Below are 63,354 nucleotides of genomic sequence, written 5' to 3'. Positions count from 1 at the left end.
AATTCCTTTTGTTGAACACAAAAGAAAATATTTTGAAGAATATGGATAACCAAACAGTTGATGGACGCCATTGACTTTCCATTATTGACCCTCATAGCAATACATGTAACCTACAGTAGATGATATCAGTTGAATATTTTTCTTTGGATAAACATGCACTATAATTAAGTGTATAGGGTCAAATTTAATTTCAAATACACGAGACATTGCAGAAAGCAGTTTGAAATCTCTGTTGTCTTCTCACTCATGTGAAGGTCTCTCGGTTTTGAAACTAAAAGTGAAATTATTACTTTCAAGGAAGAGAGAAATAGTGTTTTCAAACTCATTTTCAAGAATGAGGAAATTATACTGACCTCACTAAAGTAGTTTGCAAATGCGCAGGAATTGCAAATCATTTGCATGATTTTATACTTATGTTAATGTGCGCATGTGGTATTTGTGTGAATACCACACCGCAGGAGCCACAAGAGAGTCTTTCTCAACTTTAACCACCGACAATCACAAGGCATCTTCCAGGCCAGCTACAGTTCCCTGCTCATGTTAAAAAGATTAGATGAGACATGATCCCAGACACAGTTGTCTAAGGAGGCAAGCAACATTGAAAAACAAAAATCAATCAGCTGTGTATCGCAAACTGTCTGGAATATTTTATGGGTTTGTGTATGAATTACTCCCACAGCCTCAATTTAAACGTAACACTGTCTAAACTGCAAGCAATGTGACACAACTAGATTGCTCTATTATAATCAACATACAATGCGGTCAACGTCACAATGCTTGCAGCTTGATTATAATGGGAGCAAAATAGGCGTACCAATTTGCATACTTTTACTATGCACTGAAAGTAGTAAAAAAAATACAAAAAATACAAACCCAAACCTTCCAAAGTCAACAGCTAAACTCTTCCTTTCTAATATCATGGCTAGCATATCAAAAATTTTTGGAGTAAAACTCTCAACACACGTTAATAACCTGTAATATTATAGCAAAATGTAACCAGCTATGAATAACCCCCTATATTTCCACACATTTATATAGCCCTAGTGAGTAAACCGATCAAACTCGCTCTGATTTGGCAAACACAAAATGGTAAAATAAAAAAATAAATAATACTGTTGATTTTACAAAAAAAATAAAAAATACTGGCAACTGTGATTTGCCAGAATTATTATGTAAAAATACAGTAAATTGTAAACATATTTACAGAACAACCTGTACATTTTATAATTTAAAACTGTAATTTACAAATAAATAAATAAACTTTTAAAACCAGTAAATCCAACAGCTCTTTTCTGCTGAATTAGCAAGGCCATATGCTGCGACTAAAATCTTTTGTACTTATATACTGACATCCTAGCCTGGATGCCAGCCCGAACCCCGCCCACAACATTTTTTGATCGGGAAGTTCGGTCTGGACTCGCTCCATTGAGGAGTAATTATGATCGGTTCAGAAATCGTCGGGCCAATCAAATTGCCAGGGCGGGCTTTATCCGATGATGGACAGATGATCTGCAGGGACGTAATCCTCACGTTATCAAAGAGCGCTTGGGTTGAACTGGTTTCCCTCAGAGATGACTGCAGCTGGAGAACTGAGATGTAGAGATTCCGCTATCGCGTCCGTTGTAAAAGAAATCGACAGCGCATTCATTTTAAAAGACGAACATAGAACTGCAATCAAGGCATTTGTCGATCGGAAAGATGTGTTTGCCGTCCTTCCTACGGGATTCGGCAAAAGTTTAATTTATCAGCTGGCTCCGATGGTAACTAAGAAGATGGGACGCAATGAAAACCCTGTGGTCGTTGTGTGGTTTCTCCTTTGGTCGCACTCATAGAGGGCCAAGTAAAAGAAGCAACACTCGTTATTTTACTTCTTCCAGCGTGCGTGCATTTGAGTTCTGTAGTTGACAACTGTGCTATGCAAAGTAGTTGACTTACTGCGTTGCTCTCATTGGTTGTAGGTCTATCCAATTGAGTGCAGAGGTTTTTTTTTCCTGGTTCGGTTAAGACACGCCTCATAATCAAAGCCCTATGAAGCAGTATCAGACTCACATTCTGACTAGAATATGAGTATGACGAAGTCAGGCTACTGACATCCACCATATACCACTATACACTCACCGGCCACTTTATTAGGTACCCCATGCTAGTAACGGGTTGGACCCCCTTTTGCCTTCAGAACTGCCTCAATTCTTCGTGGCATAGATTCAACAAGGTGCTGGAAGCATTCCTCAGGGAGTTTGGTCCATATTGACATGATGGCATCACACAGTTGCCGCAGATTTGTCGGCTGCACATCCATGATGCGAATCTCCCGTTCCACCACATCCCAAAGATGCTCTATTGGGTTGAGATCTGGTGACTGTGGAGGCCATTTTAGTACAGTGAACTCATTGTCATGTTCAAGAAACCAATTTGAAATGATTAGAGCTTTGTGACATGGTGGAAGTAGCCATCAGAGGATGGGTACATGGTGGCCATAAAGGGATGGACATGGTCAGAAACAATGCTCAGGTAGGCCGTGGCATTTAAACGATGCCCAATTGGCACTAAGGGGCCTAAAGTGTGCCAGGAAAACATCCCCCACACCATTACACCACCACCACCAGCCTGCACAGTGGTAACAAGGCATGATGGTTCCATGTTCTCATTCTGTTTACGCCAAATTCTGACTCTAACATCTGAATGTCTCAACAGAAATCGAGACTCATCAGACCAGGCAACATTTTTCCAGTCTTCAACTGTTCAATTTTGGTGAGCTCTTGCAAATTGTAGCCTCTTTTTCCTATTTGTAGTGGAGATGAGTGGTACCCGGTGGAGTCTTCTGCTGTTGTAGCCCATCCGCCTCAAGGTTGTGCGTGTTGTGGCTTCACAAATGCTTTGCTGCATACCTCGGTTGTAACGAGTGGTTATTTCAGTCACTGTTGCCCTTCTATCAGCTCGAACCAGTCTGGCCATTCTCCTCTGACCTCTGGCATCAACAAGGCATTTCCGCCCACAGAACTGCCGCTCACTGGATGTTTTTTATTTTTCGGACCATTCTCTGTAAACCCTAGAGATGGTTGTGCTTGAAAATCCCAGTAGATTAGCAGTTTCTGAAATACTCAGACCAGCCCTTCTGGCACCAACAATCATGCCACGTTCAAAGTCACTCAAATCAACTTTCTTCCCCATACTGATGCTCGGTTTGAACTGCAGGAGATTGTCTTGACCATGTCTACATGCCTAAATGCACTGAGTTGCCGCCATGTGATTGGCTGCTTAGAAATTAAGTGTTAAAGAGCAGTTGGACAGGTGTACCTAATAAAGTGGCCGGTGAGTGTTTATAATGTAATCTCTCAGTGTCATGGACACAAATACAAAACACCATCATGGTAACATGACATTAAAGTAATACAACAAACAACATGTACCTGTACCATAAAACCCACATACACAACTGATAACAAAAAAGAGAAAAAAAAAAAAGGGGGACCTATTATGCCCCTTTTTACAAGATGTAATATAAGTCTCAGGTGTCCCCAGAATGTGTCTGTGAAGTTTCAGCTCAAAATACCCCACAGATTTAGATCATTTATTATACCATGTTGTAAACACCATTTTTGAGTGGAAGGAAAAACATGCTGTTTTCGTGCATGCATCTTTAAATGCAAATGAGCTGCTGCTCCCGCCCTCCTTTACAGAAGAGGGCGGAGCCTTTGCAGCTCGTGCTTCGGATACTACTATCGCAGTCACACTCACGTGACATTGAAGTTCTTTATCATCATGAAGGTTTATTATCTATCTGCAAGTATTTTAAAGCCATTTCAGTCTAAACATCTGATATATGGTGTTCTGAGAGCACACATCAGAAGCACGCGCACAGAAAGCTGGATATCAGACGGCACATCCCGTGAGTATTCAACTTAAGTTCTCTTTCATGTGTTATTGCACTTAAATGGTCAAATACACATAAGGGTTATGTCAAAAACACACAAAGTTCACATAAACACAGTCGGTTATGTCTGTGAATGTAAACAGCAAGTAAAGAAATACTAGATCTGTGTATTAAATTGAAAGCAGTGTACCAACTGCAACTGTATATATGCTTTTAATATGAATCAAACAACAAAAGAAAAAAAGAAAATCACTCACTGCTCTAGATTGAATAACTTAGTAGCTTTAATAAGAATTTCTTACTTGAACGCTGCTGTTAAATGCTCTGCGAGGAGATGAACATGGCGGGCTGTTTACAGCTCACTCAGGATGGGGTCTATGCTAATAGGGCAGAGTTCGTCAGCAGTGGTGGGCGGGGCCTAAGCATTTGCGACGTCACAAAAGCTACAATCTGCAAGCAGTTTGTTCTAAAAACTGCTTATGATTTGTGGGGATTTAAAAAAGTGGGTGTATTTTTACCATTATAGGGTGGTTGTGCACACACTACCGATACACATTTATGTTCAAACACCATGTAAAAGATCTATTACCATTTTCCCCCTGTATATAGTAAAATAACTTACTAGTTAACAGGTTTTTACTGTAAATATTACATGCTTTTACAGTTAAAATTACAATCATTTTTCATTTTGACACACCAATTCTCACATACTTTAATTAGTGCTCAGAATATGAATTGTGTACAGTTTGATTTGAAAGTTTTTTTTAAAGAGACTTTGCAATTGTCATTTGTTATGGGAAAAAGTAGCTCATGTGTTCAGAGACAGAAATTTATCCCGCTGTCTGTCTCCTCACTCTATTGAACCGTTGTTGTTTTTCTGTTTCTGTTGGCTCCCGGGATGCCATTTGTAGTGAGCATCTCTATTTGATTCAACATTTAATTGATGATGTTGGTGATAAGGATTTTGTGTACATCAGTGGGAGAGAAAAACTAAGAAACAAATGTTTAAATAGTTTGAAGTCTGGGACAATTAGCCTATTGCACACAGTCATTGCCAGCGCTTACTAAGATATGAATGTGCTTTTTCTTTTGCCCTCTGGGATTTTTGCAGACGACATTACTTTTTTCTCTCTCTCAAGACTGCCAACACTGCAAGCGGACGACTAATGATATTGTGAAATTATTGATAATTTAGTTTTTGAAATATTTCAGTCTGGCAATGAACAGCTCAAATAACATCCCAAACTATGAAATAGTTAGCCATCATCACTAATAAATGGATCAGATATTCACCAGAAGACACACAATCAGAGACTAGAACATCTGTCACAGCTTTTTGTATTTTTATACAACCCACAACATCAACACCAACAACATTCATATTTCCCATAAAGTTGCTAATAATTGTGAAACGGAATTGTATATGACTACTCATCAGATGTGGAAGGAACCTCAATTGTTTGGCTCTAATAGGCTTCATCTGCTACCATATGTTCATTTGTTGGGCAGAAGCTTTCTTTGCCCATCCACAGCAAGCTGGAAACTGGAAACAATAGCAGCTAAAGTAACTGGCGTGACTGTGTTTCCAGCAGTCAGTCGATGACAGCTCCTGTGGCTCCAACACTCAGACTGCATATAGTTAGTCAATTAGACCTTGTTATTTCCAATTTGAGGGACGTAGTTTTGTACTTCGACAGAAGCTGACGACATGGAAAGTAACAGGATTATATGGATTTTATGCGACTCCTCAGGCTAGAGTCACTCCGCTTAGCATATTTCATTAAACGTTTTATGCTGAAGTCACCTCAGGTCTGATATGAATTAGCGTCTTACATCCTGGGATGTTGTAACACAGAGTGGCAAAAACCCACATTTAGGGACCCACACAAAATGATTTGTGTACAAATATAATTAGATTTCACTTTAAAGCTGAGATTTGGTTTGTTCGTTTCAGTTTGCAAGTGTTATTTTGGCTTCAGAAAAAAAAAACAGAAAAACCTTTCTATTTAAGTTGGCAATGCTAAAAATCTCTGATTTAACCTATGAAGTGACATGATATTTTCTAGCATTATTTTTGTTATTATCATAAGGTGCAATTAGACAAAGTTTGTGGGGTAAAACAGTTGTAATTTAGTTTTAAATTACCATTAGACCATTAGAATTCTCTCATGTTTTTGTTTGTATGTATTTATTTTATTTAATATTATTTTATTTTATTTACTATTATTTTATTTTTCTATTGTCTTAAAGACTTTGGCCAGCCTAAGACACACCTGTGCAATAATCATGCTGTCTAATCAGCATCTTGATATGCCACACCTGTGAGGTGGATGGATTATCTCGGCAAAGGAGAAGTGCTCACTCACACAGATTTAGACAGATTTGTGAACAATATTTGAGAGAAATAGGCCTTTTGTGTACATAGAAAAAGTCTTAGATCTTTGAGTTCAGCTCATGAAAAATGAGGGCAAAAAAAAGTGTTGCGTTTATAATTTTGTTCAGTGTATATCAAAAAATAAGTACAATGTACTTATTGTGTTCATATTGTACTGCAAAACACTTTTGCTGCTGAGGTGGGATACTGGTAAGGTTAGGGACGTTTGGTGGTATGGGTAGGTTTAAGGCTGGGTTAAAGGGATAGTTCACTTTGAAATAAATTTTTGGTATGTTTTAGCTTACCTCAAGAGCATCCAAGATGTAGGTGTCTTTGTTTCCGCAGTAGTTTCAATTTTGATATTTTTAGGTCAAACCGTTCTAGTTTGTCAGTCATATAATGCAGGTCTATGGTCACCACCTCAAAGAGCATGCACAGAGAAGTCCAAATTAAACATGATTTAATGACTCGTAAATGTAAGTACACATTGATGGCCTAAGACATGAAACGAGTGGTTTGTGTGAGAAAACGAACAGTATTTATATCGTTTTTACCTCTTGTAACCACAGCCACGTCCAAGTGATCTGAGGGCGCGGGCGCTTCGGTCTGCGCAAGCGCCGGAAGTGATCTCTTCCAAAAAAACAAAAAAAATTCAACATTGTCTATTGATATATCGAAATCGTCTTCCATTGCGATTTCCTGTATATCTAAATATGTTTAGATCTTCACAGTGAAAGGTAACACTTCCGAAACCTCTGTGTAAACAATGAGTGACGTACACACGCGAGAGATCACTTCCGGCGCTTGCGCAGACCGAAGCGCCCGCGCCCTCAGATCACTTGGACGTGGCGGTGGTTACAAGAGGTAAAAACAATATAAATACTGTTCATTTTCTCACACAAACCGCTCGTTTCATGTCTTAGGCCATCAATGTGTACTTACATTTACGAGTCATTAAATCATGTTTAATTTGGACTTCTCTGTGCATGCTCTTTGAGGTGGTGACCATAGACCTGCATTATATGACTGACAGACAAGAACGGTTTGACCTAAAAATATCAAAATTGAAACTACTGCGGAAACAAAGACACCTACATCTTGGATGCCCTTGAGGTAAGCTAAAACATACCAAAAATTAATTTCAAAGTGAACTATCCCTTTAAGGGTGTAAGGGAAAGCTCAACAGTGTATATGGATGTAATTACAGAAATTAATTACGGCTGTAATATTTATATGAATTAATGAATTTATTAATGAATTAATTTATAAATTCATTACATGCAAGTATTTTTAAAATATAAGTACAATGGAACATATTTAAATGTTAGTACATAGTAGTTAAGGACACCTAATATAAAGTGAGACCCTTTATTTTGATGGTCCCCTTTAGACTTTCTGTTGACTATAAGTAACTTGCACCTACATATCAACTAACTCTTATTGGAGTGTTAGTTAATTATTAGTTGACTGTTAGTTAGGGTTAGTAGACTAAGGGGTTAGGGTTAGTAGAAGAAATGGATATGTACTTGCAAAGTTATTATATAAAGTATTATAGTCTGTAGAATGTATTTTGGGGGAGCATCAAAATAAAGTGTTAGCAGATATTAAGCAGTTGATTCGAGTTAGTTGACATTTAAGTGCAACATATACTTATTCAACTTATTAACAGAATGTATAAAGGGGACCATCAAAATAAAGTGTTACCAAGACTTATTTGTATTTGAAATGATCAGGAACCCTGTAAAAAATATCTAATAAATAATAATAATAAAAAAGCTAATAAATAAACTTGTCCCACATTTTACTCTGCCAGGTAAAGAACTGCCAAATAATCTCTACTATATTGTGTAGCAAAAACCTATATGTTCTATAGATAGCAATGCTATTTTTTCTTTTTATTATACACAGCATATGCTGCTGACAGGAAACGGAAAAAAAGACACTAAAATGCTCTTGCAATTGAGTAGCAACATCCTCAACCTAAGCACAAGCTCTACTCTTCAGGATAATAAACACTGAAATTTCAAAGCGTTTCGAAACCTTTATGATGTAATGAAGCCTTGTTTACTAAAAATTATATGGCCTTTTGTAGTTTGATACAGATTGATGCAGTTTTGAAGATTTGAAAAAGCTTTGAAGCTTCACGAAAACCCCCAATAAATAATTTAATAACCTTTGATAATTGAATGCGTTTCATGTAAATAAAGAATTTTAGTAAAGTTTTTAAATCTTTTTAATATTAAGAATTGTTTTTTATGGACTCAAATGAAATAAGTTCACAGTACTCAAAAACATTGTTCACAATACACAATAAATAAGTTAAAATATCTTGTTGTGTTTCACGGCGTATCTTTCTCTCTCTCTTGGATGACCTGCACAGCAGTCTGTAAATCTACAAACTGGCAATAGATTAACTTAAATTCCAATCAATGCTACTCAAACAACTTCAGTTGTTTCGAGAGAGTCCAGTTCCAGAGAGTCTGGCTGTACCCAACTCCTATGGTCAGAATCCAATTGTACAAACTGAGTTTCTGACTCCAGTACATGATTAGACTCCAAGCCTGCACTAAAACAAAGACGCACTTGGGTTTCGTGCAATGAAGAACATTTACAGTATGACTCGGTAAGTTCAGACCTCTAGAAAACTTTAGTTCAGTTTAAATTATTAAAAAAATAGCTCTGTCTGTATTTTATGTTAGATCAAACATGACCTTTCTGGATCTGTTACAGAAAGTCATACTCTGAGCCCAGGGGGAGGGGGAAATGAAAGAGCAACTTTTTTAAAATAAGTCTTCGTAAAAATGAGAGATTGTGTGAGAAGAACTCTGATTCCACTGGGGGCGAGAGTAGAGGGGGGATGAGAAAAAAACCAGGAAGGAGGAAATAGGGAACAAAGGGATTGTCGGAATCCCCACTGGAACAATGAGGCAGCACCTCGACAACAGAAACAGGATGCCTCGGTCTGATGGGCCGTGAGACAGATCACTCCTTCAGCCATTTTTTGTTGGAGCGGGGAGCTGTGAAGCTGTGAAGCAGACGCACAGGAAAGCCTGTAGAATTCAACACGGGTTGTGAGGAAGATCAACCATGTCTTCCTCATCCCTGCAGGCAGACAGTGATGTAAGGAGGCATTTGGATGCATTGCACCATGCGGGGGGTGGGGGGGTTTAAACGAAAGTACCCATGAGAGCCGTTTCTCCCCGATGTGCTCCGCCGACACTTTGTTTAAACTAATCAGCACAGGATAATGACGGGAATGATTGAGATGTGCATCATGGGACGGGCTGGACAAACGCTGTGTTGGAATAAACTGTCGTTATTCGTGTTCTGCAGAGGTGAGAGAGAGAGAGAAAGAGAAAAGGAGAGACAGTGGAAATCAGTTTAACAGCTCACTGGCTGCATCATAATTCGATAACTGCTACTATGCACTACTATAACGTACTTAGCTGGTAAATAGAAAGTGCATAGGTTGGAGTAAGTATTATGGCAGTAATGGGACATACCACATAATAAAACGGAAATCCTTTATACAGTATGTAAGAGTTACAGCGTGTCATGTTAAAATTTCGATGGATGGATGGAGCGTTTATTGTAAATAAAAATTAAGAAAGTATTCGAAAAGTGGAAACAAAGTGCATAACATGTATTTAATAGTGGGAATGAAGTGTTTAATGGGTAGGGGAGGTAATGTCCAAATATACAAGTATTGACCCAATAGAGCAGCATCCATTTATGATTTTAATAAATATAATAATATACACTAAATATGTTGTTATTATTGAATACTGTTTTATAATGAACTACAATACACTGAGGTGCAAATATTATACTATTTCCAGTTTCCACTATAGTCAGAGGTGGACAGTAAGTACATTTACTTGAGTACTGTACTTAAGTACACTTTTTGAGTATCTGTACTTTACTTGAGTATTATTTTTTCTGGAGACTTTTTACTTTAACTTCACTACATTTGGAAGACAAATGTCATACTTTTTACTCTACTACATTTCTGTCAAGGTCCTTAAGTAGAAAGTAGTAGTCAGTCAGGGGATGATTTTGGTTGCAGGGGTCGTATTTTGGTTGGAAAATAAAGTCGGGTTGACGTCAGAACCCGACTGATGTTGGTTTCTGACGTCAACCCCGATTTTCATTTTTAACCACAAAACAACGTTGGAGATTAACGTCAATCTGACATTGGATTCTGACATCAACCTGTTTCATTTTCAACGTTGGGTTTGGTTTTCTAAATGCGAATTTTGTCATTGTTTTGGAGCACATTAGCTTATAGATAACAGTAAGGCTAACATATTCATACTAAAAGACAAAAAACTTTACATAGGGCATTATTTGAGGGAACAGCCATTTGGGTGTCCAAAACCATTGTGGATGTTATTGAGTGAACTTCAATATCACATTCAATCCCACTAATGAAACTGTTTTCTAGAAATAAATGTGATGTTGATATGAGGGTAGGCAGGCATAGATTCAGAGGCACAAGTTACTGTAAGTATTACATACAACAATAATAAAACAATGCATTGACATTTACTTTTTACTTTTAATACTTAAGTACTTTTAAAAACAAGTACTTCTGTACTTTTACTTAAGTAAAAATCGGTCTTGTAACGGAGTAATATTTGACCAGTAGTATCTGTACTTTCACTCAAGTTGTGTACTTTGTCCACCTCTGCTGCACTATATAAATAGCATCCAACAACTATTTGCTAAGAAAATAATGCTATTTTCCCATAATAGCATCTATGGCTATTTGCAACTAGAATTTTTGCATACTTTAAAATTCAAACTGAAATAATTCTCCATCCGGTCACCTTTGGCATAGGCATACTATTTTCAAAATAATATGATTTGGGATTCAAATACTTAAAATCTATACTACAGTAAATATTAATAAAGCAAAATTACACACTTCACCTTGAACTTCCTTCTCTCCATTCCATCCACATTTTCTCTTTGTCTCTTACTTCTGCTGATACCGTCGGTCTGCACCACATTCCTGTCCCTTATACAAAGCTGAGTGTTGTGATAAGGCTAAAATTTGATTATTATAGAACAACGACTGTTGCAGAACCCCTCCAGCGCTTCAGGTGCTTTGTAATACGGAGCTGTTATTTGTTCAGCTGTAATGGAAAAGAGGTTTTCAGTGATTTATGGGAGGAAAAGTACTGTAGCTGCTTCTGTTTTCTGCATTTCTTGGGATTTGTATCATTGTTTTAGATCAGTATATGTGCTACTGCAGATAGCTATGACTGCGCAAGATTACATCTAAATGCAATGCCACTAATAAATACACACGCTTTCAAATACCGCACTCTATTAATATCTCAAATGAAACCACAACCTCACTCCTCCAGTGTCATTTCTCTCTATTCAAGTCATCTTTTTCAGATATTAAACAGTGATAAACCTAAATTAAACCTGCATAACTGAATAAAAAAAAATCAATACCAAGATAAACTACAAACAAACTTGCATTTAAAATCCATAATAATTTTGGAAGCCCTGATCCAAAATGGCTATTTCACGCAATCATTTATATCTGGACACACTGCTAACCTGTGCTCTGTTACTGGAGAACGGCTCACGCAGGGGACAAATTGTTTTTGCTGCATTGGGTTCCTCCTGCGACTCGCTGCGGTAATTAGTCCAGTGCCACTTGAGCTTCTGTGGTTTAATAAACTTTAGTTTATCAGTTTCCAAAAGCCACTAGTGCAGCATATGTTTCCAGACAGTTTCCACTACAGATTAATGTATAATATACAACAATTATTCATGTGCAATGGAAATATGAATCTCAAGAGGATGCATGTGAAGCAGTTTTTGTTATTTTCCCAGCAGTCACTGTACTGCTAAATTGTGGTCCATTACTGGAGAATGACTCAGCCAGGAAAAAAATATGTTCCTTGTTTGTGCTGCACATTAGAATCCTCTTAGAAACCTGTAGTAATTAAACATCAAAGTCATCTAAAACTTAACATTTACATGTAAGGGAAGAATTTGATTGTGAGTGGCGTAATTAAGTACATACTGCACATCAAAGAGGCCATATTATGCCCTTTTACAAAGTCTTGTTTTTGAGGCCTACTAGAAGAGGCTTTCATGCTTAAATGTAAAAAAAAATATATATATTTTTCACATATTTTGCATCGTTGCAGCACCTCTGTTCCCAGTCTGTCAGTAACGCTTTGTTTAGTTCTTGTTTCTATGAAGCCCATCTTTGAAAAGCACAATGCACTCTGATTGGTTGGCTTGACCAGTGTGTTGTGATTGGTCGACCACTTCGAGCATGTTTTGTAAATATCTCTCCCCTCGCATAACAGCGAGTTTCAGCTTTGAACACTAATGCCCTTCCCTTGCTAACTTCCATCCGTCTCGTTCACTCAGATGTACGTCATTGCTTACATTGCACAAGTTCCTTTACTGGTCCTAAATTTACTTTCCTTTACAAGGTCTGCGTGCATGTTTGGGCTGTTGAAGAAAATATAAAAAAATTACACAATTTTAATTTTAAAATTAATTTTAAAATTCACAATTTTAAAAAACAACAATTATAATAATGCAATAAACTATGACTGAAAAAAACGATCAGCTTAAGGAAGCAACCAAGTATTATGCGTTTAAATGTGAAAATAACTCCAATTTCATATACTAGAGTCGTGTTGGGGTAAATTAAGCCCGATCTGCTGTGACGTCACAATCGTGTTGCATTGTGGTCTATGGATCTGCCTGAAGAGTACATATTGAGCAGACTCGCTCCCTCTGTCAAAATCGAGGAGTAGAGGGTCTGTCCAAATAAACCTCCCGCACCCACTTGGCGAAGTTGAACGCACTTCAAAATGGTGGTGGGGATTCCTCTGAGGGGAAGAGCTTAGGGAAGTTTGTGAGAGTATGTCTAAAAGTGGAGTTAAACACAGCCGAAACTCAACCAGGCATCGCCTCTTTTTAGTGCTGCCTTTGGGCAACTATTTAAATTGAGAATTATTTAAATGAGGAATTTTGTGAGTGTGACATATGTTTCCTGAATGAAAACTCAAGACTGCAATTGAGGCTTTTGAGGGAGTTCAGAAACAGTTCACACTGATATAGAGAATAACTCCCTTTGGAGTGTATTTGTGCTTTGTAACTTTGCAAACCATTTGCATGAACAAAAAGAAAGCCTGCACACTAAAGATAGTGTAAAAAAGAAGCATAATAGGACTTCTTTAATGAATGACGCACAAGATTAATTCTGACCCAGGAAAACAATACTGTAACGCTGTTGTGGCCGTTAAAGGCACAAGACGAAGATGAAGGTCACTACAGTTTTTTATTGAAACTAACTCAATGTGAAACTAACTCAATGTGAAACTAACTCAATGTGTGCAAGGACAGACACAACCACGCTCAACATAAACGAGAACCGACAAGGGACTGAACAGAACAGGGATAAATACACAGGAGGAAATGAGGAAACTAACTAGACACAGGTGGAGAAAGGTAAACTAATCAGGGACTAACGAGAACAGGTGCAGACTAGACCGAATATAATTGTATACGGATCATTGTAATGAACCACCAGACAAGACAATGCCTTTAAGCTTTTTAGTAAAACAAAATACTAAGAAACTCACAAATATCGGAGCCAATGAAAGCCATCAGCAGGGGCCTATACCATGAAGCCGGTTTAGGTGGCTAGCCAGCTATGTTTCAGTTTAGTTTGCGCCAACCCTGGGTTTTAGGCACCATGAAAGTGGTTTGGTTCATCGCCATAGTAACTTACGCTCCACAGCTAACCTGGTCCGGGGCAGGTTATGTTCCAGGTAAGAGATCTCAAACCGAAATTGGTCCAATCAGCTGTGAGCAAAGGATAAAGCCACTCCACCTGTTTCTACTCCAAATTAAAGGTCACTACATAGCAAATGCTTTTTAAAGACAAAATCGTCTGGCTTTTAGTAACGCTTATTTAGAATAATAATTTTGTATAATTTAGATATTATTTATGTAATTATTAATCGATCACACATACAATTTTAGTTTATCAATTATTTGTATGCACAGTTTAAAGGAATAAATAAAGGTAATATAAATACGCTTTAGAATCAACCGATTAAGCTATAAAATGACTACATGTTCAATTCTCTCAATACCTTTATCAACTGTATAAACTAACTTCACAATTTTTACTTGCACTGATATGGCAAGACTTTTTCTTTTAGCGGTCCTCTTTCATAGACAGCTATTTTCTTCTTGCTGCGTAAATTTGTTTAAATTCTTAATATTTTTCAATCTCGTAATATTCTGCAGAAGAGAGAAGTGAATCGCGCTGCTTCTCTCGTGAGAAATGAATCGCAGTTTTCACTCTTTCTCAGCATGTGATTGGCTGTTCGCTACTGATGTCACACCTAAACTCCTAAACTCAGCATCAAAGCCTGAGTTGACAGAGAAAGTTGATGATCAGCATCATGGTTCCAACAAAGCTTGGTTGGATTGGTTTGGTTTTGTCAACTCAAAACTAATCCTGTAACCCGGAGTTTGTTCAACTACCATCATGGTACAGGCCCCAGGTGTTGCTGAACAACTGAACTCTTGAGTAAAGCAATAATAAATAAGAAAGAGAAAAGAAGATGCCATGCCAAGTCGCATGGAAAGGAGAATGGGTGAGCAAGAGAAGATCGAGGAGGGCAAGTGAGATTAATGCGATGGTGAGGTGGTGTGGGAAGCTCAGGTGCTCGATGGCTCATTAACACTTGACTACAACACATGCACACCTACTCTCAAAAAACACCACATTTCCAAGTGAAACACAGACCAGGAGAGCCGACATCCTTGCCTTATTAGTATGAGAGTGTACAAAAGTAAGGAGGTGAATTTGAAAGTAGCAATACCATCTCCTGATCATTAGCAAAAGTAAAAAGTCCTCTGATAGACTCATGAATAATGCAATCGAAATATGAAAGGGCAAATTACAATAAGTTTTACATAAACATGCAGAGAAAGATTCAACAAAAGCTCATTTTCAAACACTTGACTTTGTTTTCTCACAGAAGGCTGTATGTGCAAATAAACGCCGGATGAGAGTTTCTCCAATTTACCATCCTCAAACAAGACGCTCTGCCAGAGATGAACTCAAATTGTTTGCCGAGCATAATTTGCCCGCGATGAGGATTTGCTGTGTGTGAACAAAATCATCTGACAACCATTACCATGTACGGGTGAAAACTTTCATAACTTTTTTATTATTTCATTAACTAGAGAAACAATAACTTTTCATAAGATAATACCGCTCAGGATATGAGCTTGAAAGCAAATCAACACACTTCATATAAGCTCTCGTTCCCTAACTGCTTTAGTATTTATAAGTATTAGCTTGAATTGGTGCTGCTGTCTTACCCAAGCTGCTAACACTCATGGAAAGCTTTTACATGCTCTACATGAGACCAGAGTAAGGACTAAGTATGATGTTGGCTGTATAATTAACAGATGAGCCTAAAATGTACACAAAAAAAAGTGAGTGAAATGAAGGTGCATGGTTAAAAACTATATTCATCTAAAAAAGAAAGGAAGTAGTAGTTATCTAGACCAGGTCTTTAAAGAATACCCACTGTGTCATACTGAAAAAAATATCTTGGCAGTAGGTGTGTTGAGCAACCACCTTTGCCTCAATGAATCTCATGTAGACTTCCCTCATGGATATCAGTTCAACAGATGTGGGTGGTTTGGGAAGGTGTTCAGTATCTATTTTGCATACATCATTAAAACTTCAGGATGCTGTATATTATATTATGTTTCTGTCCGTGTGTGATCCTGGTTAACCCTACATTGTTGAGACAAAATGTCCCCTCAATGGGCATTTTTTTGATCCCCATAAGAAAAACATCTTATAGATCATACTAAATTATGTTTTTTTGAAAATGTAAAAATGCAGAAGGTTTTCTGTGAGGGTTGTGTTTTGGGTATAAATCTAGAGGACAGAATATACTATTTGTACAGTATAAAATTTGTTATGTCTATGGAACATTCCCATAAAACATTGAAACTGTATATTTTACATCTATTTCATTAACATTATTATTTTATATACCAACGTACTTGAACTAAAATCTGCTTATAGCAATCACCCTAATAAGGCGGGTGTTAATATAGGCCACATGATGAATTAAAGTTCATCAAAATTAACCTTTCCATGAGCCATGACAAATAAACGTGTAGATTTCTAGCCTTCAATCTCATAAAAAAAGCTAAAAATAACATGAAATGCAACACGCTGTAAAAAATGTCCACCTACTTCCACTTAAAAACATAAGTTCTGTTTCTGCCTTAAGATCAAGATCAAGAATCAAATTGGCTGTAGAAGCCATTTCAACATTTTTCCCCAGTTCATTTAAATGATATTAAACTGACTTAGAGTTGCCACTAGAGTTGAATCTCATATTATTTAATATTTATATATATATTTTTTTTTTTGATGAGTTAAAGTAATGGAAAAATATGTCGCCGCCATGACTAACTGATACAGTGCATAAAACAACAATGTTCATAACTTAAAGAACATAATTATTTAAATAATAATCAAATAAAGCAGGAACATCTGGGAACATCCTTTTACTGTAAAAGTCCAACAACTTTAAAAAATATTTTACACTAAAAGTACATGTATTCATGAATTAAATGTTTTGACTATAAATTATTTCAGGCATTTCATTCCTAAACTATTAACAGTACAGTAAAATTACATGTTATCCCATCAAATCTCGTAGAATTTTTACAGTAGCCACCTATGCTTAAGGTAAGTTACAGTTTAGGTAGCTTTTCTTTTCTTTTTTTTAAATTAATTTTTTACATTAAATTACAAATGTAAAAATAGCCTACTGCACTTAACATTTCCTCTTTAAAATGTAAAGACGTTTACATTTTTATTATTGTATTCATTTTTTTTAAACATTTCTTTTTCTAAACCTAACAACGGTATTTTAATATTTGTAGCGTATACATTGGAGGTGGAACTTTTGCCGTGTACATTTGCTCCAATCACCACATGCGACCACTGACAGCCTGACCATTTCAGCTCACAAGTGTTGCATGCATTGGAACGGTACAGTGGCTGCATTCACTCGCCGCCGTTGCTCAACAAGTTAACGCTTGGAATAATCAAATGATGTCACATCCGCTGTTAAGCTCGCCTTGGTAGTGTTGGATGCTCTCACGCGCTGTCTGCTGAACCCTCATGCGCGTGCGGTCGTAACTTTGGGCAGCGCGCGCTCAGTATTGGCTGCACGCGGGAACTCGCGCGGTGGAGCTGCACGGTAATGAATGTGTATCAATCCGCCCTGTTCTTTTCTGGCATCATCTGCCACACCGAGGAAGTGATATTAACGCCAGAAAAGTGCGATAGAGACGTGACAGCATGATCCTTCTGTTCGGTGCATTAAAGCCCCTGCTTTTCCTCATTGTCTTCGGACTGTATCCATCCATGGTAAGTTGATGTGATGAGTTGCAAGCTAAAAGATTTCAAGATAATGCAATGCACTTGATTTCTCAGTCTCTCTATATATGTGGATCTATTTGAAACAGATTGCATATGCCGTAGTAGGAAATAAATATTGATATTTTAAATTAAGTTGGTTGCTGAAATCTCAAAGTTGTATTTTTATATATAATTATTTAATATAATTTCATATAGGGTCCTCTAACACGTCTTCTCAGGATTATGCATCGTATAATATGTACGTGATGGAGGAAAATAAAACTAGCCCACAGATATTAAACTTTGGTTTATTCAAGCATGGAGAGCCATTTGTCTTTCCAGATGTTTTCCGGGAATGCATTATTGAGTTACAAACAGATAAAGGGACATGCAGCAAATATTTATAAGCATTGGAAAATATGAATTTTGTAGATGTTTTTTTTTTTTTTTTTCATTGTCAGTGTGGACTCATACGGTGCATATGCTTATGATATGATTTTACCAGCCAGTGAATATAATGGTGGATTGATCAATTCTGGTCCACTGCCCAACACTGTAAAGCTAAATAACCTGCCCCTGTAAAAATGATGCAGTATATACAATTATGACAGCAGATTACAAACAATAGTATTAATTAAATGCAATGTTTAAAATGATTCATCAAATGAGCTCAACAAAGGTGAATAATTGAAAATGAGCAACTGCACAACATACAATATAACAAATTCAATTGAAGTTACTTTTTGCCAAAAACAGGACTTCAATGTTAATGAATAGTATGAAATAATCTGTAATTAGATTAAGTACAAATATTTCTGATGATGCTGTATCAGATGTTAAGCAAATTGTTCCCTTTGGAAAACAAAGCGCTTGTCTAATGACAACACATGAATACTCATCACATAAACATGTGACAAAAAACAAACATGCATGGAATACCAAAAATGCGACAGCAGAAACCAACTAGTGACAACAAAATCCAAACTGCCAAATGGTCAGACAACGCAACCATAATTACTTACGCCCCAGTGCACACTGGGAAGGGGACAAATGGGAATGAACCACAAGGAAATGTATGTCGATTTAAACTGCTTTTTGCATTATGCTCTTCCATTTTGAATTTTGGCAGTAACAAAATATATAAACAGTCTGCAATGCATATAGCATTGTTTTAATCAAGCTGCTATCTCTTTTAATGCAATGCTATCAAAGAACTGCTATCAAACTGCAGGACATTTTCATGTAAAGACACTACTGCTGAAAAAAAAAAAAAAAAAAAAAAAAAAAAAAATCGCCATAATGAGATGTAACAAGTGCTAAAATGAGTGTGGTGCTGTGCTTCAGATGTTTAGTCATAGCCGGACAGGAGCTGTCCACACTGCCGTGGTGCTGAACTGAACTAATCACATACAGACATTCAGTATGTCTGCATGAACTAGACAGACAATTGCTTTTTGTCTCAACAATTTGTTTAACCATTGGATAACATAGCTAGTACTTCTATACTGGCATGTTGACCTCACCATATGAAGTCCACAAAATGTCAAAGGTCCAAAAGTACATACACACAAAACCCCCACAGACTCTTAGACAGAGGGCTGTTTGTCTATGAAAATGAATGGACGTTAGTGTAATGGGCTTCTAATTACATTGTTGTTGCTTGTGGGATGAGTGATTCATGATGATTAATTTGACGTGCTGAAATGCGTTTTTTTTATGGTGACAAATTGCATTACACACCTACGGGATACAGCTTTCTAATACAGGGATTTCATAATAATACAGACCTTCACCTTATTTAGCATTCAGTGTTCGGTTTTATGGCAAGTTTTTGAATGACTTTGAATGGAAAAGCCGATTCAGTCATGTATTGATCAATTCACATTATGTTTCTTATAATGTTGTGTTGTGAATATCAAGACATTCGTTTTTTGTCATTTGGCCCAGAATACACTCTTAAAGTCCCCGTGAACCGGAAGTTGCAAACGACTTTTCTCCAGTGTTGTGACGTATTTCCGAGAGAAACGGAATACTAAATGAGGCAAAATAGTGGGCGTGGCTTTTTTTTTCCAACAAGCACCTGATTGGATCTAGAAAAGTAGGTGTTTTCATTCAGCCTGTCTACGGTCAGTTGGAGGGGCGTGGTTACGGATGTTAAGCAGACACCCAAACCGTCAAACCTACGTCATCAGGGAAGGTCCTCCAATGCAGAGGGGAGGGGAAATTTCAGATTTTGATTAAAGATTATGAAGCCAAAAAAAAAATTTGTGTGGATTGACTTGCATGGATGAATTGTTCGCCACAAAACGATCAATTTATGGTCAATTTTGAATTCATGGGGACTTTAAGAATAAAGGTTATTTATTGAGATTGATGGTTCCATGAAGAAACACCATTTTGGCACCTTTACCTTTATGTGACATTCATAAAAGATATGCAGAGCCTATCTGACTTTATGAAATCTCAGGAGATATGTTTGCTAACTATCTAATTTTCTAATCTGAACATTACAAACAACATGAATGAATGTCACTGCATGTTTGATAACCACAGTACGCGTGCATATGATGAATGTAATAAACCATACTTGTACAATATAATAATAAATCTGCTGTGCACGAACACTGCCACACCCTCACTTATTACTCTACAGATTTATCGCTGAGAAGGTGACTGATAATGAATGAAAGCATTCCTTTTATCTTTCTATGCCTCGTTCTCTTTCAGAAGTGTACTCAGATATTGAGATATAGTCTAGAGGTCAGAGGCGCACAAGAAAGCAAGAGTGAAAGCAAGCGAAAGAAAGAGAAAGAAAAAAATGATCCCAACTTCTCTGAGCAGTCTTTTCATTTTCAAGCAGGTGTTGTTTAAATCAGCACTTGATTGAAAGCATGACAGCACCAAATATAGTGAGAAGAACTGAAGATAGGAGGGCTGTTTTCTCTGCTGTGTATTTAATATCACGGTACAAATCTCAGACATGGACATAAAAATATGATGATTTCCACCATCAGGACAGAAATGTGAGTCCATTTAAAAGACATGATCATCAGTACCTGTGTGGTCAATGTATGTTCCTCCACGCTCTGTCCAGTTATAGTGATAGTGATATGTTTGGTATTTCTCTGTCTGGATTGATGGTGGGTGCGATTTGTTTTCATCAACAAACATAAATGGAAGTGGACTTGAATGTTGCACTCTGGGTGATTGTAAAAGAATCAATCATTTTGTGCTTTGTTGAGATGCTGCTGATGTTGTAATGTACAATGTGCATAACTACCTTACACTGCATTTATTGTAAATTACTCTATTACAGAAAATATTGCAACGCAAAATAGCAATTTCACTACTGGTCCAGACAGGTTGTCAGTCTTTGCATTGGTGTGGGGATTTTCAGTCACTCTTTGTACCAGTGACTGCATTAAAGTACCGCGAGAGCGATTCGAAAGCATACGGAACCATCTGCTTTCCAATCGCTATATATATAGCAGTCACATGGACTCTATATATACACAGTATATATATATATATATATATATATATATATATATATATATACACACACATATAGGTCTCCTCTTGTGCTGATTGAGCTGATCATTTGAACGTGCTCCTCCCAAACATTGTTAATAAAACATACACGTAACTGATTCGTTCAAAAACACCAATTAATTCAGGAACGAAACTAGTGAACATCTTTATGAGCGAGTATCCATTCACTGAACCAACTCGTTCAAAAACAAAGGATTCATTCAGGAACGAAACATGACTGCCTTTATGAGTGAGTCATTGAATTATACACCTAACCATTTCACCAATTCATTTAGAAAAACTAGTTCCAGGCCCTGTCCTGAATGGTACACTTTCATATGCACTTTCGGTCTTGTGGACTTACAATGGCTGTCGCGTGCGTGTCCTTAGTTAAGTCCATGAGACCGTAGGGTGTCCCATTTGTCATTTTAGGTTTCAGAAAGGTCCTTTTGAGCGGTCAATCAATTCACTGAACTGATTCATTCAAAACACAGATTCATTCAGGATCAAAACAAGTGGACATCTTTATGAGCTAGTCATTATTCATTCAGCCGATTCGATAAAAGCACACATTCATTCAGGAATGACAATTCAATCATTCACTTAATTCATTTAATTTTTTTAAAATGAAAGATGATCATTAAATAAACAAAACTAATGTGTGTTACTTCGTGTAAGTTACTGTTGTATAAAAGCAATGTCACACTCGCAATTCAAAATATATAGAGAGGAGAAGAGTGGGGGAAGATAAGAATGTGTGACAGAGAGGTAGAAAAAAGAAAAGAGGCAGAGGCAGTCAAGGAGGGCGTCAGTAAATTCAGTGTGTGCGCGTGCATGTATGGCATGGGATGCCTCTGTCCTCAACGGGAAAGCTTATCAGTTTGTCCTCTCAGGTGAATCCTCGAAACCTCCATATCGTTTCTCCATCCGTTCTTTTCTCTATCCCAATTCTTTCTCCCTGTATTGTTTTTTTTTATTTTTTTTAGCCCTGCTTGAATCCGTTGAGTGCACAGTTACGACTCTCAGACTCGACTGTACAAATTATACATCAAAGCTGGGGAATTGGATCAGTTACAGCGCAAGTGAATTAGAGCGAGAGAACACTGGCATTATTGTGACTGACAGGGACACACCCACTTTATGATGTCACGGGCTCTCAGGTCCAGTAAAAGACAGATTTCCAATAGATAAAAGTGGTTTTATCGTGTGGGTTTTTCAGTCCAAATAAACTGTGATTTATTTCATTCATCTTCAAACTTGCATTGGCACGCCTGCTTGACAGTTTTCACTGGTAAAGCATGTCTTTAACTGTTTACAAGGCCTTTGCATGATAACACACAAAAGAGATTTTAAAACGGCGTTCCTTTGAATTTGCTCAGTGGATAAAATGCAAGTCCTATTTTATCTACAGCATATTAAAATAAATGTGTTCAATAATAAGTAAAGGGACAGTTTACCCCAAAATAAAAATTCTGTAATTGACTATCAACCCTTATGTCAATCTAAACCTGTATGCTTTTTTCTCTTCCATGGATTAAACGCTTTCAAACTTCAAAAAGGACTCAAAAGCACCATAAAAGCAGTCCATATGACTCAAGTGAAATATTCTTCTGAAATAGTCTTTTGAAGTCATACTGATAGATTTGTGTGACAACTAGATAGAAATTCACTGAAAATCTTGACATCTGCCCTAGTTTTCCTTAGCATTTTCATGAGTAGCAATGTCAAATCCATAAACAAATCCATTTTTGATTTAGATCTTTTCATTGAAACAGCCGATCAGTTAACAGAATGATACATTTAGGAACCAGACGGATTTGGATCTCATGTTACCAGAGATGGTCACAACAGTTAACAGCTCTGAAGTAGGGTACAACCATGGGTACAACGGGGCTAAAGGCACACCCTACGAAAAATGTATATGCCATATTTTTACTGAACATTGATGGAGCAACATATTTTTCTGTGAAAATAAATGATAAATGTAGCAAGGTGGGTCTTTTGCCTCACACACGTGGTAAAAGGCTTTCCAGCATGGGGCAAAAAGCACACATTATTTATACAAATACTATAAAATAATGTTTTTGACGTTAATACTTTACAATCACTTCAACAAGTTTGTGCTTTTGATCAATAAAATAATGAATTTTCAATAAATATACTGTTTTACCTCAAATACCATACTTTTACATATTTTTCGCGACGGCGTCAAGGATCAGCCAAATTTCCACGTGCGTCATCAGAAGCGTTTTTTGTGCCATCTAGTGGTTTAAAAGAGAATAAAGTCAAATGCGCATTTTACCCCTGTGCGCCTTTAGCCCCAGTGTACCCTAAATAATAATGCTAAATTAGTATTATTAGTAGTAGTATTTTAATTATTATTATGGTAACACTTTAGTTTAGGATCCAATTGTCACTATTAACTTTGCTTATTAGCAATCATATTACTAGGATATTGGTTGTTTATTATTAAGTACTAAAGTGTTTGTGTGTGCGTGTGTGTGTGTCCACAGACAATTGGTCCCAAGAAAGGATGGCAGGTGTATAGTTCGGCACAGGATGCAGACGGACGCTGTATCTGCACAGTGGTCGCACCGGAACAAAACCTCTGCTCCAGGGATGCCAAGAGCAGACAGCTCCGACAGCTGCTGGAGAAGGTCTCGCGTATAATACACACACACATTTTATCTCTCTTCTTTCTTTTTCTGACATTATATATATATATACGTACATACTCTACCATTAAAAAATGTGGGGTCAGTAAGATTTTAAAAACTTTTATTCAAAAGTGGCAGTAAATAATTTTACAATGATAAAAAAAACATTTCTATTTCAGATGAATACTGTTCCTATTACTCAAAAAATCCACAAACCATGAATCATGTTTCCACAAAAAATTAAGCAGCACAATCAGATTTTTTAATATATATATAAGAAATATTTCTTGAGCTCCAAATAAGCATATTAAAATGATTTCTGATAGATTATGTGACACTAAAGACTGGAGTAATGATGCTGAAAATTCAGCTTTTCCATCACAGGAATAAATTACATTTTAAAATGTATATAAATAGAAAGTTATTTTAAATGGTAATAATATTTCACAATATTACCGTTTCAAATAAATGCAGCCTTGGTGAGCATAAGACTAAGAGACTTCTTTCAAAAGCATAAAAATCTTACTGACCCCTAAATTTTTCAAGGTAGTATATATTACATACATTTATTTTTTCCCCTTAATATATTCATGGAAATGAATCAAACTTGCCAACTCATTTTTGCAACTGAATATTGACGATATTTAATACTATTACAACATCTTTGTCTGAATGTTCTCATACTCTCATACTAATGAAAGGGTGCAAAACTAGCCTACTCGGACGCTCTTTCGGAAATGTAATGGCCTAATAAACGGGCGCATTAAAATCATGATATTCACAATGTTTCTTATATAGTAATACCTATTACCTATTGTCAGCACATGCATTGCGAATATAATGTGAATATTCAAAATACTGCAAAGCCCTATAATGTCACAATGTTTTTTTCACTGTGCATTTCTTCTTGCTTTCTGTTCTTTCTATCAGCACACACACACACACACATCAATTGGCTAGTGTATATTGTGTGGACAACTAATGTACTGTTTTGCCTCAGGGATTCACATTTCAGGAGCTACAGTACTGTACAGCTAACCGCTAATACTGACATAAACACACACACTTGTCCTCTTGCACTTTATTTCTCTCGGTCTCTCAATCACACATTACATATTTCCCTCCCCCATCGTTTTTATCCTCTTTTATCACTCTCATTCCCACTTAGGACCTTTAAACACACACACACACACACACACACACACACACACACACACACACACACACACACACACACACACACACACACACACACACACACACACACACACACACACACACACACACACACACACACACACACACACACACACACACACACACACACACACAAGTAAAAAGCAATAGCACTCATGGGTGCTTCCATTGCATTCACAAGAGGCTGATTTTATGCAGGTCATTAATACCTGATTTTATGATAAATGATACATGCCTCAATTCAGCGGGAGCCTGACTGCCGTTAATATTTATATGTACATTTATTAACGCCTCCATTTTCCCTATAGCCTGAAAAGAAATCCCAGGCCTACATCTCATTCATGATTTACGGATTTCCACTTTTCTCACACCCTAGTCAAAGCAGCTAATCAGACAGTTTGATGGGGACAAACACCATGAGATTGGAGTGACTGCTTTTTATCTTATTTTTTATCAGAATTAATGGTAGAATTAAAAATGAATTAATTGTAGTCAGTTTATCCATAACATATGCAAAGAAATGTATCTTTGGAAAGTGCTTCTCACCCGCTAAGGTTGAAGGGATAGTTCACACAGTAATACATTTATCTACTCACCCTCATGTCGCTCAAGCAATGTATTGTTTTCTATAAAACGAATGTCCATGGTGACTAGTGGCTGGTCAAAAGGAGCAAAACAAACAAAAAAGTATTATAGATATGAATTGTCTATGGATTTTTTGTTTACTGCATGATGCAAAAGTTTTTTTCTCAAGGTTTATTTTACATCTACAATATTGCTCAAAAGTTTGGGGATTTAAAAAAAAAGATTTTGTCTCTAATGCTCAACAAGGCTGCATTTATTTGTTCAATAATATTTTTTTTTACATGTAATTTATTCATGTGATGCAAAGCTGAATTTTCAGCATCATTACTCCAGTCTTCAGTGTCACATGATCCTTCAGAAATCATTCTAATATGCTGATTTGCTGCTCAAGAAACATTTCTTATTATTATCAAATATTGAAAATAGTTGTGCTGTTTTTGTTTTGTTTTTATATGAGAACCACCCCTAGTTTAGTCCTACTTCTTAACTTGTGCTTGTGTGACGCAGGTGCAGAACATGTCTCAGTCCATCGAAGTCCTGAATCTGCGCACGCAGCGCGATTTCCAGTATGTCATGAAAATGGAAAATCAAATGAAAGGGTTACGGACCAAGTTCCGGCAAATTGAAGAAGACAGGAAAACGATAATGGCTAGAAACTTTAAGGTATGTTTTTTTATTATGTTACAATAGATCTGCTGCTTGGAAATGCAAACATCAGCTTTAGGCATGAATATTGTATGTGTTAAGTCAAAACGCTAAACATATGCAGGCCTATAATAGAACTACATGCATTTCACGACTAAACATTGTTTATTGGGACCAACGTCTAAAGCATAACAGCCTGTGTGTGTGCGTGTGTCTATGTGTGTGTGTCTCTCTCTACAGGAGCTGAACGATCGTATGGATGAACTCCAGCCATTGATTCCTGTGCTGGAGCAGTACAAAACAGATGCTAAGCTGATCTCTCAGTTCAAAGAGGAAATCAGGAATCTTTCTGCTGTGCTGACGGGCATCCAGGAAGAGCTGGGAGCTTATGACTATGAGCAGCTCTATCAGAGAGTCCTCAGCCTGGATAGCCGTCTACGAAACTGCATGAGCAAACTCAGTAAGTAGAAGTACTGATGGAATTGACTGCACTTTTTACATTCACAGTTCAAGCATTTTAAAGAGGGCATATTCCACTGTTTCATATCATTTTACATTACATTAGAATTAAATGGGTTGTGTTTGCTACTGTATCTTTAAAAATTCTATCTGTAACTAACCTCTGCTATGATTGGATGAAGAGTTGCGACACTCCCATAGGCCGCCATAGGAACTTTGGAATGCGGAAGTAACGCGTGTCGTGGAGCGGCCAATAGTTCCAAACACTGATAGTTTCAGCATTGAACCCCATTCATTTTCAGTGCTTCCGAAGTACGCTCGCTGGTAAATTAATGAAATTACTGTATTTTTTTACTTTTACAAACATTAGCCGACCTCTCGTGAATCTAGTCTATAGTTATATTTTATGTAGCCAGTTTTAGTAAATGTTTATTGGAAGATAATAGGTTAATTGCAGCGATAGCTTACGTGACCAACACTTCACTAACGTTAGCTAACTTACGGTAACTTGATGTATATAATATGTAATATTTTTAATAATATTATATATATGTATGTATATATATATATATATATATATATATATAGCCTATATATAATATTATATACATACACACACACACACACACACACACACACACAATTCATTTATTTAAATGGGTTAGGGTTATGCATATATGTGCTTATATGTATTTAGGAACATAGTTAAATTCACTCATTAACTATCTCTCCGGTTTAATTTTATGAAGAATATTTTTCGGTAGAATATTTACTGAACATTGTTGTATATAGTCGTTGCTTTCTCATTATGGGAGCAGTCTATTTCCCTCCTAAATCATTCATTTGTACATGCACAGCGTAATTATTTATATTTTATGTTGGTTGGAGTTCTGAACGGACCGCAGACCTCTTTGCGTGATCACGAAGGCTAATGGCTGAATCGGAATTTATAAGCAAGATCACGGGAATCGATAGCCTAATACAGCCCAGTTGTGCTACAATAAATATAATGAGACGTCCATCATCAGATGAATGACATGGAAAAGTTAAGTTAGAGCCGCTAAAGCCAGTGCTAACGTACTACCCATGCGAACATGAACACTAAGCTTTTCCCTCCAAAAATATAGCCTAAAACTTATCTAAGTTGTCACCCTGCCTCTCCAAATGCAAAACTGACATTAACAAAATGCAATAACAGCTTAAAAAGTACTTGGGTGTGTGTTTTATTATATATTTACCGTTTAATAATGCAATCGCTGCTGTCTGTCCATAGAAGAACATGACAGCCCGCGTATGTTTTGGAACTATTGGGGCTTACATGAACCACGTGACAGCCGTCGCGGCGACATCAAAGCGTGTCGCAACTCTTTCTCTCTATGGCTCTGGGTTAACCAACATGATGAACTAGGTTTCAGGCTCAACTGTCCCAATGAGTTTCTTAGGGGGTGTTTACAAAATATGTGTTTTTGCAACAGCTATTTGGAGGTGAAGAAAAATAACAATGCAAGGATTGAACTGTAGTTGCACTGTCTTAAAATGTATATTTCTGTGATGCAAAGCTGAATTTTCAGCATCATTACTCCAGTCTTCAGTGTCACATGATTCTTCAGAGATCATTCTAATATGCTGATTTGCTGCTCAAGAAACATTTCTTATTATCAGTGCTGCTTAATATTTTTGTGGAAACCATGACACATTTTTTCAGGTTTCTTTGCTGAGAAAGTTCAAAATAACAGTGTTTATTTGAAATAGGAAAGAGATTTAAAATTCACCTTTGCTGAATAAAAGTAATCCCTTCTTTTAAAAAAAATATAAAAATCTTATTGACCCTACATTTTTGAACAGTAGTCAATGTGAACATCCAGTTGTTCCTCCCCCCTTGATTTATGGCACAGTATGTATTAATATTTACTGAAATTAATTTTGCTTAAAGTGTATTATAGTACAGCCTGTAAAAGAAGGTTACAAAGTAATGTTTCAATTAAAAATAAAAATATCTTGCCCAAAGCAAAACATCAAAACTCAGATTTGACCCTCCAGCTACAGTTGGTCCAGATCGGATATTCAATTACTCTTAGTGAACGTCAAGCAAGGCAATTATATAACAATGTGTTTTCAACAATCTTCATAGAACACCTGTGATTCTGATGATTAGGTGTTGAAAAGCCTTACAATATGAATGAGTTGATTAGGCAAATTCAACAGATGTTCTAATATGTTATTAATAGCTCTGATATTGCATCCTAGCGTTGGGGTTTGGATGCACTAAGCTAGTACAGCATTAAAAGTTGCTGTTGTTTTTTTACATGCACCGAAAGCAAGTCTTTAGAAGGAATGAAATTGCTTCTAGGAAACCAGCCATTTGAAAAAGAGATGATGTTAAAAATAAAGAATATTCATTTGGATTTTTCATAGCATGTGGGAAATTAATGAAAATCACCGGCCCTGTGACGATAAAGACATCTGGGACGCGGTTTGGCGCATGGATGACCGACCCTCTAGCATCTCCAAGAAATAACCGGGTGAGTTCTGGAGGGGGGCGGCGCTATGTTCTTCAAGCTGATTAATGTTCTGACATATACCTGATTAATCTTCTTCCTTCCCAGGATTGCTAACAACCGGTTTCCACCAGGTGTAAAATAATTTAGTGAGCCACTCATCTACATACTTCAATCTCACTCTGTCTTTTCCCCACAGATTTGGTATATGGACACTTACACCAACAGCAAGGTGGTTCGAGAGTATAAAAGTATTGAAGACTTCATCTCCGGTCAGGAATCGCGAACCTATTACCTTCCCTTTAAATGGGCTGGAACCAACCATGTGGTCTATAACGGCTCTCTGTACTACAACAAGGAGCAGAGCAACATCATCGTCAAATACAGCTTCGAGACCGGACGGGTTCTTGCCCAGCGTGCCCTGGAGTACGCCGGCTTCCACAACGTCTACCCCTACACCTGGGGAGGCTTCTCGGACATCGACCTGATGGCGGACGAGCTGGGTTTGTGGGCTGTATACGCCACCAATCAGAATGCAGGAAACATTGTGATTTCTCAGTTAGAACCGCAGACGCTGGAGGTTCTCCAGACGTGGAACACGGAATACTCCAAAAGGAACGCAGGAGACTCTTTCATGATCTGCGGCACGCTGTACATCACCAATTCCCATCTGACCGGAGCCAAGGTGTATTATTCCTACAACACAAAGACCTCGACGTATGAGTACATGGACATCCCATTCCACAACCAGTACTTTCACATTTCCATGCTTGACTACAACGCTCAAGAACGGGCGCTTTACGCCTGGAACAATGGACATCAGGTCATTTTCAACGTCACGCTTTTCCATGTCATCAAAACCGAAGATGATTCCTAATGGACATACAGTATGGATAAACGAAAGTATTGTTATTTTCTACGCACTCATGGTTCTTTTCCCAAATGTTAATAAGACATGTTGCCTTTACTTCACCATAAACTGCGGTTTGAATTGCCGTAGGACTGATGACACATAAAGACTTGATGATGCAACGCCATTACAAACAGAACGATTTTTGTTATTTTACTCATCTTCTCATAGCTGCTCTGAAAGTTAGATCTTACTTGCAATATTTCACAATGTGAGCCACAGATTGCTCAACAGCATGAATGTCTGATTCTTTTGCCATCCTTTACGTGGTATTTGTATATCAGAAATCCCATTTTCTTATATAGTGATGTACTTTTGGAAACATTAATTTGTCCAGACTCTCCTGGTAATATCTTGTTGTGTCAAGTTTAGTTGTACAAACTGTAGAGCTCTGAATATGAACCTATGTAAACGATTGTAACATTCATTGTCAATGAGAGGAAATATTTTATATTAAATCTAGAACAAAACAATAAATCAACTGGAATGAAGCCGCAATTCTACATCCATAAAATGTAAACAACAGAACAGAAAGGAGCCATGTGCGACACAGAGCAATTTTGTCGGAATTCAGCCCGAATTCACGGGGGTTATAATAATGAGGTCATTTGCTGATGATTGTGACAAGCCCGAATGCGGTTGCGTTCACATTAATTTACGGGCAGCCCTTCTCACTTGATGACTTTGAATGCTGTCCTTTGGCATTTTCAATCAAGATCAAGGGCACAGGAGCTAGGAGGGGACGATTCCAACTCCTCTCTGCAATTTCCTCTCCCGTCATTTCTGTGTCAAGCCTCCCTGTCTGCTAGGGCACTGGGAATTTAAATGCATTCTCACCACCATCAATTCAACTCTGGGAATTGATCACCCACTGGGATTTACTACTGCTGTTTCCTCACATCACGCCCAGTGCATCTCTTATGAATATTTGCCTACAACATAGTCTTGCAATAGATCTGAAATCATAAAGTTTAAATTGCTTTTCAGTTTTGATGTTTTTTGGAGTTTAGAGTTTCAATTACAAACCTAATTAGATCATTTAAATTGTTATTTTTTTCTACACTTTCTCAACATTTTATTGCCTATAACACTCCCAAATATTTAACCCCTTAAAATGAATAGTTTACCCCCAAAATATCTGCAACTGTTTACACACTCTGTCTTTTAGACCTATAAGACTCCTGTGGAACAAAACGAGAAAAAAAAAATCATAAAAGTGGTCCGTATGACTTACAATAGGTTTTTGTTGTTGGTTTTTCTTTCTTTATTAAAAAGAACTTTTTTACCCCTGCATTAGGAAGTCCCACAATTTCCTGTGGGTCTATAAAACGTCCATTAGAGTTTAGCATTTTTTCGACCACATTATAATGAGGCCTATTTCACAAATGCATAAAACTAATTGGCTCAGCAGAGGAGTAATATCAATATGAATATAAATATTTAATACTGTTTTATCAGATGATAAAGCCAATACAGACTGATATTCACATTATCTTTTCAGCAGTCACCTGACAGTTTCGGTTAAGGCAGTGGAGTGTATTGTGCTCCACATTGCAACTCATTTTAAATTCCAGAGAACGTGAAAAAAAAATGAGAAACTCAGTGGGATGCCATACTATTTCTATTCTCCATCATTGCACTGATATTTATAGACCCATTTTTACCTTTTTCTGTAGCCTACTGGAAAAACTTGCCAGTGGAAGAAACACAAATAGTTTTATATACTGTAAATCCTATATGAGACTTTACAGTATATTTGCATTGAGATAGTTGTAACACTTTAAAATAAGGTTTTATTTAACATTAATTATGAACTAACAATGAGAACAATACTTTCTAAAATATATATTAATTTAGTTTATGTTAAACTCAACATTTACTAAAATGTTTTTCAAGATCCAACATCGTATCTATAATTGTTAATGCACTGTGAAATAACATTTTTATAAACTAACATTAACAAAGGTTAATAAATGCTGTACGAGGTCTCATTTGTTAATGCATGAACTAACAATGAGCAATATATCATTGTTAGTTCATGCATTAACAAATGAGACCTCATTGTAAAGTGTTAAGATGATAGTATTATTGGCAATATTCATATTAAAGTCCCCCTAGTCAATCATTGTATCCCTTAAAACTCACTTTTGATCACCAAAATGACATTTAAATGTTTTTTCCCTGTAAAAAAAATCATCATGCCTTAAAATAGCTTGAATGTAACTCTACACCCTTGCCTCGTTTAGTATACGCGGTTCTATGAATATGCTAATTATCCCCGCCTTCACTCACTCACACCAGCTCGAGTTCAGAGACTCGTTGACGATCACACGTTGACCTAAATGATTACAAGGTAGTTTGTGACAGCGATTTTAAACTGCGTTTTTGAGACTGTCTTTGGTTGGTCTTGACTTATGAATTTGCACAAGGTTTGTCTTGAAGCATATTAAAAATACCACATATAAGACATAAACATGATTTTCACCACAGGGGGACTTTAAGACATTTGGTACTTGTTCTTCAAGATTATTCAGAGAATTTGTAGAAAAAAAATATTCTGATCTCTTGAAAAGTAACTGATCACAAAATTAAACTGAGTTTAAATAAAATGCTAAATATTCCCAAGATCTTTTGATGAAATGCAATCATACTTTAAATCTGTTCTCCATTCACAGCATTTGTTCACGCTCTCTCTTCACAGACTAGTCAAGAAATGAAGTCTGAGTTTAAAAAGAAAAAATGCCGGAAGGGAGGCTGCATAATAAAAAAACAAACTTCTGACTTTTCAGTGACTTTTAGAAACCGTTCTTATTTTTATTGAGTTCTTACACACCCTGAGTCTATTATATATTGAGAAAAAAAAACTAACACCAATCCGACTTTTGCTCTTTTCCAGAAAGACGTCTGTCTGCAGCACTGATCTAAGACATCTGTCCTTAATGCTGAACTGGCTTTAGTCTTATTTTTAAAGATCATTACTTATGTGATTATGCATATGAATTTGAATATGGCATGGCTGTTGTATTTTGACTCTTACACTCTGATCTTCACTAGAAGGACAAACTTCTTGAAGTGCTGCTGTTTCCCGAGGGAGTTTGTTCTCCGGCCCTCTGAACCACCAATTAAAAGGCAGATAGTGTTCAGCTGGGCGTTTTATGTCTCAATTGTTTTTCTTTAACAGCAGACTTATCTCCCAGCAGGAGTTTTAGATCACATCTGGTGGTCGACTTGATTCTTGATTAAAGGTATTCCCTTTTCTTGCGAAATTGAACAATTACTGGTTTAACCACTCTGTTTTTATAGTTCCAAAACATAATTGCCAAATTACGTATACATATGCAATATTGCCATAGACATGATTGCAGATTAATTCATGATTCTATATCATAGGGCTGTCAGTCGATTTGAATTAGAATTAAATTAGTCAGATTCAAAGATTGAATAATTAAAGGTGTACTGTGGTAGTACCTTTTAATTATTAATGGTATGTACCTTACAATTAAAGGTATAATAAGCATACACCTGATACACTGTGGTAAGCTTATTATAAGTGTTTTTTTTTTTTTTTACCTAACATGATGGATTTCACTGGAAATAGCGTACATACATCATTAGCCAGTGTATGTTTCGTCATATCCGAAAATAGAGAAAAGTTGCTCCGGCTACTTTGACGCATGTATATTGTGTGGGAGTGGCATAGGTTAGTTGTCTTTCACAGTGAGCGAGAAAGGTTTAATCACACCAGAACAGACAAAAGTCTGTTGGAAAAAAGAGAGTGTGACAGAGCTTGTAATAAAACAAGAATCAACATTGGCTTGGCTTTTCGAGAGATGGTGAGAACTGAGGGATTTGAAATATAAAAGTGACTCGGAGATGGCTTTTTTTTAATTACTCAGCAGGTGAGTAAGGTATTTTACTGAAAAATCTGATAAATCGCTATTTGTAGCTCTCTAACAGAGTTAACTGTAAAGCATTATCTAGTGTGAAGGGTCATTTCATTATGGGTGTTGTAGCGCTGTGCTGGAATTTATTTCCAAGGAAGAAGTACCATGTCTATTATACCTACAGTAACATCTTCAGCTAGTCAGCTTAAGATCCTTACCATCTATATATCTTAACCCTTGAATGTTTTATGAGCAGTTGAATAACCATATTCATCCGCACAGTCACGCACAACCAAAAAATTCTTCCGCAAAATGCATGCAGTTTTGATTTTTAACTGCTAGAGGGCCAAAAGTTGTACCATTAAAACAACATGGGTCTAATTCACTAACCATGAATGATAAACTTGAATACTAAAACATATGTAGCCTATGAAAAAAAACTGGGTTCAAATTTTCACATAGATATTATATTTCATCAATGACTTTGCAACTAAATTTAATATCATTCAAAAAAGATGATATTATTATACACTCACCGGCCACTTTATTAGGTACCCCATGCTAGTAACGGGTTGGACCCCCTTTTGCCTTCAGAACTGCCTCAATTCTTCGTGGCATAGATTCAACAAGGTGCTGGAAGCATTCCTCAGGGAGTTTGGTCCATATTGACATGATGGCATCACACAGTTGCCGCAGATTTGTCGGCTGCACATCCATGATGCGAATCTCCCGTTCCACCACATCCCAAAAATGCTCTATTGGGTTGAGATCTGGTGACGGTGGAGGCCATTTTAGTACAGTGAACTCTTTGTCATGTTCAAGAAACCAATTTGAAATGATTAGAGCTTTGTGACATGGTGGAAGTAGCCATCAGAGGATGGGTACATGGTGGCCATAAAGGGATGGACATGGTCAGAAACAATGCTCAGGTAGGCCGTGGCATTTAAACGATGCCCAATTGGCACTAAGGGGCCTAAAGTGTGCCAGGAAAACATCCCCCACACCATTACACCACCACCACCAGCCTGCACAGTGGTAACAAGGCATGATGGTTCCATGTTCTCATTCTGTTTACGCCAAATTCTGACTCTAACATCTGAATGTCTCAACAGAAATCGAGACTCATCAGACCAGGCAACATTTTTCCAGTCTTCAACTGTTCAATTTTGGTGAGCTCTTGCAAATTGTAGCCTCTTTTTCCTATTTGTAGTGGAGATGAGTGGTACCCGGTGGAGTCTTCTGCTGTTGTAGCCCATCCGCCTCAAGTTTGTGCGTGTTGTGGCTTCACAAATGCTTTGCTGCATACCTCGGTTGTAACGAGTGGTTATTTCAGTCACTGTTGCCCTTCTATCAGCTCGAACCAGTCTGGCCATTCTCCTCTGACCTCTGGCATCAACAAGGCATTTCCGCCCACAGAACTGCCGCTCACTGGATGTTTTTTCTTTTTCGGACCATTCTCTGTAAACCCTAGAGATGGTTGTGCGTGAAAATCCCAGTAGATTAGCAGTTTCTGAAATACTCAGACCAGCCCTTCTGGCACCAACAATCATGCCACGTTCAAAGTCACTCAAATCAACTTTCTTCCCCATACTGATGCTCGGTTTGAACTGCAGGAGATTGTCTTGACCATGTCTACATGCCTAAATGCACTGAGTTGCCGCCATGTGATTGGCTGCTTAGAAATTAAGTGTTAACGAGCAGTTGGAAAGGTGTACCTAATAAAGTGGCCGGTGAGTGTATATGACTGAACATAAACTTTTCAAGTTTGTCAGTTTGTTCGAGGTAGATAATATTTGTATGGGTCAAGCGATAGCAGTATCACTTTATTTTATTTAGATTTTGCATAATAAATTGCACTATATTATGACACTAATAATTTATCTTAAATAAATGTATCCCAAATGTAAACCAAATTGTATCTTAAAATCCCAAAAGCTCTAGAGAGAATTCAACACAATTTGATGAAAAAGATGAAAGCCATTCCTCACGATACAGGTTCAAACTCAATATCTCATCGCATTATGAATGTAGAGCAGTATTACTGAACAACCTTTGATTATTTCCCTAGAAAAGCCTAGAATACCAACATTGCCTTTTGCCATCTTGTCACGGGCCCAAACTAAAGCCGAGAGTAATTCACCGGCAGATCAACAGCAGTCTGCATTTCCTTTCACATTGAAAGGTGTTTAAAAAAAAAACACCACTGATTTCCATATCAATCACGGTAACCTGTTATTTCTGTACCTGTGTGTGCGTGTATGTGTGATTCGTTTCACACAGCTCGCCAGTGTTGTATTATTGGTATTCTTTATGATTCATCCACTGCTGGTGTCATCGCCCAATGTTATGTTAGAAAATGTAAAGTATTATGGTCCCCCCGCCCCCCCCTCTACACCCTGACAAAGGCACATCAAATCTTTGTGAAGGATCTTTGAAATGGAGAGAGGTAAGAGCCTGGGGGAAAGGTTTTCCACTGCCATGAATTTCAATAAAGACACAAGGGAAAGACATAGTATAATCGGCACAACTCAACAGTCCATTCCTGCCTAATCGGGTCACATCGAAACTAACAGTGTCAAATTAATATTCTGTCCCTCAATGTCCAATTACTGCATATTCCATTAAAAAAATTCCAATTATTATCCTTATCATTGTGGTTTCTTATCTGTCTTTATGTGCCAGCAGGCCAGGGTTTCGCCACTGATTAAAATGTGAGATTACTGTAGTGAAAACACCACACAGACTCACTGGTGAGACATCCTCAAGAGCCATAAAATGGACACAAATCAAGTTGGCGGGTGACACTCAGATAATTTGTGGTTATCCTTTGCTGAAAATGCAAGCATAAAATCAATTTGCTGTGCTGTGTGCATACAAATGTAGTTTCGTAACTGAAATTAAACAAAGGCAAACAAATCAATCTCTCAATTGAAAGTTATAGAACTCAATGAACTTGTTTCTGATTGAGACGAAATATGGAAATAAAAATGAAGGCTGTTTTTTTTTCTTTAGCCTTTCACTGATATATTTTATGTTTGAAAAGTTAATAGAAACAGTCTTTATAATTCTAAATAGTTGAAAATTATTCCTGGGAAAGAAATGGCTCTGTTTGATAACTCCAGTTATTTCGGATCCAGACTTTTAGAAGAGAGAAAATCATATTTGTGTGCGTGTGCGTGAGAGAGAGAGAGAGAGAGAGAGAGAGAGAGAGAGAGAGAGAGAGAGAGAGAGAGAGAGAGAGAGAGAGAGAGAGAGAGAGAGAGAGAGAGAGAGAGAGAGAGAGAGAGAGAGAGAGAGAGAGAGAGAGAGAGAGAGAGAGAGAGAGAGAGAGAGAGAGAGAGAGAGAGAGAGAGAAATATTGAATCACAGGCTGCATAATCTGACATCTCAATGCTCAGCCAATGAATTATCAGGCAATGGATTTCTTAATGTCATATTATATTTAGTTATTTTATTCAACAGTTAAGTTTAGGTCCTATTAAAAGTACCATAATGTCATTTAGCTACCTCTTTAGACGATAGTGACATTCCATGCGTTGTTGGACTCCTACAGGAAAAAGGAGTAAAGTTGTGTCTGTATAAATGAAGACTGATTAGATATTATTCAAAGCCTTCCTAAAGAATGCAACACAAACTGGATGCGTCACTTTTCGGAAAGAAGTAATCACTCAGCTGTTATTTACATTCTAGTTTAAATTAAATTGTCCACATAAATCTTAGTTTCGCCACTATATTTCATTCTGTTCCTTCTGTTGTGTTCTTTTGAAGCTTCATAAAGTTGTTGGAGGGCTTTATTTGTATGGATTTATCTTCATTGGAGAATGTTTGTGGGGGGTTCTGAAAATATTTTTGTTTAATATGCTTGGCTGGTGAGCTAATAGTAAAAATAAGTGTTAAACATGTCTGTATATCCAGGCTGTGAATCACTTTAAATGCAAATTGAGGGAACAATGTAAATACCATCACATTTGCATCAAAAGGCAGACTGAGCAAAGCACTTAATTGGAAAATTAATAGATCCCACATGATCAGTTCTAATCAAAGTGACCGTTTGATCAAGTGTTGTTTGAAAGAATTGCTGAAAGAATTTTTTTAAAGGGTTTTTTAATATCAGTTGCTATTACTGTATGTTGTTTAGGTGCTAGGGCATTGCTCTGTGGTTTCTAAGGTGTGCTGAATGTTTTTACAGTAGAGTGTTGCTAGGCAGTTGTTACCGTGTCCTATAAAATCTGTTTTATTTTTGTCCAAATTCCGTTTTTGTTTTGTTTTCTGGATACTGCTTTTTTTTTTACTCCATTTTAATGGTTAAATTACATTTTAGTAATCAAAAAGCATGTCTAATTAATTACATTTATAAAAACCAAAATTATTAAATAAATAAAAAATTCTATGAAATGGTGTTGTGTATTTAAAATTTTCTGCCAATCAAATTAAGGCATAAAACATTCATTTAATTGATCGTTTAATCATATGAAATTAACAAACGTGTTGTCAAACAAAGTGCTGCACAACAGAGCTTTACTTTAATTTAAACATGGAAGAACATTTTTGATTATTCCTTAAAAAATAGTTTTAATAATAATTATTGCTATTATTAGTGTTAGTATTATCATTACATTGAGACATAGCTAAATTATACTGCACAACAGTAATATAATTCTGTCACAATTTCTTCAAGTTAAACCGAACTTGTATTTTGACAGGTTTTGACGGTTGTCCGCGATTCCGTCCGCGTTTTTCACATTGCAGAAATCATAGGGCTCTAGCTGCGGTTGGTTGTTAGAGTGCTAATGTGTTCTGAGCAACCCGATTTCACGAAAATAGTGAGATTGCGATAATTGTGAATCGCACAAAAACGTACAATTATTAGAAAAAAATAAGCACAAAGGTACACCCCAACCCAAATCCTGATGCGGTGCAAGCAGATTGTACGAAAATGTATGAACGAGATCGTACAAATTCATACAAATTAGCAACCAATTCGCCAAAATGTAAAATAGTTACGAATTGTAAAAGTGTAACTTTTACAATAGAGTGTAAAAAGCAGCAGTTGAACCTAGTTGGCTGACTGTACTGCACACGTTCCCCTTATCATCCCTTTGGCATTGACTTACAATGGCAGCTTGCTATAAAGCGATGCTTAAAATGTCATTGAGAATAATGAGTCCAGTGCCTGTCTCGGCCTGCAACTCTAAACTCATCACTCCCATGTTGATCACTCTCCTGGACGAGTTCCATAAGCGACTCCCTCGACTTGAGCAGAGCATCATTTGAGACCTCAAGGGAGAAAAAAAGCAGATTGCTAAGAGAAGACGAAGGAAATGTTGCAAAGTAACAGTGAATAATTGTTGCAGCTGCAATCAAGCCACTAAATGTGAAAATGCATTTTAAAGACGCCCCTGTGGTGAAAATCAATTTTTTTATGTTGTTTATATACGTCTATGTGGTGTTTTTAATATACTTTCAAACAAACCATGTGCAAATTCATGTCAACAACATTGCTGAGTATTTTCTGCTTAAAAGTCCAGTGAACCAAAGACAGTCTCAAAAACGGGGTTTGAAATCGCTGGTGTTTCTGATGTCACAAACTACCTTGTAACCAATCACGTCGTCAACGTGCAGGCGGGCTTTAGCATATCATTAACTATGTTGCGAAGCAGGGGAGTCTCAAGAGAAAGCCAAACCAGTATATTTTTCTGTTGATATGAAAAATAATTGTACATTTAGCAATATAGCAGGTGAATTATGTATATGATGTATATTACGAGGTTATGATGAACTATATGCCTTTCTCCACTGACGTTCTATGATGTTCAAAGCATTTCTAAGGATACTGGTTGTTAGAAGGCAGCTGTCTGACTCTGAGGTGGCGAACGGGAACATGGTTCGTGTAACATTATTTGTCCGACGTTGTGAAGAGCGATACATTTGTGCAGCGTTTACTACAGTAACTTGAGTAAAAGTTGACCAAGTGGGTCTCTGAGCTGGTGTGAGTGAGTGGAGGCGGGCTAATTTGCATATTCATTGGTCTGCATATACTAAATGCTTACATTCAAGCTATTTTAAGGCATAAAGAATTTTTTTTTTAAGAAAAAGGTATTATTTGCTTTTCATGTGAGGTCAAATGAATCCACAAAAGGTCTGCTCCAAAAAGACCATCCATGTTTGCCCTGAGCCCTTATCTTATCCCAACAGAGGGAGATGAACATGCATGTTTGTGCAAGGACTGTGTTGTTTGTTGACTGACTGTGTTTACATTATATAGTGTTAACGTACATGTGGTTGCCAAGGTCACGTTTGCATGCAGTATGTTGGTCAGTTCCCATCTCTATGAACAAGATAATGTCACTTGCACATATTCTAGGCACATTGGTGCAAATGCAGGGGATGTTGGTTCAAGTCTCTTGAACACCAGCTCACACCAGCTCTTGGCTAAATTCATTAGCCAGCAGCCATATCACATGGTAGCCCAAGACTGGTTGCCCACTGAAGCTAAGCAGGGCTGAGCCTGGTTAGTACCTGGATGGGAGACCTTCTGAGAAAACCAGGTTGCTGCTGGAAGAGGTGTTAGTGAGGCCAGCAGGGGGTGCTGCTCACCCTGTGGTCTGTGTGGGTCCTAACGCCCCAGTATAGTGACGGGGACACTATACTGTCAAAGAGCACCGTCCTTCGGATGAGACGTTAAACCGAGGTCCTGACTCTCTGTGGTCATTAAAAATCCCAGGATGTCTTTCGAAAGAGTAGGGGTGTAACCCCGGCATCCTGGCCAAATTTGCCCAGTGGCCTCTGTCCATCATGGCCTCCTAATCATCCCCATATACACTCACCGGCCACTTTATTAGGTACCCCATGCTAGTAACGGGTTGGACCCCGGGTTTTGCCTTCAGAACTGCCTCAATTCTTCGTGGCATAGATTCAACAAGGTGCTGGAAGCATTCCTCAGGGAGTTTGGTCCATATTGACATGATGGCATCACACAGTTGCCGCAGATTTGTCGGCTGCACATCCATGATGCGAATCTCCCGTTCCACCACATCCCAAAGATGCTCTATTGGGTTGAGATCTGGTGACTGTGGAGGCCATTTTAGTACAGTGAACTCATTGTCATGTTCAAGAAACCAATTTGAAATGATTAGAGCTTTGTGACATGGTGGAAGTAGCCATCAGAGGATGGGTACATGGTGGCCATAAAGGGATGGACATGGTCAGAAACAATGCTCAGGTAGGCCGTGGCATTTAAACGATGCCCAATTGGCACTAAGGGGCCTAAAGTGTGCCAGGAAAACATCCCCCACACCATTACACCACCACCACCAGCCTGCACAGTGGTAACAAGGCATGATGGTTCCATGTTCTCATTCTGTTTACGCCAAATTCTGACTCTAACATCTGAATGTCTCAACAGAAATCGAGACTCATCAGACCAGGCAACATTTTTCCAGTCTTCAACTGTTCAATTTTGGTGAGCTCTTGCAAATTGTAGCCTCTTTTTCCTATTTGTAGTGGAGATGAGTGGTACCCGGTGGAGTCTTCTGCTGTTGTAGCCCATCCGCCTCAAGGTTGTGCGTGTTGTGGCTTCACAAATGCTTTGCTGCATACCTCGGTTGTAACGAGTGGTTATTTCAGTCACTGTTGCCCTTCTATCAGCTCGAACCAGTCTGGCCATTCTCCTCTGACCTCTGGCATCAACAAGGCATTTCCGCCCACAGAACTGCCGCTCACTGGATGTTTTTTTCTTTTTCGGACCATTCTCTGTAAACCCTAGAGATGGTTGTGCGTGAAAATCCCAGTAGATTAGCAGTTTCTGAAATACTCAGACCAGCCCTTCTGGCACCAACAATCATGCCACGTTCAAAGTCACTCAAATCAACTTTCTTCCCCATACTGATGCTCGGTTTGAACTGCAGGAGATTGTCTTGACCATGTCTACATGCACTGAGTTGCCGCCATGTGATTGGCTGCTTAAAAATTAAGTGTTAACGAGCAGTTGGACAGGTGTACCTAATAAAGTGGCCGGTGAGTGTATATATATATATATATATATATATATACACTGATTGGCTTCATCACTCTGTCTCCTCTCCACCAGTAAGCTGGTGTGTGGTGGGCGTTCTGGCGCACTATGGCTGCCGTCGCATCCAAGTGGATGCTGCACATTGGTGGTGGTTGAGGAGATTCCCCCTTCCATGTGAAGCGCTTTGAGTGCCTAGAAAAGCGCTATATAAATGTAATGAATTATTATTATTATTAAGTCTGGCCTGTACAATGCCTGATCATGGATCTTATTCTCTTTTTCATTAATGTCCAATTAAATACAGTGGCTACTTTTGACTGTGATGAGTAAAAGTACAGTTTGGTTCATTCTGTTGGTATATATGGGTCATTCAGCCCAAAAATATGTATTAAAAATACATATATATTCTGTATACATTACTGTATTCGTCATCTGACTGTATGCACCAAACCCTGATGTCCATACCGCGATGGTAAGGGACAAATATATATATATATATATATAGCCTATATACTGTATGTATCTATATACACTCACCGGCCACTTTATTAGGTACCCCATGCTAGTAACGGGTTGGACCCCCTTTTGCCTTCAGAACTGCCTCAATTCTTCGTGGCATAGATTCAACAAGGTGCTGGAAGCATTCCTCAGGGAGTTTGGTCCATATTGACATGATGGCATCACACAGTTGCCGCAGATTTGTCGGCTGCACATCCATGATGCGAATCTCCCGTTCCACCACATCCCAAAGATGCTCTATTGGGTTGAGATCTGGTGACTGTGGAGGCCATTTTAGTACAGTGAACTCATTGTCATGTTCAAGAAACCAATTTGAAATGATTAGAGCTTTGTGACATGGTGGAAGTAGCCATCAGAGGATGGGTACATGGTGGCCATAAAGGGATGGACATGGTCAGAAACAATGCTCAGGTAGGCCGTGGCATTTAAACGATGCCCAATTGGCACTAAGGGGCCTAAAGTGTGCCAGGAAAACATCCCCCACACCATTACACCACCACCACCAGCCTGCACAGTGGTAACAAGGCATGATGGATCCATGTTCTCATTCTGTTTACGCCAAATTCTGACTCTAACATCTGAATGTCTCAACAGAAATCGGGACTCATCAGACCAGGCAACATTTTTCCAGTCTTCAACTGTCCAATTTTGGTGAGCTCTTGCAAATTGTAGCCTCTTTTTCCTATTTGTAGTGGAGAAGAGTGGTACCCAGTGGGGTCTTCTGCTGTTGTAGCCCATCCGCCTCACGGTTGTGCGTGTTGTGGCTTCACAAATGCTTTGCTGCATACCTCGGTTGTAACGAGTGGTTATTTCAGTCACTGTTGCCCTTCTATCAGCTCGAACCAGTCTGGCCATTCTCCTCTGACCTCTGGCATCAACAAGGCATTTCCGCCCACAAAACTGCCGCTCACTGGATGTTTTTTCTTTTTCGGACCATTCTCTGTAAACCCTAGAGATGGTTGTGCGTGAAAATCCCAGTAGATTAGCAGTTTCTGAAATACTCAGACCAGCCCTTCTGGCACCAACAATCATGCCACGTTCAAAGTCACTCAAATCAACTTTCTTCCCCATACTGATGCTCGGTTTGAACTGCAGGAGATTGTCTTGACCATGTCTACATGCCTAAATGCACTGAGTTGCCGCCATGTGATTGGCTGCTTAGAAATTAAGTGTTAACGAGCAGTTGGACAGGTGTACCTAATAAAGTGGCCGGTGAGTGTATATATAAAGCCCATCTAACGTCATAAAGCATAATTATTACTAAATGTACCACAAAAGGGAGGACTTCAATAAACATCAATAATTTCAACATGTTGATTTTAGTCTCCTTGGAAATTAATTACCGGAGTCACTCACCTGTTTTTTCATTAGTGAACAGTCTGTATGGCATGGAAAATGTTCTTCGGCTCTGTAATTACTTTCCCTTCTATGCACAGACTTTAAACGAATTAACTTTTTGTTCCACAACGAAAAAGAACATGCGAATGTGTCACCGACCGCATGGTTCAGCGAGTGCCTTTCTTTGTAAATAACATCATGTAATCTTGCTTCTCGCCCGAGAGAAACAGCCTGTGCAGGATAGATGGGCCGCAGAGATGAAAGACGCTTAATCACGTAAGACGCTGCATCTCAAGGACTAGATGTTCAGTCTTTGCTACGATAAATAAACCTAATTCTGAAGTCTATTTTGCTGAAGCAAATGAGAAGAGGTGTGAAAAGGAATGCAGTAGCAGGGCCTGGCTGTTCATCTGCTTTGTTTTCATCATTTTAGTTCTCATCAGACGGTCCTCTGGGATTGTTGTGTTCAGAGGAAAGGTCTGTGGGTCCGGCTTGACCTAACACGCTAGTGCCATGGTGACCGCCAGCTAGAGGGTGATGAAGGGCTTATCGAAAGCTATAGGCAAGACCTTCTTGAAACAAACATAAAAACACATCAGTATGACTCAGACTGTCCTCCATCACCCTTATCATGTAGTGCCCTGCTTTGCCTGTCTTTGCCTCAAAGTGTGTGTTGGGTCATATTGTGCCCATATTGTATTTCAGCATATCAACCTTTTTATGCATTTGTTTCATTTGACCTTATTTGTGCTGCTATTATTATTGCTTATACTTTTTATACTTATACTCAGGTAGAGTAACAGGCAAAAGCAGTGAAACCGCATGCTAGGTCAAAACAATACCGTACAATGAACAGAACAAAATGAGGGACTTAAATATAAAAAGGCTAATGAACTAAAATACAAACAGGTTTGCTAATTAATCAAATAACGAATAACCATGGTAACTAAAGACTGGCGGGAAACTAGAACAAAGGAAACAGGTAACTGAAGAGAAACAAACTAAAAGCGAGTTGATAGAAGACGGATGCAAAACACAACTTCATCCAAACCTTTCAAATTTTCTGCCCGCAAGTTTTCTGTAAAAAAAACCCCGTCCAAACACTATGATCGCCTGTCGTCCGCCATGTTTGTTTACTCTAAAGTCACGTCTGACTGCGAGAGATTTTCACAGTCGGGACTGGAATGGAATCTGATAGTGTGTGGAGTAGTGTTGCACGGTGCACCGATACTTCAAAAGTATCGCGATACTCGGAAATTAAAAACTTCACGATACCTAAATTTATTAGTATCGATACTTCTAAGAATGACCGCGTTCCAGATTTGTAAGAGAGTATTGCATGTTGGTGTGTGCAACGCACGCTTCCAGTGCCTCCCTATGGATGTCTGTGTTTTTCTCCTCATGCGCGTGTGACAGGGCGCGTGAACTGAACGAGCAGAGAGAGAGAGAGAGAGAGAGAGAGAGAGAGAGAGTGAGAGTGAGCGAGCCCCGGTCGCGCGCGCGCACTCTCTCTCTCTCTCTCTGCGGAGCCAGGCGAAAGTATAAACAAGGCTTCACCGTCTCAAAAATAAGCGCTGTCTTGCTCTCTCTCTCTCTCCCTCGCACATATTAATCAAAATAATTCGACACGATGGTAAGGTCGGGAGACTAAAGTTTCATGTGGAGCATTCGGAGTTTTTTTTTTCTTTTTTTTTCTGAATTACCGCTGGGTGTAAATTGTGGTAAAATACGTTGCCTTATCTTCTCTGAATCGTTCCGCACATTCAGCTGACATAAACCACACTTTAAATAAACGAAAAAAACTATCCAGTCATGAAATGTTTTCTGTGATGACAGTGGGATGTAACCGCCTGGATAATCACACAACGCGCACACGTCCGATAATGACACGTCCAATTCGCGAACTAATGACTCATTTGAACCGATTCGTTTTAATGAATGGTTAAAACAACTGATCTGTCTGAATCGGTGTATAACTAATCGTTAACACTTTGTAATAAGGTTTCATTTATTACATATGTAAGGGGTAAGACATTAGGACCCAGTAGACACCACCTCAGAGCTCAGCCGGCTATTTAGTGTGACGTAGTCACAGAGCGACAAGCCAAGTTAGCATTCCAGCTTAGTGTGTCGGTACAGCGTGGGGAATGAAAGCACCTGGATCGATGGTTCAAACTAGTGCGGTGGTCATTGCTTGAGGCTGGAGGTTGGCCAGTGGACAAAGCGGTTGTTCTGGAAAAACTGTTGCAGGTACCAAGTTAGATTATGAAATGTTGTGAATGATCGTAAAAGCTTGGTATATTGATTTTGTATCTTCTGTCATAGTAACACAGTTTGAGATTGTGGTGAGGATGCATTCTATTCTGTCGCGGTAACGCAGTGCGATTGTGGTGAAGACGCATTGTGCAAACATTTGTTTGCTATTCAGGTATGACCATGCCTATAACTATTGATTGTATGTTGTTACAAAAGAAACCTATCTCATGACATTTTATTATTGTTATAGGACGCGTGTCCAGTCACTGTTTTTCCTATTTTGGTTTTAGCTATACAAACTGCCTACCATAATTTATACGACCGTTTGCTTGAACGCCCTAGGGGCCTGTGAAGAGCGAGAGAGAGAGGGTTTGAGCTTTTACATTGTATGTTTGTTCTTTTTGTTTTGTTTTGTTTTGACTCTCTCTGACAACTCATATACATGGTGAGACTCTTTCTATTGAAATACTTGGGTAATGTGTAACGTTAGTTTTTCTAAAGAGACAAACGCCTGCAGTGGTGTGCGTGAAGTGAAGGGGTCTTATTGCTGTGAATCACGTGAAATATTTAATTGGGTTGTGTTACCTGTGTATTCTTAAATTATCTATTAAGAGTGACGTGTGGTGTGTTTTATATTTAGACACGTCTCAGGAGGGAAACTTCGTGCACACCCTTAACCATTTGATGTTTAAAATAAGAGAAGTTTCATAAAGTATTATCGTTGTCTTTTAGAATTGCTTATATAAATGGAACTATTGTGAAATAAATAAATGTATATTTTTGACACACCAGCTTCCATCTGCGTCCTTTAATAAAGGTGGCTTGCGTGAACCCAGGTAGTTCTTTTGAACTGACTATTTCTCAATCATGAGTCTTTAATCTATATAAGTGAAGGAAGGAAGAGCTAAAAAGACCCCTGGTGGCCACATTTGGCGTAGTCGGCAGGGTTGGTTGCTGGTAGTGTCGTTCCTTTCCTCATATTTATATATATATGTGTGTATTTTTCAAATTTTTTGGTGTTTTTTTTTTTTTTTTTTTTTATTATTATTGGTGGGCAGTTGGGTTTATTAGGGTAAAGGAAAAACAGTGGCTGGTAAGGAGGATCGGAGAAGCCGCCCAAGACCAGCTGGACTTTAACCCCAAGACAATTTTTTTGTGTGTTTATCATTATTGTTACTTTGTTAATCATTGTTATTATCATTATTATTATTTTTTTTTAGGTCATGTCTGTAGGCTCAGAAGATCAGATTAGGGCTCTGACCGAGCAGCTCCAGCAGCTGCAAGCTGCTAATACCAGGCTTCAACAGGAAGCAGCAGCGCAACCAAATGCTGTGGCAGGACAGGGAGGGGTAACCAGCAGTCAGCAAGAAAGTTTAGTAAACCCGAGGTATGTCATTATCCCAAGAGAGCGGAAATGCCCAAGGTTTTCAGGTAATAATAGTACTGGATGTCTGGGGGTTGAGGAGTGGGTAGAAGAAGCCCGCAGATGTTTTAATTCCAAACATATGACCCCTATTGAGCAGGCATTGTTTCTGTATGACCATCTTGATGGGGAAGCTAAGTCAGAGATCCGATTTCGTCCCACTGCAGATAGAAATAACGCTGATCGAATCCTGGCTATTTTGCTTGAAACATTTGGTTGCCCTCAATCTTATATTGAAGCTCAGAAACAATTCTTTCAACGACGCCAGCGTGACGGGGAATCTTTACGTGAATTTTCTCATGCAGTAATGTCTTTAATGGAGATAATTGAGCGTAAGAATCCAGGGGGAATTCCTGATTCTGATATTGTAATTCGTGATCATTTTGCTGAGTATGTCCGTGATAATATGCTTCGCAGAGAGTTAAAACGTCTCATACGATTACAACCTAGTATGTCCTTTATTGACGTTCGCAGTGAAGCTCTGCGTTGGTCAGATGACGGGGAGCGTCCTAGCCTTCCCCGGGCTAGAGCCTATTCGTGTGATACCCATATTGATGCCTGTGAATTGGGGGTAAACTCAAGTGCGGTAGCGGTAGAACCAGGTAAAGAAATTAGTGAATTAAAAGAAACTTTGCGTAAGCAACAAGTACAGTTAGATGCAATTTTGCAACGTTTGTCTAACCCAGTTTGGCATGCTGCCCCCAGTGGCCCTAGCACCCAGCCTAGGCGATATCGGTTTGATTCAGAAGGCCAACCTATCTGTATGCGGTGTGGACACCCAGGTCATATAGCTAGGCGCTGTCGGAATTGGGAGGGAGGCCATCAAGCTGCTGCAGCCGGGGAGTTTCAGATTAGAACTGGGGGGCGGGGCAGAAATGTCATGGGGCCCTCGGGAAACTAGCTTCATCTAGTGCTCAGAGTCAGGCTCTAGATGGTGGATTGGGTGGCTCCTCTTTAAAATCAACTGTACCTTCACATTCTACACTCATTGGTCAATGTCCAGTAATGAAGGTTGTAATGGCAGGTGTAGTTGTGCCATGTCTTGTTGATACGGGCTCAATGGTGTCAACTATTACAGAGGAATTTTTTGCAGAACATTTCCAACCCCAGGATCAGGGTATTTTGCAGTCATGTGGCTGGCTACAGTTGAAAGCTGCCAATGGACTGGATATCCCGTATAAAGGATATTTAGAGTTGGATGTAGAAGTACTTGGTAGAACTTTGTCTCGAATGGGTATTTTGGTTGTACGGGATCCCCCTGATGTACAGACTCAGACAAGAAAACGTAATGTTCCTGGTCTGTTGGGAATGAATATTCTGCAAAGTTGTTACAAAGAGCTGTTTAGTCAACATGGCACTGCGTTTTTTCATTCCCCACCAGCTGTACCTGATGTGCTAAAAAACGCTATGTCTGAGTGCCAGGTTCTTGAACGTTTAACTGATTCAGAATTTATCGGTAGTGTCTCAATTCCCCCAGGTCCCCCCATTTGTGTTCCCTCTGGGTCATTTAAGCTAGTCACAGCCTTATGCAGACAGGGAGTTGGTTCACTTATTCCTGCTGCATTTTTAGAACCCCCGGGTATAGGTGACTGGCAACTACCTGCAGACCTCCTGATTCCATCTTCCTTGGTGACTATTGGGGAGGGAACTGTCTATGTACCCTTGGTTAATATAGGTACTCAGGACAGGTGGTTAAGACCCCGTACTTTTTTGGGTAGACTTCAAATGGTGAGTGTATGTCCCCATAGTCAACCTGTAATTTTTGGCAGCGAAGAGAGTTGCGAAAGCCCTACTGTGTTTATTCAGTCAGCTGAAGTAGTGAATCGTACTGTCCCTGGTCTGGCCAATATATCATGGCCCAATCTAGAAGAGGTAGAACAAGAAGATGCTAAGGCTTTGTTGGCGAAGTATAGTGTGGTTTTCAGTCAGAATGATGGGGATTTAGGATGCACAGACTTGATAGAGCATGAGATCCCCTTGCTAGATAATGCACCTATTCGCCAACGTTATAGACGACTCCCTCCCTCTCAGTATGATCTTGTGAAGGCTCATATTCAAGATTTGGTAGAGCAGGGGGTAGTGCGGGTGAGTTGTAGCCCCTTCTCCTCTCCCATTGTGGTGGTCAAGAAGAAGGACGGGTCAATTCGCCTGTGTGTTGATTATCGCCAATTAAATGCGAAAACCAGGAAGGATGCATTCCCCCTTCCACGCATAGAGGAATCTTTGGATGCTCTGACTGGTGCTTGCATGTTTTCGACATTGGATTTGGCGAGTGGTTACAATCAGGTCCCCGTAGCTGAGAAGGATCAAGCTAAGACTGCTTTCTGTACACCTTTTGGTCTGTTTGAATTTCAGCGAATGCCTTTCGGCCTTTGTAATGCACCAGGGACATTCCAGAGATTGATGGAGCGCATCTTTGGAGATGAACGATTTCACTCCCTCCTCCTATATTTGGACGATGTGGTTGTTTTTTCATCATCATTTCAGAATCATCTGGAGCGGTTGGAGCTAGTGTTACACCGGTTGCAACAGAATGGCCTGAAACTTAAGCTCAGGAAGTGTCACTTCTTCCAGCCAGAGGTAAAGTACCTTGGGCATGTCATCTCCGCATCTGGTGTCGCCACTGACCCCGAAAAGATCAGTGCTGTTAAAGAGTGGAAAACCCCATCTACTGTTGTAGAACTGCGTTCCTTCTTGGGTTTTGCCTCTTATTATAGGAGGTTTGTGGAAGATTTTGCAAAGTATGCCGCCCCTCTCCACAAATTAGTAGCAAAGTTGCAGCCTTCCAGTAAAAGAGCTAGGCCCAGGTCAAATAGCTCCTGGAGTGATCACTGGGACTGGAGTTGCGAACAGGCATTCCATTTGCTTAAGGAGAAGCTGATTGGGGCCCCAGTGTTGGGGTATGCAGATTTTACCAGACCATTTGTCCTGGAAGTGGATGCCAGCAATCTGGGGCTGGGGGCAGTTCTGTCCCAGGAACAGGAAGGAGGGCAACGTCGGCCACTCGCATACGCAAGCCGTGGGCTCAGACCTACCGAGAGGAATATGACAAATTATTCAGCTATGAAATTAGAGCTGCTTGCACTCAAATGGGCGGTAACGGAAAAATTTAGAGATTACCTTCTCGGCTCTAAATTTACAGTCTTCACAGACAACAACCCTCTTTGTTATCTCCGTACTGCTAAACTGGGTGCCGTAGAACAACGTTGGGCATCACAGCTGGCACTCTTTGATTTCACTCTAATGTACAGACCTGGAACATCTAATAAAAATGCAGATGCACTCTCTCGCTTGCCTCCTGCCCCGCTGCCAAGTTCTATGGGAGAAGTCGCCCCTGGTATCATGGTTCCTGAAGAGGTTGAACAAGCTTGCATTAAAAACCATCAGCGGGGTTCTGCTTTTACATCTATTATTGAGGCAGCTCCAGCAAGAGATAAAGCTGACCTGCAAGTGTTACAGGCAGAAGATGCGGTGATACAGGCTTTCTTGGCGTATTGGAAACGTGGTGGCGGCCCCTCAGCTGTGGAGCGGACCAAGGAATCTCCAGCAGTTCTGGAAATGGTTCGCCAGTGGAATAGAATCCAAGAACAGCAGGGAGTCTTGTATCGGCGAAGTCATGTCCCTGGGGGTAGAGAGGAGGTGTTACAGCTGTTGTTACCACAGAGGCTGAGAAGTGAAGTACTTACTAATCTCCATGACCATCACGGTCATCAAGGGGTGGAACGTACTACCACCCTGGTACGTCAACGCTGTTACTGGCCCTTTATGCGTCAGGATATTGAACGTTGGTGTCAAGAGTGTACTAGGTGTCTGACAGCCAAAGCTGTACAGCCAAAGGTGAGAACTTTTATGGGCAGCCTGCTTGCTTCTAGACCCCTAGAGATTGTGGCCATTGATTTTACCACGCTTGAACGAGCTAGTGATGGTAGAGAGAACCTCCTTGTTGTGACCGATGTGTTCTCTAAGTTTGCACAAGCATATCCTACATCTGACCAGAGAGCTGTGACGGTCGTTCGAATTCTTACGGAACGATGGTTTTATGCCTATGGTGTCCCAAAACGGATCCACTCAGATCAAGGACGAAACTTTGAGGGAGAGCTACTGAAACGCCTTTGCCAGTTGTATGGAATTGAGAAGTCACGAACTAGCCCTTACCATCCAGAAGGAAACGGGCAATGTGAACGCTTCAACCGGACATTGCACGATTTGCTGCGCACGTTACCTCCAGAACAGAAAAAGAGATGGCCTCATCATTTGCCTCAGTTGTTGTTTGCCTATAACACCTCAGTGCATAGCTCTACAGGATTCTCTCCCTATGAATTGATGTTTGGGAGAAAGCCTCTTCTTCCTATAGATTCGCTTCTGGGACTAACTGAGGTGACATCGGGTGGGACAGTAGAAGATTGGGTTCAAGAACATCAGAAGCATTTAACATCAATTTATCTTGAAGCGCGAACTCAATTGGAAGATGCAGCCACTTCTCGAGCACAACATCTTTCGGCCCCATTGCCAATTCTGCCTATTGGCTCATTTGTGTACAGGCGAAGTCATCCCCCTGGTCGCCATAAAATCCAAGATCAGTGGGAGCCTGTGGTATATGAAGTAGTGCGATGTCTGGATGAGGTTGGGTCATTATACAAAATCAAGCCTAAGGGTCAGCTGGGCCCAGAGCGGAATATCCATCGACAAGAATTGCGCCCATTGCCAATCCATTTAGGCTCCCCGCACCCATGTGCGATTGAGGTGGAGTTATTTGGAGATGTGCCCAAGGAGGGTGTGGTACTTAGCCCTGATCCTAGTACAGACGAGGAGTTTGACTTGAGGGTGTGTGCACCGTTGAATCCACATGATTCCGAAAGACAGAGATGTGTCGCAGCCCCGGTGTTATCCGGGCAGTTAAATGAACAACCGGCTAGTCCAAGTTCCGATTCCATGGAATTGAGTCAAGACCTTGAGTATGGTAGATCGGAGGAAGAAGAACAAGCATCAATTCAAACAACTCGACGAACCACACGGCTAACAGCAGGCCAGCACTCAAATCGTTTTCATCTCCCTCGTGCAGCCGTAAGAAATGAGGAGGGTGAGGAGGAGGTTACAACTCGCCCTACAGTCAATGCATTACATGTTGTGTTTAGACCCTGGTGTTGACTTTATTTTGTTTCTGCCACTGGGACAGTGACATTTTACGAGGGGGGTGAATGTAAGGGGTAAGACATTAGGACCCAGTAGACACCACCTCAGAGCTCAGCCGGCTATTTAGTGTGACGTAGTCACAGAGCGACAAGCCAAGTTAGCATTCCAGCTTAGTGTGTCGGTACAGCGTGGGGAATGAAAGCACCTGGATCGATGGTTCAAACTAGTGCGGTGGTCATTGCTTGAGGCTGGAGGTTGGCCAGTGGACAAAGCGGTTGTTCTGGAAAAACTGTTGCAGGTACCAAGTTAGATTATGAAATGTTGTGAATGATCGTAAAAGCTTGGTATATTGATTTTGTATCTTCTGTCATAGTAACACAGTTTGAGATTGTGGTGAGGATGCATTCTATTCTGTCGCGGTAACGCAGTGCGATTGTGGTGAAGACGCATTGTGCAAACATTTGTTTGCTATTCAGGTATGACCATGCCTATAACTATTGATTGTATGTTGTTACAAAAGAAACCTATCTCATGACATTTTATTATTGTTATAGGACGCGTGTCCAGTCACTGTTTTTCCTATTTTGGTTTTAGCTATACAAACTGCCTACCATAATTTATACGACCGTTTGCTTGAACGCCCTAGGGGCCTGTGAAGAGCGAGAGAGAGAGGGTTTGAGCTTTTACATTGTATGTTTGTTCTTTTTGTTTTGTTTTGTTTTGACTCTCTCTGACAACTCATATACATGGTGAGACTCTTTCTATTGAAATACTTGGGTAATGTGTAACGTTAGTTTTTCTAAAGAGACAAACGCCTGCAGTGGTGTGCGTGAAGTGAAGGGGTCTTATTGCTGTGAATCACGTGAAATATTTAATTGGGTTGTGTTACCTGTGTATTCTTAAATTATCTATTAAGAGTGACGTGTGGTGTGTTTTATATTTAGACACGTCTCAGGAGGGAAACTTCGTGCACACCCTTAACCATTTGATGTTTAAAATAAGAGAAGTTTCATAAAGTATTATCGTTGTCTTTTAGAATTGCTTATATAAATGGAACTATTGTGAAATAAATAAATGTATATTTTTGACACACCAGCTTCCATCTGCGTCCTTTAATAAAGGTGGCTTGCGTGAACCCAGGTAGTTCTTTTGAACTGACTATTTCTCAATCATGAGTCTTTAATCTATATAAGTGAAGGAAGGAAGAGCTAAAAAGACCCCTGGTGGCCACACATAAATTACATAAAACAAACAAAAACACTTGTTTTTTCCCCCCGAAAAAGCACATGACTACTTTTTTCCACACAATGCTATCATGAATCGATAAGAGAATCGTTAAAGAATCGGATCGATAAGCAGAATCGTCAGTGGCATTGATATTGATAAAATCTTATGTTTCTTATGATAACTGAGATAATGCTGCTAAATTTATTTATTTTTTTACCTTGAATGTCATTGCTCTAATTTATTTTTTATATTTTTCATATTTCATATTTTGTTCAAATGGTTATTATAGCCTATCTGCTGTTCAAATGTTCATTTATTAGTGTGTTATGATTGGAATGTTGTCCCAGTTTTAAAATAAAGCACAGCAATGATATTTGAGAGTGTTTCTCCCTTTTCAGGAAAAGTATCGAAAAAGTATCGAAATCGCAATTCTTGACTTGGTATCGGTATCGAAACAATAATTTTGGTATCGTGACAACACTAGTGTGGAGTGCCGGGAAGTGACCAAGACAGGACACCACACACTATGGGGACAGACCTGTTAAATCTATGATCTTTTTACTGTCACTTGTGTTTGTGGTCTCTCACATTTTGAAAATCTGATAAGATTTAAAAATCTTAATGTGGGCCAGCCTTAAGATTGCAAGCTTTGACTGTGCAGTGCTTTATATTTTTGAATCCTGTGCACTTTCCTGTGAGCACACAGGTGTAAACAACAACCCAGTAAGCAGATTGGTATGCTATTGTTTTTTATTCTGCCTTGGCATTTCTCTTGCCAATGATTAGTAGAGGTAAGTTCAGCTGAGGTTATTTGCCTATATCTCTCATTCAGCACACAGCTCTGGCAGGTCCCCACCTCTACTGAGCTGAGAGTCTGGAGCCCATCCAGACGTTCAATATGCCAGGAGCAATGATGTACTCTGACATAGCAGGTGTGGAAGAGCTCTAGGTCTCTCTTGCTTTGAGTGAGGGATCCCGCCACACTGTTAATAAGAGCCAGAGTGTCATGGTTGACCAGGCTGGAACAAGCAATGACTTCATCATAAAACAGTGAGTGGGGACTGACCGAGAAAATGGGCCACAAAGAGAAATAGAACTTGATGCATTCAGCCCTCGCTATTCAAATATATGAATGAAACTAGGCTTGTAAACATCAGACAGAATATCAAACCGGCACACATTTGAGTGCTCAGATCACTCGCGTCTCTTTAGCTTCAAGTGGCAAAACCTGGTTTGTGTAAAAAAAGTATATATATCTAAAAATGAATTTCATCATTAATTCATTTTGGCCTATTAATTAAATACTAATATGATATTTATTAATTAGATACTAAATATAAATTTGATAGCATATGTGTAAGTGTAATAACAAAAATATAAAAATGAAAGAATTCATCATATCATTTGATTTCATGCCGAATTTAAGTCTATTACTTAGAAGCAAAATATTTAAAGCAATTAAATGCTGTTTTTAAATCACTGTTTTGAATATAAGCATATTTTAGCTAAACTTTTTGTGCCCAAAAAATATTGCTCTCATTGTAAAAAAAAAAAAAAAATACATCATCTGTGGAGAGTATAATAAACAGCCAATATCCTACTAATATTCAAGTTAATAGGCAACGGAAAAAGTGAGAAATGAACCCTAAAATAAAGTGTTATCAAAAAGCTCACTTAACTGCAGATGCTCATAACAGTAGCTCTTTTACAGCCCGTCTGGCTTTGCTTTTGCTGGCTTCGCCATTTTTTCATCCTCGTCATGTGGGGTATATGTCTGCATGTAAACGCTAATGGCCACACAGTGCCCCCCAACTGTCACCCACCTATTTTATCGTATTGGGACTCAGATGCCTTTGGCAATAAATCTGATCACCACCAAAACACCAACAGCGCTCTACACATTTCACAGCGCTGGATGCCTCTGTGCAGTGCACGACTGCTCGCTTTGCATGCAAATGCAGGTGCACAGAAGAAGGTGGGGCGTCCAGAGAGGACCACAGGTTTTTCCATTGCTCAGCATGCTCACAAAAAGACCAAATGCCTGCGAGCACTCACATGTGAAACGGCGAAGACAGACGCGAATGATTGGGAAAGATTCAGGAGTTTAAACGCAAGGTGTGTGGGCAGAGTAATTGGGTAACAAATCACCGGAAGTCTGTCTGGCTGATGCAAGTTACTGAAATAAGTACGTCGCTTTAGAGGCAAATGATTTATAAAGTTGCAAAAGACTTTTATACTTGTCTGGATTTCTGTCAGACATAGTCAGATGAAAGAAAAGAGGTCGGTCTGTAATGCACGTCCACGTCCTTATGGTTTTGGAAACACAGACGTGCCGTTGTTAGATAGTTTAGTGCAGGAGTGTCCAATCCTGCTCCTGGAACACACCAGAACCAGCCAAACAAGGTCTTACTATGCATACTAGAAACTTCCAGGCAGGTGTGTAGAGGCAGGCAGGAGCTAAACTCTGCAGGACATTGGCCCTCCAGGACCGAGTTTGGACACCCTTGGTTTAGAGCCTGTGGCAAGAAACGTTCTCAGAACTTTGGCTAACATTCTAGCAAGGTTCTCTCAAAGTTATGAATAAAAGTTCTTCCAGTAACATTAATAGAATGTTCGTTCAAAGTTATCTGGCGTTTAATAATGTTCTCAAAACGTTAGCACAAAAACGTTATTTATACATTGTTCATGCAACTTTTCTGAAATATTTTAGTTTGTCTAATGTTTTTTAAATGTTATTATTACTACTTTTAGAAATGTTCTGAGAATATTCAAAAGTGACGTTCCCATAATGTTTGCAAAATTATCAAATGGAATGTTCCCTTAACATTGACAGAAAAAATCAGTGTCTATTTCCACTAAGTGCAAAGAGCCTGCCTTGTTAGCAGAGGCTAGTTACACTAACCCCTCCCACTGACGTCTGATTGGGCCAGACAAAATTACGGATAACTCGCTCTACCTCCTTTTCCCATCACATATCAGATCAGAAAGCCATTTATTTAAAGAAAATATTGGAAAAGTGGAAATAAAGTTTCAAACGTACACGTATTTCATGATAAAGTGTTTATCGTAGTGTTAGGGTTAGGTGTAGAGAGGGCTTTATTGTCCCAATAAGGAGGCATCCATTTAATAATTGTAATAAATATAATCATTTACACTCAATGTTATTATTGCATACCGTTTAATGTACAACAACACTAAGGTGCAAATAGTATCTGCTAATGTATAAATAGCATCTAACTACTGTTTACACTTATTTCAAAGAAAATACTGCTATTTTCACATAGTGTAAATAGAATCTATTGCTATTTAAACTTAGTGTACATAGCACCTATTGCAAAGAAAATGTTATTTTCACTTAATGTAAATATAATCTAGTTGCTATTTACACAGTGTAAATGGGAACATTAGCAAAACATTCTTAGAACATTTTAGTTAGCTGGGCTCTCAACATGGTTTTGTTAGATGAGAGATATTGAATACATTTGTTTACATCCTCCCTCTCACAAAAAAAAGAAAAGAAAGAAATGTTATGCTTTAACGACAGTACTCTTAAAAATCCTGTCATTTCCGAGCTGGTGAACATAAAATGAGTCCCATAAAAAGCTCCCTAAAACAAGGAACACAAGAGGGATTTCCCTGCTGTGCCAGCTCACTAACATTAATTTACAAATTAAGTTAAGTCCCTTGTACTGAAGAAGGGAAACTGGCATGAAGCACAACGGTTGCTTTTAGTGCCATATCAGCTCTTTTTATTCACGTTAGTCTCGGTGACATTAAGATGAGGCAGCAATTAGCCTTCTTCTGGCCCTCCATGAAAATTTAATTTAGCGCTCCATCCACTGCAGCCAAAACGCACCTACCAGGAAACACTCAGCACCTCAGATCTATATGGATTTTCTCTAATGAGCCATCTTAAACCGCACAATGGAAAGCAGACAGATGGTGAGGGAAGCCAATGAACAGGTGTTGGTTAGTTCGTCTGAAGCCTGTATGAGTTCAGGCAAAATTACTAGTGATACGTAAAACAAAACACTTCAGAAGCATTGAGATTGAAATCCTATCAAAAACATCAAAATGGAGTGAAAGACGGAAGACATCCCACTAAAATCAAAGGGAATACCAAAGAACATAGAGTTCATGGATCATGGCAACAAAGCCATGGGGTAAAACAAACACCATCATACATCATAAATAGCATAAATACAAATTTGGCAGCACCAGCACAATACAAAAAAAGGCAGCACCAGCACAATACATGGTTAAAATAGATAAAGTGCTGAAAACAAAGCAGCTTTCTCATTTTTTTTTTTCTTGGATTTTCAGAGAAATGGTTTTCCCATGTATCAAATACAGCTAGATATTATTCAGAATGATGAAAAGAAGTGTTGAAAATGCACAAATTAAAATGTCAGCTTCACAAAAGCGTCACTATCACAGGCTTTAAAATTACATCAAGTTCATTTTTTATTATATTGCAGGGTTATTAAGTTTTCTATTATTTAAGATAATCAGGGTAGATTTTAAATCAAAATTGATTCCTTACCTGGGCAACTGAAATTGGCAGTGCTTTGAGATGCTAAGCAGATAATAAGCAGGAAAAATCGAGGAAAGAAAAGAAACATATTTAAGATGCAGACCGAGTAGACTTGCAGGTTCAAGGCCAAAACTGTTGACTGCTGTGGACTGAAATAATAATTTTTTTAATAATTAATTAATTAAGCCTTCAACTAAAGATCTAAATGTTTATTTTAAAGCTGCAGAACACTAAAACCCATCTTAAGAGTTCTTTCAAAGGTGAAGGACCCAAGGGTTCAGGGTTTGGCTGATTAGCATGGCCCAATTAGTCCCTGTTGATGCTATAATTACACCATTTAGCATGCATTCACAATTAGTCCTGCATCAGCCACATAAACTGCAATGTTAACCAATAGCTCCAGGTATTAGGTCAGCATATCTTCAGAAGGCCACTTACTAATGGTATGCTCGGGGGGGTTTTTAAGCCTAGATGTTTACGAGTTGGGGGCGTACTGTCAGTGAAAAAGCGTGGTGGAATAAAGTGGTGAAGTAGAACCATTGAGATGAACACAACTTTTTGGAATTTTGAAGCCTAAATGCAGTAGCCAGGAGTAAAAAGCTAAATGCTATAAACGAACTACACCACGGTCTCACGACTTCAATGTCACCACCACTAAGCTTCACACAACTCTTTTAGGTTTTATCTAAAAAAAAAAAACATCTTCCCATAAAGTTTAAGTTTGGATTGTTTATAGCACAATTATAAGCATAACGAGAATGTAAAAGCGGACTGGGCATACCTGTTCGCTGTGATGATGTTTAATCTTCTTGACTGCCTCTGTAGTCTCATTTAGCCACTTGTTAGCAAGCCTTTTTGAAGACACATAGCAGCTTTAAAAAAAAAAATACGAGTGGGGTAATACTGATGTATTTTATGTCGTAGAATAAAGTGTGAAAGTACCTTGAGCTTGTGTTCACCACAGACCTTATTCAGTCATTTACCCAAAAACCCATTCAAAAAAACGACTTCGGGGTGATGGAACCGGAAGTGCTAAAATGCTAACTCTTTTCTATGTTTTAGCCTATAATTTTACGTCATATCTGCACAACAATATTTAAAGGTATTTAGCAGGGACATTGTCAGGCTTTTTTATTTACAACAAAATAAGATAATTCCCTGCACAAAATATAATAGCAATTGTAATATTACAATAAAATAGACTACGATAAAGTTTAGTGACTTCATAAATTAATTAAAAACATCAAAACACCTGATTCACATTCCTTGTTCTTCATTATCAGTAAATACTTCGTAAATACGAACCCCACAGGAGGACTTAAACGCCCCATAAGTTCCTGTACTCCACAGTTGAAGGATTACAGAAATCACAGATGTTTTGACAAGATTACAGCACCCTCTAGCGACAAATTTAATAAGCACTTTTAATGTCAAACAGAGTGTGATAAAAGATATTTTCCTGCTCATCTCCCTTGTTTTGAATAAATTCACTAATACCTTCACATTTCACGCTATTTGACAGTTGGACACTTATGAAGTTGTTACACAGCCCTTAATCATATAAACACTCTCTGGGCTGTACTTGTGTGCTCACGCTGAAGAGGAACTCTTTCTGTCAGCCGACGTCCTGTTCACTTTCCCTGAAGTGGCCTAGTGCCTTTGGCAATTCAGAGTGTCTTTTCATTTGAATTTCACATCTCAATGGCAGCTGGGTCAGAGATTCGGCGAGGGGGGTTGCTTGTGAGGCTGAGCAACCACAGATGTGGAAAAAGATGAGAAATAGAGGATTCACATCATGATATAGGGGAGCCAATCTGACCTTGAGAGATGTCAGACGACATCAGAAGAATAACAATGATTCTATCTATCTATCTATCTATCTATCTATCTATCTATCTATCTATCTATCTATCTATCTATCTATCTATCTATCTATATATCTATATATCTATCTATCCATCTACAGTATCAGTCTGTGGTTGTTATGAGGTTTGTTCAGAAATGCAGCAGATGCTGTCATGGACACTGAATGTGGTCAGCACATGAGATACGTGAGCTCTCTGAAGTGCAGGCAGCTTTTTGAATACATGCTTTTCAAGAGTTTGCTAGGCTGTGACCAAGGGCCCTTTGCCTCTGCTCCACTTGAACAAAGAGTGAAGCTTCAATCACCATGTCTAAGCCACTTGACGTGACCAGACTCTATTGACAACAAAGACAGAAAAGGCTGTAACTGTGAAACACAGGTAAAACCTGCTGAAATGCAACACATAATGAACACTGAAATACTTTCTCCTGCTTTGGCTGTTTTTAAGCTATTTAAAAAAATAAAAAAAATCGTGTCTTTCAATGTTTTCAATACTAAGACTATTGAATATGATGGCATACGAAATTATATTATACACAATGTTGTATGCACATTATATATATATATATATATATATATATATATATACACTCACCGGCCACTTTATTAGGTACCCCATGCTAGTAACGGGTTGGACCCCCTTTTGCCTTCAGAACTGCCTCAATTCTTCGTGGCATAGATTCAACAAGGTGCTGGAAGCATTCCTCAGGGAGTTTGGTCCATATTGACATGATGGCATCACACAGTTGCCGCAGATTTGTCGGCTGCACATCCATGATGCGAATCTCCCGTTCCACCACATCCCAAAGATGCTCTATTGGGTTGAGATATGGTGACTGTGGAGGCCATTTTAGTACAGTGAACTCATTGTCATGTTCAAGAAACCAATTTGAAATGATTAGAGCTTTGTGACATGGTGGAAGTAGCCATCAGAGGATGGGTACATGGTGGCCATAAAGGGATGGACATGGTCAGAAACAATGCTCAGGTAGGCCGTGGCATTTAAACGATGCCCAATTGGCACTAAGGGGCCTAAAGTGTGCCAGGAAAACATCCCCCACACCATTACACCACCACCACCAGCCTGCACAGTGGTAACAAGGCATGATGGTTCCATGTTCTCATTCTGTTTACGCCAAATTCTGACTCTAACATCTGAATGTCTCAACAGAAATCGAGACTCATCAGACCAGGCAACATTTTTCCAGTCTTCAACTGTTCAATTTTGGTGAGCTCTTGCAAATTGTAGCCTCTTTTTCCTATTTGTAGTGGAGATGAGTGGTACCCGGTGGAGTCTTCTGCTGTTGTAGCCCATCCGCCTCAAGGTTGTGCGTGTTGTGGCTTCACAAATGCTTTGCTGCATACCTCGGTTGTAACGAGTGGTTATTTCAGTCACTGTTGCCCTTCTATCAGCTCGAACCAGTCTGGCCATTCTCCTCTGACCTCTGGCATCAACAAGGCATTTCCGCCCACAGAACTGCCGCTCACTGGATGTTTTTTCTTTTTCGGACCATTCTCTGTAAACCCTAGAGATGGTTGTGCGTGAAAATCCCAGTAGATTAGCAGTTTCTGAAATACTCAGACCAGCCCTTCTGGCACCAACAATCATGCCACGTTCAAAGTCACTCAAATCAACTTTCTTCCCCATACTGATGCTCGGTTTGAACTGCAGGAGATTGTCTTGACCATGTCTACATGCACTGAGTTGCCGCCATGTGATTGGCTGCTTAGAAATTAAGTGTTAACGAGCAGTTGGACAGGTGTACCTAATAAAGTGGCCGGTGAGTGTATATATATTAAGCTCTGTAGAATAAAGTCTAAAAGTATACATTGTTCATGATATATATATATATATATATATATATATATATATATATATATATATATATATATATATATATATTTGTCTTGTTGAAGAGTTTGTAATGTCCAGCCTTTATCACATCTCAGACATATTAAGCAATGTGGAGAGAAAATGGCACTGATAAAGCATTTCGATTTAACCATGCCTCCCTCTGCACAAATGAAATGGCTCTAAAGTATATTGCAGACAGTTGTATTGGAATGGAGGCAGATTATAAAGCTCAGTGTTTGCAGTGCACAGCAGAGAACATGCTGCCAAAGAAGTAGCCACTGTCAGGCTACACTACACATTTTACTCTTATCTCTTGATTTCTTTTTTTTATTATTTACTGTTCTTCCCCCTGCAGTAGATGTGGTTGTTACGATCTTTAAAGGAGATGGAACGCAACATTCAGATATCACACTACTGGTAGATTGGGTACAGCAGAAAGAACCATAATAGAATACACGAAGTGTTGGAAACGTGATCATTTATTACAAAAAGCCGAAGCCACTAGATACAGTGAGTGAGCTATGTACAACTTGAGTGGCGTAAAATTAAAGAACCAAATATAACAAAATAATTCTAAAATAATAACAAAAAAACTTTTAAGCCACATTTTAGCCATCATTTTGTCTATCATGGACTGAGAATCTAATTGTGAGAAACTATAATGACAAAAATCCTAAAGAACATTACACTTTGGCGTAAAGCACTAATAACACTAAGGAAATGAATGTTAGACTACACATACACAAATGGGATTCGATTAAACTGATACCACGTACGCAACTCAGGACACTGCACAAACACACACTGCTGCCAAAACGAGACGCGCTGGAAGTCTTTTAAAAAGCGGGGCGACAGCAGATTGGACGCAGAAGAGCCGCCCTGATGATGATTGACAGCTGACACGGCCTATCACAGGAACCTGAGAGCGAATAGGAGGCGTACAAGAGAGGGAGGGAAAAACAAAAACAAAAGCACAAGCACAGCAACAAACAAACACGTATAGAACGTAACAGTGGTTATATAATTTCACCCCTTTTTTCTTATCGGTTTTCCTCTTTTTTTATCATAAGTCTCCATTGAATTTTTTTGGGTGACACTTTAGAATACTGTTCCTTC

At 38.8% G+C, this 63,354-nt stretch overlaps 1 protein-coding gene across 1 annotated transcript; it reads left to right on the top strand.

The window, feature by feature from the left end:
• Positions 1 to 17,327: 17,327 nt before the first annotated feature.
• Positions 17,328 to 30,216, top strand: olfm3a (olfactomedin 3a). Its single transcript, XM_056249185.1, has 6 exons — positions 17,328 to 17,718; positions 23,754 to 23,897; positions 26,187 to 26,342; positions 26,565 to 26,784; positions 29,199 to 29,305; positions 29,481 to 30,216. The coding sequence occupies exons 1-6, from the start codon at positions 17,650 to 17,652 to the stop codon at positions 30,156 to 30,158; spliced, it is 1,374 nt and encodes a 457-aa protein (XP_056105160.1). The 5' UTR covers positions 17,328 to 17,649; the 3' UTR covers positions 30,159 to 30,216.
• The last annotated feature ends 33,138 nt before the right edge of the window (positions 30,217 to 63,354 follow it).

The sequence above is a fragment of the Rhinichthys klamathensis genome, unplaced genomic scaffold (genome assembly GCF_029890125.1).
Source record: "Rhinichthys klamathensis goyatoka isolate OS25496 unplaced genomic scaffold, OSU_Roscu_1.1 h1tg000059l_1, whole genome shotgun sequence".
NCBI lineage: Eukaryota > Metazoa > Chordata > Actinopteri > Cypriniformes > Leuciscidae > Rhinichthys > Rhinichthys klamathensis.
This window is presented reverse-complemented; position numbering and strand designations above follow the sequence as displayed.

Coding starts and splice junctions, on each gene's coding strand:
- olfm3a (XM_056249185.1), top strand. CDS start 17,650: ATGATCCTTCTGTTCGGTGCATTAAAGCCCCTGCTTTTCCTCATTGTC. Junction 23,898..26,186: donor TCCGACAGCTGCTGGAGAAG/GTCTCGCGTATA, acceptor TGTGTGACGCAG/GTGCAGAACATGTCTCAGTC. Junction 26,343..26,564: donor TAATGGCTAGAAACTTTAAG/GTATGTTTTTTT, acceptor CTCTCTCTACAG/GAGCTGAACGATCGTATGGA.